This window comes from Loxodonta africana, chromosome 1 (genome assembly GCF_030014295.1).
Source record: "Loxodonta africana isolate mLoxAfr1 chromosome 1, mLoxAfr1.hap2, whole genome shotgun sequence".
In the NCBI taxonomy this organism is placed as follows: domain Eukaryota; kingdom Metazoa; phylum Chordata; class Mammalia; order Proboscidea; family Elephantidae; genus Loxodonta; species Loxodonta africana.
In genome coordinates this window covers 85,546,138-85,618,226 of record NC_087342.1, presented here as the reverse complement: position 1 = coordinate 85,618,226, position 72,089 = coordinate 85,546,138, and the positions used below count along the sequence as shown (strand labels likewise).

The 72,089-nt window shown below is 38.4% G+C and overlaps 2 protein-coding genes across 2 annotated transcripts; both read left to right on the top strand.

The window, feature by feature from the left end:
- The first annotated feature begins 29,876 nt into the window (after nucleotides 1–29,876).
- Nucleotides 29,877–31,174, top strand: LOC135232798 (olfactory receptor 2B11-like). The gene has a single exon (XM_064293937.1). The coding sequence runs from the start codon at nucleotides 30,191–30,193 to the stop codon at nucleotides 31,172–31,174; it is 984 nt and encodes a 327-aa protein (XP_064150007.1). The 5' UTR covers nucleotides 29,877–30,190.
- A 27,133-nt stretch (nucleotides 31,175–58,307) lies between these two features.
- On the top strand, nucleotides 58,308–59,397 carry LOC100668407 (olfactory receptor 2B11-like). The gene has a single exon (XM_010601506.3). It carries the CDS (start codon nucleotides 58,331–58,333, stop codon nucleotides 59,264–59,266), a length of 936 nt encoding a protein of 311 aa, XP_010599808.2. The 5' UTR covers nucleotides 58,308–58,330; the 3' UTR covers nucleotides 59,267–59,397.
- The last annotated feature ends 12,692 nt before the right edge of the window (nucleotides 59,398–72,089 follow it).

Genomic DNA, 72,089 nt, shown 5'->3' with positions numbered 1-72,089 from the left:
GACTATATGAAACATCAGGATTGATGGAAGACTCATTAACAACCTGTGATATGCAGATGACACAACTTTGCTTGCTGAAAGTGAAGAGAACTTGAAGCAGTTACTGATGAAGATCAAAGACTAAAGCCTTCAGTATGGGTTGCACCTCGATATAAAGAAAACAAAAACCCTTACAACTGGACCAATAAGCAACATCACGATAAAGGGAGAAAAGATTGAAGTTGTCAATGACTTCATTTTACTTGGATCCATAATCAATGCCCATGGAAGGAAATCAAATGACACAAAGAATATTGAATATACCTTAGACTGCCAGGAGAACAAACAAATCTGTCTTGGAAGAAGTATAGCCAGAGTGCTTCTTGGAAATGAGGATAATGGGCATGTTATCAGGCGTGACCAGTCTCTGGAGAAGGACACCATGCTTGGTAATGTAAAGTATCTGCAACAAAGAGGAAGACATGGGATGAGATGAATCGACATAGTAGCTGCGTCAATGGGTTTAAGCATAGCAATGATTGTAAGGATGGCTCAGGACACGGCACTGTTTCCTTCTGTTGTTCATAAGGTAGCTATGAGTTAGAACTGACCCAACAGCAGCTAACAACAGCAAAGGAACATTCTGGTTGTATTTCTTCTAAGACTGATTTGTTCATTCTTCTAGCAGTCCGGTATTCCTCACTAACATCAGCTTTCACATGCATACAAGGTGATTAAAAAGACCATGGCTTAGGTCAGGTGCATCTTAGTGACCTTAGACATCTTTACTTTTTAAAGAGGTATTTTGCAGCAGATTTTCCGAGTATAATATGTCATTTGATTTCTTTTCTTTTTTAATTGTGGTTTAGGTAAAGTCTACAGTGCAAAGCAGTTTTTTATTAAAAAAAAATTTATACACAAATTATTTTGTGACATTAGTTGCAATCCCCACAATGTGTCAGCACTCTTCCCCTTTGCCTTTCCACCCTGGGTTCTCAGTGTCATTCATCCAATTTTCCTGTCCCTTTCTGCCTTCTTGTCTTTGCTTTTGGGTAGGTGTTAGCCATTTGATGTCCTATGCTTGATTGAAATAAGAAACAGTTTCCTCACGTGTATTATCGTTTGCTTTTTAGGCCTGTCAAATCTTTGGCTGAAAGGTGGGCTTTGGGAGTGGCTTTAGTTCTGAGTTAGCAAGGTGTCCAGGGACATGGCCTCAGGGATTCCTCCAGGTACCATCAGACCAGTAAGTCTGGTCTTTTTTTGTGAATTTGAATTTTTTTAAATTGTGCTTTAAGTGAAAGTTTACAGAGCAAATTAATTTCTTATTAACCAATCAATACACAAATAATTTTGTGACATTGGTTGCCAGCACTTTGATGTGAATTTGAATTTTGCTCTACATTTTTCTCCCCCTCTGCCCAGGGCTATCTATTGTGATCCCTGTCAGAGCAGTAGGTGGTTGTAGCCAGCACCATCTAGTTCTTCTGGGCTCAGGCTGTGGTTCATGTGGTCCATTAGTTCTTTGGACTAATATATTCAGAATTGACTCGATGGCACTGGCTTTTGTTTTTTGTTATTCCTTGTGTCTTTCGTTTTCTTCATTCTCATTTGCTCGGAACACGATGGGACCGATGGATGTATCTTAGATGGCTGCTCACAAGCTTTTAGGACCCCAGATGCTAATCACCAAAGTAGGTTGTAGAACATTTTCTTCAGAAATCATATTATGCCAATTGACCTAGATGTCCCCAGAGATCATGGTCCTCAGTCCTCAGCACCAGTAACCCAGTCCCTGAAGGTGTTTGGATGTGTCTAGGAAGCTTCTATGACTTTGCCTCGGTCAAGTTGTGCTGACTTCTCCTATATTGTGTGGTTTTTTTTTTCCCTTCACCAAAGTTAACACTTGTCTATTATCTTGTCTATTATCTATTATCCCCTCCCATCCCTCCCTCCCTTGTAACGATCAAAGATTTTTTTTTTCTTTGTAAACCTTTTCTTGAGTTTGTATAATAGTGGTCCCATGCAATAGTTCCCTTTTGTGACTGACTTATTTCACTCAGCATAACACCCTCCAGATTCATCCATGTTGTGAGATGTCTCATGGATCCGTCATTGTTCTTTATTGTTGCATGGTATTCCATTGTGTGTGTGTACCATAATGTGTTTATCCATTCGTCTATTGATGGGCACTTAGGTTATTACCATCCTTTTGCTCTATGAATAATGCTGCAATGAACATGGGTGTGCATATGCCTATTCATGTGACTGCTTTTATTTCTCTTATTGCTGGATCATATGGCCTTTCTATTTCTAGCTTTTGGAAAACCTGGTGGCGTAGTGGTTAAGAGCTATAGGTGCTAATCAAAAGGCTGTCAGTTCAAATCCACCAGGTGCTCCTTGCAAACCATATGGGGCAGTTAGTTCTACTATGTCCTATAGGGTCACTATGAGTCGGAATCAACTTGAGAGCAACAGATTTTGTTTTTGTTTTCCTCTCACTTAATATAATGTTTTTTGAGATTCATCAACGTTGTGACATGTATCAGTACTTCATTCCTTTTTACAGATTAATAGTATTCCATTGGAGGCCTGGTGGCAGAGTGATTAAGTATTAAGGCTGCTAACCAAAAGGTTAGCAGTTCTAATCCACCAGCTACTCCTTAGAAACTCTATGGGGGCAGTTTTACTCTGAAAAAAAAAAATTTTTTTTTCATAGGGTTGCTATGAGTTGGAATCGACTCGACAGCAACATGTTTTTTTTGATTAGCATTCACTTGTATGTGTGTACAATAATTTGTTAATCTATTTTTCATTCATGACCAGCTGGAATGCTTCCATCTTTTGGTTATCATTAATAGTGCTGCTATGATATGTCATATATGTATTTGTTAGAGTACCTGTTTTCAACTCTTTTGGGTATATACTTAAGAGTGGAATTGCCGAGTCATATAATAATTCTATATTCAACTTTTTGAGGAGCCACCAAAGTGTTTTCCACAGCAGTGGCACCATTTTACATTCCCACCAGCAATGCAAGAATGTTCCAGCTTCTGCACATCCTCACCAACACTTGTGTTTTATTTTTTGTTTTTAATTATAGCCATTTTGGTGGGTTTAAAGTCATATCTCATTGTGGTATTGTGGTTTTTATTTTAATTTCCCTAATGACTAGTGCTCGTAACTTTGGGGGATCCTCTAGGGTTTTCTACATACATGATCATGCCATCTACCAAGAAGAATGGTTTTATTTCTTCCTTTCCTGTGTATAGATTCTTCTTTCATGTTCCTGTGGTATTATACTGGTTAAGATATTCAGAACAAAGCTAAATAGAAATGGTGAGGATGGACATCTTTGACTGGTTGCTGACCTTACAAAGAAAGCATTAACCCTTTCATCATTGGGTACGATCTTTTCCATGGATGTCCTTAACCACATTGAGCACATTCTTTCTATCCTGGTGCTGAGAGATTCTGTCAGGAAAGGGTAGTGAATTTTTGATAATTTTTTTTTCCTGCCTCTTTTGTAATGATTACTTGGGTTATGTCCCATATTCTATGAATTTGGTAAATTGTGTTGCTTGATTTGCAAATGTGAAAATCAACCTTGCTTTCCCAATTTGACATGTTATATTATCCTTTTTATGTATTTTTGGATTTAATTCATTAACATTTTGTAAAGATTTTTTAGTCTATTTTCATGATGGATATTGATCTGTAGTTCTCTTTTCTCATGCTGTCTTTTCTTGGCTTTTGAATCAGGGTAATATTGGCTTCATAAAATGACTTGGGGATTTCTCCCTCCTTTAATATCTAAAAGAGTTTGTGTAGAAATGATATTATTCTTTCATTATATGTCAGATATAATTCACTAATGAATCTTTCTGGCCTAGGGTTTCCTCTATGGGAAGAGTTTCTGTTACAAATTCAGTTTCTGCAATTGATATAGTGCTGATAAGGTGTTCTATTCCTTCTTGGGTCAGTGTTATGGATTGACTTGTGTTCCCCCAAAATATGTGCTGGATTCTAACCCCCATCATTGTGAATATAATCTAATTTAATATAATTCAATGTAATTTAATGTAATCAGTCGAGGGTAGATCCTAAAACTAATGACTTCTGAGTTATATAAAGAGCGGCATACAGACTAGGACATGTGACACAAAGAGGAGAAGAGGAACACAGATGATTGGAGACAGATGCATCTATAAGCCCAGGGATTCCAAGGATTTCTGGCAGCTACTCAAAGTTGCCCCCACATGTCTGTCAGTTTGTCATACTGTGGGGGCTTGCATGTTACTGTGATGCTGGAAGCAATGCCACTGGTATTCACATACCAGCAGGGTCACCCATGGATGACAGGTTTCAGCTGAGCTTCCAGGCTAAGACAGACTAGGAAGAAGGACCCAGCAGTCTACTTCTGAAAAGCATTATCCAGTGAAAACCTTATGAATAGCAATGGAACATTGTCTGATATACTGCTGGAAGATGAGCCCCCTAGGTTGGAAGGGACTCAAAAGATGACTGGGGAAGAGCTGCTTCCTCAAAGTAGAGTCGACCTTAAAGATATGGATGGAGTAAAGCTTTTGGGACCTTCATTTGCTGATGTGGCATGGCTCAAAATGAGAAGAAACAGCTACAAAGATCTGTTAATAATCAGAACCTGGAATGTAAGAAGTATGAATCCAGGAAAATTGGAAATCATCAAAAAATGAAATGGAATGCATAAATGCTGGTATCCTAGGCATTAAAAAAAAAATTAGTGAGCTGAAATGGACTGGTATTGGCCATTTTCAATTGGACAATCATGTAGTCTACTATGCTGGGAATGACATCTCGAAGAGGGATGATGTTGCATTCATCATCGAAAAGACCATTTGAAGATTTATCCTGAAGTACAACGCTGCCAGTGATAGGAGAATATCTGTACACCTACAAGGAAGAATAGTTAATAGGACTATTATTCAAATTTACACACCAAACACTAAGGCCAAAGATGCAGAAATAGAAGATTTTTATCAGCTGCTGCAGTCCGAAATTGATCAAACATGAAATCAGGATGCTTTGATAGTTACTGATGATTGCAATGCGAAAGTTGGAAACAAAGAAGAAGGATTGGTAGTTGGAAAATATGGCCTTGATGATAGAAACAATGCTGGAGATTGCATGATAGAATTTTGCAAGACCGATGACTTCTTCATTGCAAATACCTTCTCTCACCAACATAAACGGTGACTATACACATGGACCTCACCAGATGGAACACAGAGGAATCAAATTGACTACATCTGTGGAAAGAGATGATGGAAAAACTCAATATCATCAGTCAGAACAAGGCCAGGGGCCGACTGTGAAACAGACCATCAATTGCTCATATGCAAGTTCAAGCTGAAACTGAAGAAAATCCGAGCAAATCCATGAAAGCCAAAATATGACCTTGAGTATATCCCAGCTGAATTTAGAGACCGTCTCAGAACAGATTTGATGCATTGAACATTAGCGACCAAAGACCAGATGAGTTGTGGAATGACATAAAGGACATCATACATGAGGAAAGTAAGAGGTCATTGAAAAGACAGGAAAGAAAGAAAAGACCAAGATGGATGTCAGAGGAGACTCTGAAACTTCCTCACAAATGTCAAGCAGCTAAAGCAAAAGGAAGAAATTACAAAGTAGAAGAACTGAACAGAAGATTTCAAAGGGTGGTTCGAGAAGACGAAGTAAAGTATTATAATGATATGTGCAAAGAGCTGGAGATAGAAAACCAAAAGGAAAGAACATGCCTGGTGTTTCTCAAGCTGAAAGAACTGAAAAAAAAATTCAAGGCTCCCAGTTGCAATAGTGAAGGATTTTTGGGGGAAAATATTAAACGATGCAGGAAGCAAAAAAAGAAGATGGAAGGTATACACAGAGTCATTATAACAAAAAGAATTAGTCAATGTTCAACCATTTCAATACGTAGCATAAGATCAGGAACCAATGGTACTAAAGGAAGAAGTCCTAGCTGCTCTGACAGCATTGGCAAAATACAAGGCTCCAGGAACTGACAGAATATCAGTTGAGATGTTTCAACAAACAGATGCAGTGCTGGAGGTGCTCACTAGTGTATGCCAAGAAATATGGAAGACAGCTTCCTGTCCAACTGACTGGAAGAGATCCATATTTATGCCTATTCCCAAGAAAGGTGATCCAACTGAATGTGGAAATTATAGAACAATAACCTTAATATCACATGGAAGCAAAATTTTGCAAAGATCACTCAAAAACAGCTGCAGTATATCAACAGGGCACTGCCAGAAATTCAGGCTGGTTTCAGAAGAGGATGTGGAACCAGGGATATTATTGCTGATGTCAGATGGATCCTGGCTGAAAGCAGAGAATACCCCAAAGATGTTTACCTGTGTTTTATTGACTATGCAAAGGCATTTGACTGTGTGGATCATAACAAATTATGGATTACATTGCAAAGAATGGGAATTCCAGAACACTTAATTGTGCTCATGAAGAATTTTACATAAATCAACAGGCAGTTGTTCAGAAAGAACAAGGGGATACTAAGTGGTTTAAAGTCAGGAAAGTTGTGCACCATGGTTGTATTCTTTCACCATACCTATTCAATCTGTATGCTGAGCAAATAATATGAGAAGCTGGACTATATGAAGAAGAACGGGGCATCAGGACTGGAGAAAGACTCATCAACAACCTGGGTTATGCAGATGACACAACCTTGCTTGCTGAAAGTGAAGAGTACTTGAAGCACTTACTAACGAAGATCAGAGATCACAGACTTCAGTATTGATTGCGCCTCAACATAAAGAAAATGAAAATCCTCACAACTGGACCAATTAGCAACATCATGATAAACAGAGAAGAGATTGAAGTTGTCACAGATTTCATCTTACTTGGATCCACAATCAACAGCCATGGAAAAAGAAGTCAAGAAATCAAAAGACGCATTGCATTGGGTAAATCTGCTGCAAAGGACCCCTTTAAAGTGCTGAAAAGCAAAGATGTTACCTTGAAGACTAAGGTGTGCCTGACCCACACCATGGTATTTTGAATTGCATCATATGCATGTGAAATCTGGACAATTAAATAAGGAAGACTGAAGAATTGACTCCTTTGAATTGTGGTGTTGACGAAGAATATCGAATATACCATATACTGCCAAAGAATGACATCTGTCGTGGAAGAAGTGCAATCAGAATACTCCTTAGAAGCAAGGATGGTGAGACTGCATCTTACATACTTTGGACATGTTGTAAGGAGGGATCAGTCCCTGGAGAAGGACATCATGCTCGGCAGAGTACAGGGTCAGTGGAAAGCAGGAAGACCCTCAATGAGGTGGATTGAGACAGTGGCTACAACAATGAGCTCAAGCATAACAACAATTGTAAGGATGGCTCAGGATCGGGCAATGTTTCCTTCTGTTGTGCATAGGGTCTCTCTAAGTCGGAACCAACTCAATGGCACCTAACAACAACAACAACAACTCAAAGCTGAAATAGATGAGGGCAGACCTCTCCTAAGAACTAAGGGGTTAGGTAGAGATGGGACACAGGGGGCATTACGAGGAGAGTAGAGACTGTTATTTTCCTGATATTTGTAGTCATGGTGTCTTACCAGGTCTTGGATTTGTGAGTCTTTACGTTTCTTCACTTCCTGTTCTCTTTATACACCAGATCCCTTGTTCATCCCAGCCAGAACTACGATCACTGCTGGTGACCTTCTCTTCCTCATCACCCTGTCTGATGACAGGGACTTTGGAGGTAAAGGTCTGGAGGAGTGACCTGTCCAATAGAAAAGGAATGCAGGGTTATTTGGCATTAGGAACTGTTGGGGATGTGTACTTCCCCAGTCTGGCTTGGCAGCCTACCTTGAGACAATTTACCCAGTTCCATTATATCCTGTCCATGGTAATCCCAAAATACATATTTCATCACCTTTGCTACATTCTATTTGTTAAAAGAGAGTCACTAGGTTCAGCTAATGCTCTAAGTGAGGAGATTACACAAGGGGGTGAATACGAGGAGGTGGTGATCATTGGGGGCATCTCAAAAGTCTGTTCACCACCAGGATGACTCTGGGAACTGTGTGAATGCATAATATCTCATGGTACTGTAGCCAAGGTTGCAGAGACCAGAACTGAATACAAAGTTCGGGTTAAAGTGATTTGGTGCTCACCCACCAGGAAGACAGGTCAAAGTTAGGATTCCTGATAGTGGCCCATTGTTCCCGGTAATTCTGGAAATAAAAGGAGGCAATTTTGTTAGATAGAAACATAAGGGTTATGAAATGAAAAGAAAGCCAGCAGTTCTAATAGATAACATTGTCTCTTAGGGACCAGTGAATTGGCAATGATTATTTTATTATATATATATATGATTTACTTATCATCATGACCATAAATAAGGTGTTGTTATTGTTGTTAGTTGCCAATGATGTGATTCCAACTCATGGCTAGATAGTGTAGAGAAGATTATAGTGGCCCAGGGGATGAGGGAAACACATGACCCAGATCCGACCAATCAGGATCTACCATATTATACCACAACTCCCAGCAACAGGGATTGGTAGAAGGGTAATCTTCTCTGGTACTTCATTTATGGATGCTGTGGGAAAGATGTCTATCTTTCTCCTGAAGCTATTAAGGTGTGATGATGTGAGTGGACTTGGAGATTACATTGCCTAACTTCCTCAACAACAGAGAGAGTGGAGAGGACAGGGGAGAAAGAGATGTGATGGCAAATTTGAGTCCCCAGATCTAATCCTTTCCTTCCCCAGGTAAATCAACAAGTGAAATCTCTTCTGCTAAAGCAAGAATGACTTGAGTTTTGTTGACTTGCAACTGAAAGAGTCCTGTCAAAATAACACAATTTTTTTTTTTTTTTTAACCAGGGCCCACAGAATTTAATGTTTTCTCCACCACTTGACTAAAATTATTGCAAGATACTTAGGACAATTTACTTATATTAACCTTTCTACTCTCTCATCTCTGCATATCTGAAATTAATTCAGAAATTTGAAAGAATTAGGAGATATAATAAATGTGAAATGTCAGCAGCAGTCACCTATAAAGTCTTCCAAAAATGTCAGATCTCGACATCATTTGTAAGCTAATTGTTAATTTATTAACAACTTTTGAGGGAAAAATTAAATGTGTGTAATATTTTTGGCTGATTGGCCAATATTGATTATACATTTACCCATGCAATTATAAAATACTTCCCATCAATATCCAAACTTTATGATTTAATATTTTGAGAATTCTAAAGAGTCTAAAGCATTTTTAAAATTGTTATTGGCCACAGGTATTTGTGCACAGCATCACCAACGCGTGGTAACCCTCTGCTCTTCAGAACTTGTTTATGACCTTGATCATTTCATCACTTTTAAGATCATCTGTTTCTCTTATGCTATGACATGGATGAACCTTGAAAACATTATGCTGAGTGAAATAAATCAGACACAGAAGGACAAATATTGTATGATCCCACATACATGAGACGTCTAGAATAGGAAAATGTATAGAGATTGAAGTTTACTAGTGATTACCAGGGGTGGGTGGGAGAGGCTGAAGGAGAGTTATTGCTTAGGGTCACAGAGTTTCTGTTAAAGGTGATGGAAAAATTTGAAAGCATTGGTGATGGTTATACAATGTGATTAAAATAATTAACGTCACTGAATTTTAAAAAATGCTCAGTGTAAAAAAAGTTGAAATGGCAAATGCTTGGTTATATATATTTTTACCACAATAAAAAAGATCACACACACATAAAAACCTAGAACATGGCTCCCTAGACAGTTGCACCACACCATCCTTCTTCAGGAAAGATCAAAAAGACTAAGTACAGTAGATACAAACACCAATCCTGGAATCTTAAGCAACAAATGAAGGGATAAAGAACTAAATCAGACACTGAATGGAAGAAGGAATTGATGGAAAACAGAGAACAAGGAAAAATATTAAGTGGAGGTCCCTGCAAACTAACACTTCATAGCATGGCCATCTTGAAAAACAGCCAATAAGGACCCCAGAAACACACTTTCCACCCCTCATCTTTTTGGTAAGTAGAAGAAAGAACCCCCATCCCTGCAGGCCTACCACCAGGTTCCACAATACGATCCCCCCTCCACCCAGGCCAACCCACCTCCTCCTGCCACATGGATTTTTTTTTCTTTTTTGTTCCTTTTCTTTGTCCCTTCCACCTAGCCTTGTACGCCACCTTCCTCTTCTTCCTGCCAGCTCCCACTGCATCACCATATTTTTTCTTTCTTTTCTTTCTCCCTCCTGCCTGTCCCCGTATGCCACCACTCCTCCCCACCATCCCCCGGGTCCACCATGTCCCCCCTTACCATCCCCCACCACACCATCATTTTTTTTTTCTTACTTTTCTTTCTCCCTTCCACCAGCTGTTGAACAGCTGATGAACAGTGGGAAGTGAGCACATACCACTACCTGTCTGATGCTCGCCCCATCTGGTGAGGGACTTTGAATACTCCCACAGTGCTGGACAAACATGAGCCAGATAGTATCTTCCCAGTCCACCCTCAGGCACCTCACCAAACCAGTGGACAGTGAAGTGGACTCACCCTGCCTGCTGCAGCTCTGCCCACCCAGATAAGGTAGCAAGAGCTATTGTGCCCACACACAAGCAAGCAGCAAAACATGCCTGACTCGTGCACCCCTGACATCTCAAAACATAATAAAAAAATTAAGACAAAACAAACAGACATGCAATCAATAAATAAAGAAAATAATACTTTAATATCTTGAAGACAGTAGACAATATCAAAATATATAAAAAAGCAAGATAAAATGGCTCTAGCAAGTGACCAAAATAAAGAACCAGATGACATTTCAGTAGAAGAAATGCAATTAGAACTACCTGACATGGAACTCAAGAGACTAATATTTAGGGCTCTCAAAGAGACTAGGAAAGTGATTAAGGAAAACACAGACAAAACCAAGCAAAAAATTGACAAAGTCATGGAAAACACTGACAAAACCAACAAAAACTTACCCAAAATCAAGAAAAACACAACCAAAGCAATAGAAGAATTCAGGAAATAATACAAGAACAAAATATCAAAATAAACAAACAAATAGAAATCACACAAACACAGCAACTGGAAATCCAAAAGCTAAACAACAAAATTATCAGCAATGGAGAACTCAATAGAAGGTTTTAGGAACAAATTTGAAACAATGGAAGACAGAATCAGTGAGATTGAAGACAAATCAATGGATGCCACTCTGAGGAAAAATCAGAGAAAAGAATGAAGAAAATATAAGAATTATATGGGACACATTCAAAAGCAAAAATTTGCATGGGATCAGAGTCCCAGAGGGGAGAAAATGGAAAACACAGAACACAGAGAAGATTGTTGGAGATTTTCTGGCAGAAAACTTCCCAAGTATCATGAAAGAAGAAAAGCTGACTATTCAAGAAGCTAAATGAACCCCATATAGTATATAACCTAAAGAAAGTCACCAAAACATATTATAATCACATTTGCCAAAATCAAAGACAAAGAAAGAATCCTGAGAACAAATCAAGTAAAATGAAAAGTTACTTATGTAGTGGAAACAATAAGACTAAACTCTGATAACTCAGCAGAGACTATGCGGGCAAGGAGTCAATGGAATACATATATAAAACCTTGAAAGAAAAAACACTGCCAACCAAGAATAATATATCCTCCCAAACGCTCTCTCAAATACAATGACAAAATTAGGACATTTCTAGGTAAACAGAAGTGAAGGGAATTTCTAAAATCCATAGCAAACTTACAAAGATATTAAGGGAAGCCCATTGGTTAGAGAACCAACATCAGACAAAAAACTGAGTCTAAGACACAGGGCAGCATCAGTCAGATACCATCCTAGGTAATGAACTCTCAATAATAAAGCAAAGCTAAAAGACTTAAAATAGGGAAACAGATGACAACATCAAAACAACAATAATGGGGGAGAAAAATGGTGTAAGTGGAACTTTCAGATGGAGAAAGTCAAGGTGACATCGAGTAATAAAAGACTGGTTCAAACATAGGAAGATAAAAGTAAATTACAAGGTAACCACAAAGAAAGAAAAATTATTTATCAGAATAAAAAGAAAAACATAAAGGTTCTGTAAACACAAAATCTATAATAATGGAAGAAATGAAAATTCACACACACAAAAATATGGAATTCAGCACAGGAAACTAATAGAAAGAAAGAAAACGTCAGCACCACACACAAACAAAAGCACAAGAATATGACAGTAATAAACTCACACCTATCAATAATATCTGTAATCACACTGAATGTAAATGGATTAAATGCTCCCATAAAGAGACAGAGTCACAGAAAGGATTTTAAAAAAAATGACCCATCAATAAGCTGTCTACAAGAGACAAACTTTAGACACATAGACATCAAGCAACCAAACAAGAGCAAGAGTGGCAATACTAATCTCAGATAAGGCAAAATCCACCATAAAAGATAAGGAAGGACATTATACTATGATTAAAGGGGCAATCCACCAAGAAGACATAACCTTAATAAATATCTATGCACCAAATGACAGGACTCCAGACATACATAAAACAAACTATAACAGCATTGAAAAGAGAAATAGGCAGTTCCACAATAATAGTAGACTTCAACATGCCACTCTCAGTAAAGAACAGAATATCTAGAAAAAATGCAACAAAGACTCAAAAGATCTAAAGGCCAAAATCAACCAACTTGACCTCATAGATATGTATAGAACTCTTCATCCAACAGCAGCAAAGTATACGTTCTTTTCCAACACTCAAGGAACACTCTCCAGAGCAGATCATATTTTAGGCCACAAAGCAACACTCAATAAAATCCAAAACATTGAATAATACAAGGCATTCTTGCTAATCACAATGCCATACAAGTTAAAATTGATAATGGGAACAGCAAGGATAAAAAATCAAATACGTGGAAACTGAATAACACCTTGCTTAAAAATGACTCAGTAATAGAAAAAATGAAAAGGGAATAAAAAAATTTCTAGGAAAAATGAGAATGAAACCACATCATACCAAAAACCTTTGGCATACAGCAAATGCAGTGCTCAGAGGTCAACTTAAAGCAATGCATGCACACATTAAAAAAGAAAAATGGGCCAAGATCAAAACGTTAGCCCTATAACTTGAAAATACAGAAAGAGAATAGCAAAAGGAGCCCACAGTCAGAGGAAGAAAGGAAATAATAAAGATTAGAGCAGAATTAAATAAAGTAGAGAAAACGAAAACAATAGAAAGGAAAAACAAGACCAAAAATTGGTCCTTTGAAAAGATCAACAAACCTGACAAGCCACTGGCAAAACTGACAAAAGAAAAACAGGAAAGGAAACATACAGCCCAAATAAGAAAAAAGAAATGAGACGGGGTGCATTACAACAGACCAAACTGAGATAAAAAGGATCATAACAGAATACTCTGAAAAATTGTACTACAACAAATTTGAACACCTGGAGAAAATGGACAAATTTCTAGAAACACACTACCTACCTAAACTAAAGCATATTGAGATAGAAAATCTCAACAGACCCACAACAAGAAAAGATATTAATGAGGTGAAAAAAAAAAAAAAAACTTCCAACAACAAGAAAAAAAGCCCTGACCTGAACTGCTTCAGTGGAAGATACTATCCAACATTTTGAGAAGAGCTCACAGCAGTACTATTCAAACTATTTCAGAGCATAGAAAAGGAAGGGGTGCTTCTGAATTCATTCTGTGAAGCCAGTATTACCCTGATACCAAAACCAGGTAAAGACACTACAAAAAAGAAAATTACAGACCAATATCCCTCATGAATATACATTGAAAAACTACCCAAAAGTTCAAGCCAATAGAGTTCAGCATCATATAAAAAAATAATACACCATGATGAAGTGGGGTTCATACCAAATAACCAAGGATAGTTCAACATTAGAAAATCAATCAATATAATACAACACATAAGTAGAACAAAAGAAAACAATCACATGATCATCTCGATCAACTCAGAAAGGCGTGTGATAAAGTCCGACACCCATTCCCGAAAAACCAAAAAAGAAAACCAAACCCAGTGCCCTCCAGTCGATTCCGACTCATAGCAACCCTGTAGCAATAATACAGGGATAGAAGGGAAATTCCTTAACATAATAAAGGGCATCTATTATTATACAAAGCCAATAGCCAACATCATTCTAAATGGAGAGAGCCTGAAAGCACTCCCCTTAAGAACAGGCACCAGACAAGGATGCCCTTTTATCATCACTCTTATTCAATGTGCTGGAGATCTAGCCAGAGCAATTAGGCTACATAAAGAAATAAAGGGCATTTAAACTGGTAAGGAAAAAGTAAAAGTATCTCTATTTGCAGATGATATGATCTTATAAACTGAAAACCCAAAAGAATCCTCCGTAAAACCACTGGAACTAATAGAAGAGTTCAGCAAAGTATCAGGATAGAAGATAAACATACAAAAATCAGTTAGATTCCTTTACACTAACAAAGAGAGCATCAAGGAAGAAATCACCAAATCAATACCATTTACAATAGCCTCCAAGAAGATAAAATACTTAGGAATAAATCTAACCAGAGAAGTAAAAGACCTATACAAAGAAAACTGCAAGACACTACTGCAAGAAAACAAAAGAGACCTACATAAGTGGAAAACGATACCTTGCTCATGGATAGGATGATTCAACATTGTGAAAATGTTGTATAGATACAATGCAATCCTTATCCAAATTCCAAATGCATTTTTTTAATGAGATGGAGAAAAAAATCACCAACTTCATATGGAAACGGAAGAGGCCTCAGATATATAAAGCATTACTAAAGAAGAAGAACAAAGTGGGAGGCCTCACACTACCTGATTTTAGAACCTATTGTACCATCACAGTAGTCAAAACAGCCTGATATTGTACAACAACAGATACATAGGCCAATGGAACAGAATTGAGAATCCACACGTAAAGTCATCCACCTATGAGCAGCTGATATTTGACAAAGACCCAAAGCCCATTAATCGGGGAAAAGTCAGTCTCTTTAACAAATGGTACTGGCATAACTGTATATCCATCTGCAAAAAAATGAAACAAGACCCATACTTCACATCATGCACAAAAACTAACTGAAAATGGATCGAAGACCTAAATCTAAAATGATAAAGATCATGGAAGAAAAAATAGGGACAATGCCAGGAGCCCTAATACATGGCATAAACAGTACACAAAACATTACTAACAATGCACAAACACCAGAAGAGAAATTAGATAACTAGAAGCTCCTAACAATCAAACACTTATGCTCATCCAAGGACTTCACCAAAAGAGTAAAAAGATAGCATACAGACTGGAGAAAAGTTTTTGGCTACCACAAATCCAATCAGTGTCTAATCTCTAAAATCTACAAGATAATGCAAAACCTCAACAACAAAAAGACAAATAACCCAATTAAAAAATGGGCAAAGGATATGAACAGACACTTCACCAGAGAAGACATTCAGGTGGCTAACAGATACATGAGGAAATGGTCACAATCATTAGCCATTAGAGAAATGCAAATCAAAACTACAATAAAATACCATCTCACCCCAACAAGGCTGGCATTATTCTAAAAAACACAAAATAATAAATGTTGGACAGGTTGTGAAGATGCTGGAACACTTAGACACTGTTGGTGGGAAGGTAAAATGGTACGACCACTGTGGAAATCGAATTGGTGCTTCCTTAAAAAGATAGAAATAGAAGCACATACAGTCCCGCAATCCCACTCCTTGGAGTATATCCTAGAGAAATAAGAGCCATCACACGAAGAGATATATGCGCACGCATGTTCATTGCAGCACTGTGCACAATAGCAAAAAGATGGAAACAACCTAGTGCCGATCAACAGATGAGTGGATAAACAAATTATGGTATATTCACACAATGGAATACTATGCAAAGATAAAGAACAGTGAATCTGCAAAACATAACATGGATGAACCTGGAAGGCATTGTGCCAAGTGAAATTTGTCAGTTGCAAAAGGACAAATATTGTATGAGACCACTATTATGAGAACTCAAGAAAAGGTTTTTCACAGAAGAAAACATTCTTTGATGGTTAGGAGGGTGAGGAGAGAAGGAGGGGGTATTCACTAGACTGTGAACAAGAATTATTTTAGGTGAAGGGAAGTCAGCACAGCTGGACTAACCAAAAAAAAAAAAAAAAAAAAAAAAAACCAAAAGCTGAGAAGTATCCTGAATACAAACAAACACTTCAAGGGACAGAGTAGCAGGGGCAGGGGTCTGGGGACCATGGCTTCAGGGGACATCTAGGTCAATTGCATAATAAAGTTTATTAATAAAATGTTCTGCATCCCACTTTGTTGAATGGCATTTGGGGTCTTAAAAGCTAGCAAGTGGCCATCTAAGATGCACCAATTGTTGCCAACCCACCTGGAACAAAGGAGAATGACAACCTCCAAGGACATAAGGAAAATATGAGCCCAGGAGACAGAAAGGGCCACATAAACCAGACACTCTGTAAGCCTGAGACCAGAAGAACTAGATGGTGCCTGGCTACCACCAATGACTACCTTGACAGGGAACACAACAGTGAGCCCCTGATGAGAAAAGTGGGTGAAGAACACAAATTCTAGTAAAAAGACCAGACTTGATATAAAGAGACAGTAGGAAATATATGTCTAAAATATCTTTATATAAGGCTGAGGGTTATAGAAAAGAAGTCAAATTTTGTAGTCATTTTAATGACTAAAGAGAAGAGCATTTTAGATAGGAATGAAATAAAAACAGAAGCAGAAGCTGGATACAATCCTAGAATGCAGTAAGTGATGAGAACAAAAATGGAAATGATGACAGCAAATATAAGATGATTGATATAAACATTACTGGAGGGATCCCAGCTGGTTTTATCTGCTGCTAATTTTGAGACAAGAGTGAATGAATAGATTGCTTAAAGAAAGATGGCAAGGCTGAAAGTCTTCTGGGCATACATTTTGAAACACATAGGCCCCATCTTAAAACAAATCTATGTACCGTTTAATTTTTTCATACAGCATGTTGAGCTATTGTGAATTATTTCACTAGTATCTCAATCATTGTGGAGCTAGGTTTATCAAGACACTGAAAATAAGTACCCATTACAGTTGAATTGATTTCAACTCATAGTGACCCGATAGGACAGAATAGAACTGCCCCATAGGGTTTCCACGGCTACAATCTTTATAATCTCTGAAAATTACTCTTGAATGTAGAGTAGCTAAAGCAAATGGAAGTAATGATGAAGTAAAAGAGCTGAACAGAAGATTTCAAAGGGTGGTTCGAGAAGACAAAATAAATTATTATAATGACATGTGCATTGGCATTTCCGGCAAGCATGGCACCATAGACAGGAGCCATGCTGGCCTTCCACAGCAAAAATGAAAAAACTAAGTAAAACAGAGACAAATGTCATTCCTGAAACCCGAAGTGTCAAATGAAGGGATAATGAACCCAGCCAAACACTGAATGGAATAAAAAACTGACAGCGGACAGAGAATGAGGAGAGATAAGTGTAGAGGTCCCTTATCAGCTAACGCAGTACAGATTTGCCATCTTGGACTCCTGTTAGGGATCGGTGGACGGGGAGCACGGGAAAGCAACTTCACAGAGCTCCCAGCAGGAGACAGAGCACCCAGTAACCAGTGATACATGCTTATCCAACCCCCTGTGCTCGCCCTGCTGCTCTACTTCTGAGTTTCCCGGCCGACTGTGGTGGCTCAGCCACCCTGGAAGTGCAGCATCTGTGCCACTTGGATTAGCCCCACCCACATCGCAGATCAGCAGACAGGTGGACAGGGAGTATGGGAAAGCAGTTTCACAATGTTCCAGCAGGAGACAGAACACGGTGTAATAAGCAATATACACTTTCCTAACCACCCTTTTTCCCCTTCCCCTTCAGCCTCCTCTCTTTCCTGCCACCCACAGTCTCTTGGCCAGAAGGCAACTGCTTCCACCCCGGGGCAGCTTGGATTCGCCCCTCCCACACTAGTCAGGTACCTGAGCTGGTGGTGCTTCTTTCCATCTCTATTGGTTTCTTCCATGCCTACAACCATCTCCCTCTCGTTTCTCTGGAACACCTGGCTCCGTGTGCCATGTTTGCTTCTCTTTGAAAGGCTGTGAGGCCCCACTACACTGGGGAACCACTCCCCCGGCCCACGGCAACACGCTGGTGGGATTCCTGGGGCTTTTTTTCTTTTTTTGCTTGTTTTGTTTGTTTTCTTTCTCTTTTTGCACTTGGGAGCCCGTTCTAGCAGGGCTGCACTGCACAGCTTAGGAGCCACTCCCAGAATCTGCACAGCTCTGTAGGTGGGATCCCTGGGGGCATTTCTTTTCTTTCTTGTTTTTTTTTCTTTCTTCTTCCTTTTTCCCTTTATGTCTTTCCTCATTTATCAGTTCCCAGCTGTCTATACTTACCTTCTTTTCCTGTCTCCTGAATACCTGGTGCTGTGTGACGTCTATACACCCACTACCCAGGCTCTACTGCACAACCTGGGAGCCACTTTCCCAGTCTTTGTGGCCACATGGGTGGGACCATGGGGGCTTTACTTGTTTTCTCCAAACTTTAATCTAGTTATTATTATTATTATTTTTCACTTTTTCCTTTTTTTCCCCTTTTGGTTTTCTCCATTTCTCAGTTTCTCATCTGTACACTTCAATGGAAACCTCCCTTAGCACACTTTTTTTTCTTTTCCTTTGTTTTTGGCTCCTGTTTCTCTCCCCTCATTCTCATACTCATATTAGCTTCACATATCACAACCTGCCCCTTCTTTCCTGCCTGTCTACACTGTGCACCGAACATCACAATGCTGAGCAGCACAGGGACGGCCTACTGGAACCTGCCTGGCACTGTTTCCTGGCCCACACTGTCAGCTGTAGTACATGCCATGAACAACCCATCCCAGCCTCTCTCCATGAGCTGGACCTACCCCGCTGCACCATAGCTGAGTGACTGGCCCTGCCCATTGGAGAAGGAGGTGAAAAGTATTGCGACTACAGATGAACAAACAATAAAGAATGCACAGCTTGCCTGTTCAGACATAACCAAATAAAACAAAAAAACAGGATGAAACAAACGTATCTATGATCAAGAAAAGAAGAAAATAACTACTGACTGTCCCAAAGACAACAGAGAATATCAAAACATGTGAAAATACAGGACAGGATGGTTTCAGTAGGCGTCCAAAATAAAAAAAAAAAAAAAACAGATGATTTTCCAGTAGAAGAAAAGGCACTAGAACTACCTGACAGGGAATTGAAATCTCTTATATTCAGAACTATCCAAGAGTTGAAGCAAACAGCAGACAAATATGAGGAAAAATAGACAAATTTATGGGAAAGGCAAACAACTTCATGGAAAATACAGAAAAAAAATGGAAGAATTCAGGAAATTAATACTGGAACAAAATGCCAAAATAAATTCACAACTAGAAATCATACAAAAACAGCAATTAGAAATCCAAAAGATAAACAACAAGATTTAGAAATGGACAGTGTCATGGAAGGGCTGAGGAGCAGGTTTGAAATTATGGAGACAGGATCAGCGAAATTGAAGACAAACACTTGGATACAACTCTGTTTGAGGAAAAATCAGAAAAAAGAATGAGGAAAAATGAGGAAACCCTGAGAATTATGTGGGATACAATCAAAAGCAAAAATTTTCCAGTGATCGGAGTGCCAGAACAGGGAGAGAAAACAGAAAACACAGAGAGGATCATTGAAGAATTGTGGACGAAAAACTTCCCTGATACCATGAATGATGAAAAGCTGACCATCTTAGAAGCTCAACGAACCTCATATCGGATAGACCCCAAAAGAAAAACACCAAGGCATATCATAATCACACTCACTAAAACCAAAGACAAAGAAAAAATCCTGTAAGCAGCTCGAGAAAAATAAAAAGTCACATACAGAGGAGGAACAATAAGACTAAGCTCTGATTGTTCAACAGAAACCATGCAGACAAGAAGGCAATGGGATGACATACATAAAACTGTAAAAGGAAAAAATTGCCAACCATGAATAATATATCCTGCAAAACTTTTGTTCAAATATGATGGTGAAATTAGAATATTTCCAGATAAACAGAAATTAAAGGAATATGAAAAAAAAAAAAAAAACACACCAAACCTACAGGAATTATTAAAGGGAGTCCTTCAGTCTGAGAACAAATAACATCAGACCACAGCCTGAATATAGGACCCAAGATTGTACCAGTCAGACACAAACCTAGGGAATGAACTCTCAAGGACTATCCAAAACCAAAAGAATTGCAACAGGGAACCAGAGAGGTTAATTTGTAAATGACAACAATGTCACAATAATAAAAGAGGGAATAAACGGTGTAGGTCTAGAACTTTCTAAGGAGAGGAAGGCAAGGCGATACCAAGTAATAAGAGCCTGGTTCAAACCTAGGAAGATAAAGGTAAACTTCAAGGTAACAACAAAGAAAGTTAACAAACCTACTCATCAAAATAAAGAAGAAAAACATAAAGCCTCAAGGAAAACAAAATCTACAAAAACAAAAGAAACGAAAAAGAAATCCACAAAGAACTCAGCACTTAAGACTAAGAGGAACAAAGCAAATGTTAGCACCACAAAAAAAGAAGCTCTACAAAATGACAGCGATAAACTCACACTTAGAGATAATTACACTGAATGTAAATGGTCTCAATGCACCCGTAAAGAGACATAGAGTGACAGAATGGATAAAAAACAGGATCCATCTGTATGCTGTCTGCAAGAGACACACCTTAGAAACAAAGGCATAAATTTATTAAAAGTCAAAGGATGACAAAATATATCAAGCAAATAAGTATCAAAAAAAAAGCAGGAGTGGCAATACTAATCTCAGATAAAACAGACCTTAAAACAAAATCCACCATAAAAGACAAAGAAGGAGAGGAGGCGGGGCCAAGATGGCTGACTAGGTAGAAGCTACCTCAGATCCCTCTTGCAACAAAGACTCGGAAAAACAAGTGAATAGATCACATACATGACAATCTATGAACCCTGACCATCAAACACAGATCTGAAGAGTTGACCTGAGTGACAGAGACTGAGAACGAACAACCACAGGGAAGCAGCGACTGTTTTCAGAGCCTGGAGCCAGCGTCCCAGTCAGGAAACCTTGGCACCGGGCTTTGGACTGGGCGCAGGTGAGCTGAGCACGGCATCCTGAGATGATGCAAGCACGGGACGCAGCCCTAGCCCCCAGAAGTGAACTTGGGGGAAGCCCATTCAGTCCACGCAGGCAGCGCAGCGATGCGGCTGACAGGACGAGAAGTCACCAGGAGGCAGATACTGGTTTTGGAGCTGGGACTGCGGAGTCCCAGCTGGGGAACCTTGGCGCCAGGCTTTGGACTGGGAGTGGAGGAACTAATCACAGCTTCTGAGACAGCGCAAGCACGGGACGCAGGCCTGACATCAAAGTAGAAATTAACAACAGGAACAGTAAGGGGAAAAAAAAAATTACATGGAAACTGAATAATGCCCTGATTAAAAACCACTGGGTAATAGAAGAAATCAGAGATGGAATAAAAAAAAAAAATTCCTAGGCTCAAATGAGAAGAAAAACACATCATATCAAAACCTTTGGGACACGCAAAGGCAGTTCTTGGAGGTCAATTTATAGCAATAGATGCACACATCAAAAAAGAAGAAAGGGACAAAATCAAAACATTAGCTACACAACTCAAACAAGTAGAAAGAGAACAGCAAAAGAAGCCCACACGTCTGGGTTCTTAAATGCTAACAAGCGGCCATCTAAGATGCATCAATTGGTCTCAACCCACCTGGATCAAAGGAGAATGAAGAACACCAAGGTCACACGATAACTAAGAGCCCAAGAGACAGAAAAGGCCACATGAACCAGAGACCTACATCATCCTGAGACCAGAAGAACTAGTTGGTGCCCAGCCACAACCGATAACTGCCCTGACAGGGAGCACAACAGAGAACCCCGGAGGGAGCAGGAGATCAGTGGGATGCAGACCCCAAATTTGCACAAAAAGACCATACTTAATGGTCTGACTGTGACTAGAGGAATCCCGGCGGTCATGGTCCCCAAACCTTCTGTTGGCCCAGGGCAGGAACCATTCCTGAAGACAACTCATCAGACATGAAAGGGACTGGACAGTGGGTAGGAGAGAGATGCTGATGAAGAGTGAGCTATTTGTATCAGGTGGACACTTGAGACTGTTGGCATCTCCTGTCTGGAGGGGGGATGGGAGGATAGAGAGAGTTGGAAGCTGGCAAAATTGTCATGAAAGGAGAGACTGGAAGGGCTGACTCATTAGGGGCAGAGCAAGTGGGAGTATGGAGTAAGGTGTATATAAACTTATATGTGAGAGTTTGACTTGATTTGTAAACGTTCACTTGAAGCTCAATAAAAGTTAATTTTAAAAAAAAAAGAAGCCCACAGCCACCAGAAAGGAAATAATAAAGATCAGAGCAGAAAAAAATGAGAATAGAGAATACAAAAACAATAAAAGGAATCAATAAAACCAAAAGTTGGTTCTTTGAAAGGATCAACAAAATCGACAAACCACTGGCCAAATTGACAAAAGAAAGACAGGAGAGGCCCCAAATAAGAAATGAAATGGGAGACATTACAACAGACCCAACTGAAATGAAAAGGAACATAATGGAGTATTATGAAACTCTATACTCTGGCAAATTTGAAAACGTAGAGAAAATGGACAAATTTCTAGAAACACACTACCTACCCAAACTAACACAAAATGGTGTTGAAAATGTGAACAGACCCATAACAAGAGAAAAGATTGAAAAGGTAATATAAAAAACTCCCAGCAAAAAAAAGCCCTGACCCAGATTGCTTTACTGGAGAATTCTACCAAACATTTAGAGAAGAGCTTATATCAGTACTACTCAAACTATTTCAGAACACAGAAAAGGAAGCTATGCTTCCGAATTCATTCTATGAAGCAAGTGTAACCCTGATACCAAAACCAGGCAACAACACCACAAAAAAGAGAATTATAGACCAATATCTCTCATGAAAATGGATGCAAAAATTCTCAACAAAATTCTAGCCAATGGAATTCAGCATCATTTCAAATAAATAATACAACACAAACAAGTAGGATTCATACAAGTTATGCAAGGAGGATTCAACACTAGAAAATCAATCAACGTAATACACCACACAAATAAAAGGAAAATAAAGAATCACATGATCATCTCAATCGACGTAGAAAAGGCATTCGACAAAGTCCAACACCCATTCTTGATAAAAACTCTCAATAAAATAGGTATAGGAGGAAAATTTCTCAACATTGTAATGAGCATATATGCAAAACCAATGGTCAACATCATTTTTAATGGAGAGAGGCTGAAAACATCCCCCTTGAGAACAGAAACAAGATAAGGATGCGCTTTATCACCACTCCTATTTAACATTGTGTTGGAAGAGCGAGAAGGCAAGAAACAGAAATAAAGGGCATCCAATTTGGTAATGAAGAAGTTAAACTCTCCCTATTTGCGGATGATATGATATTATATATAGAAAACCCAAAAGACTCCACGAGAAAACTACTGGAATAGAAAGATTCAGCAGAGTAGCAGGATACAAGATAAACATAAAAATCAGTTGGATTCCTATACACTAATAAAGAGAATGATGAAAAGGAAGTCAGGGAAAAAAATACCATTTATAACAGCCCCTAAAAAAATAAAATACTTGGGAATAAATATAACCAGGGATGTAAAAGACCTACACAAAGAAAACTGCAAAATACTACTCCAAGAAACCAAAAGAGATCTACATAAATGGAAAAACATCCATGCCATGGATAGATAGACTCAACATTGTGAAAATGACAATTCTACCGAAAACAATTTACAAATATAAAGCAATACCTATCCAAATCCCAAAAACGTTCTTTAAAGAGATGGGAAAACTTATCATTAACTTTGTATGGAACTCTTTCCAGACAAGTAAAGCTGTATTGAAGAAGAAGAATAAAGTAGGAGGACTCGCACTACCTGAACTCCGAACCTATGGTAGTCAAAACAGCCTGGTACTTGTACAACGACAGGCACATTGACAAATGGAACAGAATTGAGAACCGAGATGTAAATCCATCAACCTATGCTCACCTGATCTTCGACAAGGGCCCAAAGTCCATCAAATGGGGAAAAGCTAGACTTTTTAACAAACGATGCTGACAAAACTGGATGTACATCTGCAAAAAATGAAACAGGGCCCATACCTCAAACCGCATACAAAAACTAACTCAAAGTGTATCAAAGACCTAAACATAAAGCCGAAAACCTTGAAGTTCATAGAAGAAAAAACAGGATCAACGCTAGAGGCCCTAATACATGGCATTAACAGGATACAAACCACAACCAACAACACACAAGCTCCAGAGGATAAGCTAGATAACTGGGATCTTCTAAAATTAAACACTCATGCTTATCGAAAGACTTCATGAAAAGAGTAAAAAGAGAACCTACAGACTGGGAAAAAATTCTTGGTATTACAAATCAGACAAAGGTCTAATCTCTAAAATCTACAAGAAAATCCAACACCTCTATAACAAAAAAGACAAATAATCCAGTTAAAAAATGGGCAAAGGCAATGAACAGACTTTTTACCAAAGGAGACATTCAAGTGACCAAGAGACACATGAGGAAATGCTCACGATCTCTAGCCATTACAGAAATGCAATTCAAAACCACAATGAGATACCATCTCACTCCCGGCATTACTGGCACGTATCAATAAAACAGGAAATAACAAATGTTGGAGAGGCTGTGGGGAGATTGGAGCTCTTACGCACTGCTGGTGGGAATGCAAAATGATACAACCATTTTGGAAAACGATATGGCATTTTCTTAGAAAGCTAGAAATACCATATGATCCAGCAATTCTACTCTTAGGAATATATCCTAGAGAAATATGAGTCACCACATGAGTAAATATATACACACCCATGATCATTGCAGTATTGTTCACAATAGCAAAAAAAGTGGAAACAACCTATATGCCCATCAACAGATGAATGGATAAACAAACTGTGGTAAATACACGCAATGGAGTATTACACAACGATAAAAAACAATGACGAATCTGTGAAGCATCTCATAACATGGATTAACCTGGAGGGCATTATGCTGAGTGAAATAACTCAGTCACAAATGGACAAATATTGTATGAGACTACTACTGTAAAAACTCATGAAAAGGTTTACATGCAAAAAGAAACAACCTTTGATGGTTACGAGGGAGGGAAGGGATGGGGATGGAAAAACACTTAATAGACAATAGATAAGCAGAAACTTTGGTGAAGGGTAAGACAGTGCACAATACTGGGGAAGCCAGCATAACTTGTACAAGGCAAGGTCGTGTAAACTCCATAGACACATCCAAACTCCCTGAGGGACCAAATTGCTGGGCTGAAGGCTATGGGGACCATGGTCTTGGGGAACATGCAGCTCAATTGGCATAACATAGTTTATAAAGAATATGTTCTACATTCTACTTTGGTGAGTAGTGTCTAGGGTCTTAAAAGCCTGTGAGTGGCCATCTAGGATAGTCCACTGGTCTCACCGTTCTGGGAGCAAGGAAGAATGAAGAAAACTAAACATGCAAGGGAAGTATTAGCCCAAAGGACTAATGGACCAAGATCTACCATGACCTACACCAGGCTGAATCCAGTAAAACTAGATCGTGCTCGGCTACCACCACTGACTGCTCTGACAGGGACCACAATAGAGGGTCCCAGGCAGAACTGGAAAAAAATATAGAACAAAATTCTAACTTAAAAAGAAAGACCAGACTTACTGTCCTGACAGAGACTGGAAAAACCTGGAGAGTATGGCCCTCGGACACCGTTTCAGCTCAGTAATGATGTCACTCCTGAGGTTCACCCTTCAGCGAAAGATTGAACAGATCTATGGAATAAAACAAGGCTAAAGGGGTGTACCAGCCCTGGGGCATGGACTGGAAGGCAGGAGGGAACAGGCAAGCTGGTAATAGGGAACCCAGGGTTGAGAAGAGAGAGTGTTGACACGTCACGCTGTTGTTAACCAATGTCATAGAACAATGTGTGGACTAACTGATGAGAAAAAAATTTGTTTTGTAAACCTTCATCTAAAGTACGATTAAAAAAAAAGAAAAAAAATATGACATGTGCATAGACCTGGAGTTAGAAAACCCAAAGGGAAGAACATGCTCAGCATTTCTCAAACTGAAAGAACTGAAGAAAAAACTTAAGCCTCAAATTGCGATATTGAAGGATTCTATGGGGAAAATATTAAATGATGCAGGAAGTATCAAAAGAAGGAGGAAGGAAAACACAGAGTCACTATACCAAAAAGAACTGGTCGGCATTCAGTCATTTCAGGAGTTAGCATATGATCAAGAACAAATGGTACTAAAGGAAGAAGTCCAAGAGGCACTGAAAACATTGGTGGAAAATAAGGTTCCAGGAACTGAGGGAATACCAACTGAGATGTTTCAAGAAATGTATGCAGCGCTAGAAGAGCTCACTTGATGGTGCCAAGAAATTTGGAAGACAGCTACTTGGCCAACAGAATGGAAGAGATCCATATTTATGCCCATTCCCAAGAAAGGGATCCAACAGAATGTGGAAATTATCTAAAAATATCATTAATAACACACGTAAGTAAAATGTTACTGAAGATCATTCGAAAGTGATTCAGCAGTACATTGATAGGGAACTGGCAAAAATTCAACCTGGGCTTAGAAGAGGACATGAAACAAAGGATATCATTGCTGATGTCAGATGGATTCTGGCTGAAAGCAGAGAATACCAGAGAGATGTTTACCTGTGTTTCATTGACTATGTAAAGGCATTCGATTGTGTGGATCATAATAAATTATGAATGACATTGCAAAGAATGGGAATTCCAGAACACTTAATGGTGCTCATGAGGAACCTGTACATAGACCAAGAGGCAGTGGTTTGAACAGAACAAGGGGATACTACATGGTTTAAAGTCAAGAAAGGTGTGAGTAAGTGTTGCATCCTTTCACCATACTTAGTCAATCTGTATGCTGAGCAAATAATCCAAGAAGTTGGACTATATGAAGAAGCACATGGCATCAGGATTAGAAGAAGACTCATTAACAACCCGCATTATGCAGATGATGCGACTTTGCTTTCTGAAAGTGAAGAGGACTTGAAACACTTACTGTTGAAGATCAAGAATTACAGTCTTCAGTATGTATTATACCTCAACATAAATTAAAGAAAAATCCTCACAACTGGACCAATAAGTGGCATCATGATTAATGGGGAAAAGTTTGAAGTTGTCAAGGATTTCATTTTTTTTTTGGATCCACAATCAATGCCCATGGAAGAAGCAGTCGAGAAATCAAATGATGCATTGGGAAAATCTGCTGCAAAACACCCATTTAAAATATTTAAAAAAACTTAGATGCCACTTTAAGGAGTACGATGAGCCTGGCCCAAGCCTCGGTGTTTCATTCTGTTGTACGTACGGTGGCTATGAGTCGCAATGACTTGAAGGCGCCTAATAACAACAGCAATCTTTACCAATCTTTACAGAAGCAGACTGCCACATCATTTTCCCATGAGCAGCCGGTGGGTTTGAACCACTGACCTTTGGGTTAGCAGCCCAGTGCTTAATCACTGAGCCACCAGGGCTCCTTGAGAATAAGTAAAAAACGTTGAGTTACATTAGGGCAAGTTTTGCCTGCCATTGTTAACTGTTATATTCGCAGCATCAAGAAGAGTGATACATAGTAGGCATTCAATAAATATTTATTGAATGAATGAATGAAGGGACATTAACATATACCAATTTATTTTCAACACAATGCTTTTATTGTTTAGACTAAATGAGAAACTTTAATATAGTCAATGTCAGGTCAGGTAAAAAGCCTATACTGTGCTAGCCTATAGGGTCGCTATGAGTCGGATTCGACTCGATGGCACTGGGTTGGGTGCTAGCCTATTGTGGAACAGATATTCAAAGACAAAAACCTTTTTGTTCCTTAAATATCATATTGGAAGTTGATTGTCTCTTCTATCTCTACGTAGAACGAGGATTTTTCTGCCTTTGTTATACCAGGAATCTCAAGAAAAATATTCCAAGAAAAAAATAAATAAGAGAAAATTGGATCTTTACACCAAAACTGATTGTCTTATATTTTCCCAGGTAATCCAAGGAAAGTTTCGATTAAATAGTTGAAGTATATTAAGTCTCCCAGGATTATTTTACTTGAGTCTAGCATTCAACAGGGTGTGAAAAATTCCAACATTTATAATTTCATTTTATTGAGGTAAGAAAAAATTAGAAGGTAGTATCCCCTCTGGGGAATTTCTACAGTGTCTCTTGCCAAGAAGTTCCCACTGAGGTCAATTGTCTGCATGGAGAACAAAGTCCCATGACTTTATATAAAGAGTTACAACCCTGTCTTAATGTTATTTTAGAGAAAAATAGAGTTCCACTTCTAAAAATTCTTGGTATCTTTCAAATCAAAGAAAGAGATAAGTACTCAGGACTATAACATGACATAAAGCAACTGAATACAGAGAAAATTAAGTCCTTATCCCCACTTAACATTGAATTCTGATGAAAAGAAAAGATCAATATCTTTTTTGCTAGAAAAAGGGTTTTTTTTTTTTTAGGTGCCCTTGAGTCAATTTCAACTCATAGTGACCCTATATGATAGAGCACCACAAGTGAATATAAGGTAGGTGTTGGGCAGGAGGAGGGGGTGCTTGGTCTTTTCAGCTCAATTTAATGTTTTTGTACAACCCTGTGTATGTTGTGACCTCTTTATGGAGAGTTGCATGCTAAATAATGTATGAATAAACTGGACTCTTTCAATATGAATACATCGTTATTTAAAACATTGAAACTTGCCTTTTAAAATTGATTTAGGGATACAGTTTGCATTGGTGAGTATTTCCATTAATTAAACTGTATGTGTACTAGCATAAAAATCTTGAAATCATTAACCTCAGATTTAAGCTTAGTGATCTCAGTAATTTAGGGAAATTAAAGGGAATAAAGTACATTCCTGACTTTTTATGGGAGGATAAGGACACTGTTAACATTTGGATACAACCTGAAGAAAAATTAAACAGAGACTCACAATCAACCAGGACACTGTATTTCATGAAAGTCAACATGAAGTATTTCACTTAATAAAATGTGGTAGTACTTATTGAAATAATCCTTACAACACAGCAAGATAGATAAGAAAGGTTTCAAATATTTAAGCAATGCATAAATGTTGTATGTGTTAATTATTGTCAGCAGACTGAATCCAGGTTTTCTGATTCCATATCCTTTTTACTTTTCTACTACATGAGTGTTTTTCAACCCTATTGCCATTACCTATAGTGAGAAATATATTTTACATCATAATCCAGGTCACACAAGCACATACATACACCTGTAATGAAAATGAATGAAATAAATCAATAAAAGAGCATATAACTGTTAAAATTGATATGATAGATGGCAAGACACATTATTAAAAACACTAACATACACCATACTGTAAGCACCGATGCCTATTATCATTGGACTGTGCAATCAATGATTTTTAAAAAATCCTAAACATATTGCATTGCTTCCTTTTATAATGAAAGTTTTATGTTGGCAAAAGTCATTCTTTGGGGAGTAGGCCTAAGGAATAGCATTATGTGTTGTTGTTTCTGTGCCAGTCAGACTGATCCACATGAAGCTCAATCAGTTCTGAACTTACCCTAAATCAACTAATATATCCAACCAGAGCATGGTTAAGGTCAGCAACTACTAATGAAAGAAATGAACACCTGTGGCAAGTTAACACGGATGGTTCTTGGGTACTCTTTCAAATCATTCTTTCCTTCATTTTATTCTTTTTTCTTTAATATAAAACCAATTGTGAATTCTCCTTTACCTAATCATTATTCTATTAGAATTTGCAATATTGTATTTTTGATAAAATGAGGAGATTTGTTAGTATTTCTTTTAAAGACACTACAAATATGATAATGTGTGGCATTTAGACTGAGAATTTTTTTCATGTTGCAAGTATCAAATCGCTTCACTGGAGTTATAACACAGAGAGAACCCCTCTATAACTCACTTTATTTTATTTAACAGAATTAACAATTAAAGGAATTCAACTTGACTCCATCAACGAGAGCAATGATGGTCATGAATCTGGGCAATGGAAGTATTCCAAAGGTCTTCATTCTCTTGGGTTTCTCTGAACATCCCTGGTTGGAAATGCCTCTGTTTGTCATGGTGCTTGTTGCTTACATCTTCACGCTGGTGGGCAACATCTCAATTATTGTCGTATCCAAGATAGATCCTCACCTCAACAGCCCTATGTACTTCTTCCTTTCCAACCTCTCCTTCCTGGACCTTTGTTTTACCACAACCACCATCCCTCAGCTGCTGCTGAACCTCTGGGGACCAGATAAGTCTATTACCTATGGGGGTTGTGTGACTCAGTTTTATATGTTTCATTTCCTGGGGGCAACTGAATGCATCCTCTTAGCTGTGATGTCCTTGGATCGTTACACTGCCATCTGCAAGCCCTTGAGGTACCCAGCTATCATGAATCAGAAACTTTGTTTCCTCCTAGTAGTCATAGCTTGGCTAAGTGGTTTGGCTAACTCCTTGCTTCAGTCATCCCTTACTGTCCAGCTGCCACTTTGTGGTAACAACAAGGTAGAAAACTTCCTGTGCGAGGTTCCAGTGATAATCAAGATGTCATGTGTCAACACCACATTCAATGTAGCTATGCTCTCCATTGTGGGGATATTCTATTCCCTGGTGCCCTTGTCACTTATCCTTGTCTCTTATGGGTTCATTCTAGCTACCATCCTGAGAATTCGGTCCTCAGAGGGAAAGAAGAAGACCTTTAACACATGTGGTTCTCATGTTATTGTTGTATCTCTTTTCTATGGGCCAGTCATTAGTATGTATGTCCAACCCTCTGCTACTAACTTCCAGGACAGTAACAAACTCATGTCCCTGTTCTACAGTTTGGTGACTCCTATGCTTAATCCTTTTATCTACACTCTGAGAAACAAGGACATGAAAGGGGCGATGAGGAGACTTCTTCTCATTGTACCACTAGGGAAGGAGAGCAAACATAACACCTTCCATATGCAGCTCAGATGATCTCCTGTCCTAAAATCACCTCTTGATTTACCCTCTTTCAAAATTGTTAACATCCTTTAGTACCTATCCTATCAATATACATGTTTCATACCACATTACTATGCTTTATTCTTCTTTGGATATCATTTCAAGTGTGAATCCTGTCGGTTTGTCTGAAATTTGTATGTGACTGGGGACCATGTCATTAAGTTCCCCTATAGCCATCTAGAGATTCTACTATTGACATACCAAAGGTGGGCAATAAATAAATGCTTATCGGCTGACTCATTTACAGTCAGACAAAAAAATCCTACCAAATTATGCTTTATTTTGGAAAAAATATAGAAATAACATATTCTATAACCAAACCCTCTCAACACACATTCACTGCCTGATCCTTTATAAATGGGATATTTCAAAAATAATGCTTGACTCTTTCTTCCTTACACATCTCAGTGGGATTTTTAAGATATTTGACTAAAGTAAATATTTCTAGGTTCCCAAAAGAAAAGTTGAAGATTAAAATCCAGAGAATCTTCTGCATGGACTCCTACTATGGAGAGTCACTCAGCCTTCATTGAGAAGGTAATCTGCCTAGAATGGGAAAATGAGGTGTATTTGATACTACAGGCTAAAGAAGTACAGTTATTTTTAAAATATTTTAAATTAAAAAATATATATTTATTGAATCAGAGTATTAAGTGTTAAGTAGAAGTGAAATGGAGGAAAAAAGTGAAAGATAACATGAAAATAGAAAATAGATTGACTACCAGATCACTGACTTTAAGATAGAGGTGATGAAGTACAAAGTTTGATGTGTCGAGGTGGGGGGATAAATATTCTGTTGATTTTTACTAATAACATCAACTCTTCTCATTGTAAAATGTCATTTCTCATACTTATTTACCCCCCACCATTATAAAAACCCTAATTTTCAACTTGTATTTAAGGTAAAAAAATTTTTTTTTTGAACAGCTATAAGCACTCATATAAGGTGTATATACATCTATCTGCTCATCTTTGGGGCCAAGGTATATTTGTACTGTTCCCTTCCAAACAGCAAGAACAAAATCTTCTAACTCATACAAACCTCTAACACAATCAGTAATTCATTAATTTTAATAAATTAATTCATTCTTCAGTTTCTGCTCTGTTTATTACAGTAAAATTTCCTTTGTAGACGTGAAAGGAAGAATACTACAGTTTTGCTCTTTTTGGATAAAAGGAAACATCACTTGTTTGGAGGCAAGCTGATTCCTTAGCGTGGACCTAATGTTGGTTAAGGAGTAGGTCTTCTGACTTCACTGTGTTCCCGTTCTTCATAGTGCTGACCACACTTGAAGCTTTACATTCCCTTAGATAACTCCCTCTTTTCTCCAAAAAGAACATTAGGTATTTTCTCTCTCACTTAGTAATCTGAATGGTTAGCAAGGTGAGTACAACAGATTAAGCTCTCAAATATTTTTTAAACAAGTAAATGAATGAAGAAGTATTACCTACTGTACTCATCTGTTGTTGTTAGATGCTGTCGAGCTGATGTCAAAGACTTACGCAAACACCAGTCACGTAGTAAAAGATGAGTTAAGCAAGTGAGGTTATTAGCTGGTTTTTAAGGCAATGTTTCCCAAACGCTTTTGCAATGAGAATTTACAGGGAAATCTAAACAAAACAGTAATCCGTGTTCAAAAAATTTGGGAAATATCATATTTTATTCTTGGCATTTAGGAAGATAAAGTATCATATTAAATTTGGAATTTGATAATTCTTAAGGAGTGCATGGCAAAGAGTTTGAGAAATTAGGCAGAAATTCTGGCATTTAAGAGAAAGAGAAGCTGAGCAGGATTTTGGGCAGTCATTTAAACCTAAGTAGTCAAACACTGGAGTCAGACTTGTTGCTGTTAGATGCCATGGAGTTGGCTCATCTCATGGTGACCTTATGTACAACAGAATGAAATGTTGCCTGATCCTGAGCCATCCTCAAAATTATTGCTATGTTTGAGCCCACTGTGTCAATCTTTCTCATTGAGGGTCTCCCTTTTTTGCTGACCTTCTACTTTACCAAAAATGATGTCCGTTTCCAGTGATTGGTCCCTCCTAATTACATGTCAAAGGTAATCCTAGCCATTCTCTCTCTCTCTTTTTTTTTTTTAAATTTTTATTGAGCTTCAAGTGAACGTTTACAAATCAAGTCAGACTGTCACATATAAGTTTATATACACCTTACTCCATACTCCCACCTGCTCTTCCCCTATTGAGTCAGCCCTTTCAGTCTCTCCTTTCGTGACAATTTTGCCAGCTTCCAACTCTCTCTATCCTCCCATCCCCCCTTCAGACAAGAGTTGCCATCACACTCTCAAGTGACCACCTGATATAATTAGCTCACTCTTCATCAGCATCTCTCTCCCACCTGCTGACCAGTCCCTTTCATGTCTGATGAGTTGTCTTCGGGGATGGTTCCCGTCCTGTGCCAACAGAAGGTCTGGGGAGCATGGCTGCTGGGATTCCTCTAGTCTCAGTCAGACCACTAAGTATGGTCTTTTTATGAGAATTTGGGGTCTGCATCCCACTGATCTCCCGCTCCCTCAGGACTTCTCTGTTGTGCTTCCTGTCATGGCAGTCTTCGATTGTGGCCGGGCACCAACTAGTTCTTCTGGTCTCAGGATGATGTCGGTCTCTGGTTCATGTGGCCCTTTCTGTCTCTTGGGCTCTTAGTTGTCATGTGACCTTGGTGTTCTTCATTTTCCTTTGCTCCAGGTGGGTTGAGACCAACTGATGTGTCTTAGATGGCCACTTGTTAGCATTTAAGACCCCAGACGCCACATTTCAAAGTGGGATGCAGAATGTTTTCATACTAGAATTATTTTGCCAATTGACGTAGAAGTCCCCTTAAACCATGGTCCCCAAACCCCCGCCCTTGCTCTGCTGACCTTTCAAGCGTTCATTTTATCCCGGAAACTTCTTTGCTTTTGGTCCAGTCCAATTGAGCTGACCTTCCATGTATTGAGTGTTGTCTTTCCCTTCACCCAAAGCAGTTCTTATCTACTGATTAATCAATAAAAAACCCTCTCTCTCCCTCCCTCCCTCCCCACTTCGTAACCACAAAAGTATGTGTTCTTTTCAGTTTTTACTATTTCTCAAGATCTTATAATAGTGGTCTTATACAATATTTGTCCTTTTGCCTGTGACTAATTTCGCTCAGCATAATGCCTTCCATTTTCCTCCATGTTATGAAATGTTTCACAGATTCGTCACTCTTCTTTATCTATGCGTAGTATTCCATTGTGTGAATATACCACAATTTATTTACCCATTCATCTGTTGATGGACACCTTGGTTGCTTCCAGCTTTTTGCTATTGTAAACAGAGCTGCAATAAACATGGGTGTGCATATATCTGTTTGTGTGAAGGCTCTTGTATCTCTAGGGTATATTCCAAGGAGTGGGATTTCTGGGTTGTATGGTAGTTCTATTTCTAACTTTTTAAGATATCGCCAGATAGATTTCCAAAGTGGTTGTACCATTTTACATTCCCACCAGCAGTGTATAAGAGTTCCAATCTCTCTGCAGCCTCTCCAACATTTATTATTTTGTGTTTTTTGGATTAATGCCAGCCTTTTTGGTGTGAGATGGAATCTCATCGTAGTTTTAATTTGCATTTCTCTACTGGCTAATGATCGAGAGCATTTTCTCATGTATCTGTTGGCTGCCTGAATATCTTCTTTAGTGAAATGTGTGTTCATATCCTTTGCCCACTTCTTGATTGGGTTGTTTGTCTTTTTGTGGTTGAGTTTTGACAGAATCATGTAGATTTTAGAGATCAGGCGCTGGTCTGAGATGTCATAGCTGAAAAATCTTTCCCAGTCTGTAGGTGGCCTTTTTACTCTTTTGGTGAAGTCTTTAGATAAGCATAGGTGTTTGATTTTTAGGAGCTCTCAGTTATCAGGTTTCTCTTCATCATTTTTGGTAATGTTTTGTATTCTGTTTATGCCTTGTATTAGGGCTCCTCGGGTTGTCCCTATTTTTTCTTCCATGATCTTTATCGTTTTAGTCTTTATGTTTAGGTCTTTGATCCACTTGGAGTTAGTTTTTGTGCATGGTGTGAGGTATGGGCCCTATTTCATTTTTTTGCAAATGGATATCCAGTTATGCCTGCACCATTTGTTAAAGAGACTATCTTTTCCCCAATTAACTGACACTGGGCCTTTGTCAAATATCAGCTGCTCATATGTGGATGGATTTATATCTGGGTTCTCAATTCTGTTCCATTGGTCTATGTGCCTGTTGTTGTACCAGTACCAGGCTGTTTTGACTACTGTGGCTGTATAATAGGTTCTGAAATCAGGTAGAGTGAGGCCTCCCACTTTCTTCTTCTTTTTCAGTAATGCTTTGCTTATTCGAGGCTTCTTTCCCGTCCATATGAAGTTGGTGATTTGTTTCTCTATCACATTAAAAAATGACATTGGAACTTGAATCGGAAGTGCATTGTATGTATAGATGGCTTTTGGTAGAATAGACATTTTTACTATGTTAAGACTTCCTATCCATGAGCAAGGTATGTTTTCCACTTAAGTATGTCCTTTTGAATTTCTTGTAGTAGAGCTTTGTAGTTTTCTTTGTATAGGTCTTTTACATCCTTGGTAAGATTTATTCCTAAGTATTTTATCTTCTTGGGGGCTACTGTGAATGGTATTGATTTGGTTATTTCCTCTTCAGTGTTCTTTTTGTGGATGTAGAGGAATCCAAGTGATTTTTGTATGTTTATTTTATAACCTGAGACTCTGCCAAACTCTTCTATTAGTTTCAGTAGTTTTCTGCAGGATTCCTTAGGGTTTTCTGTGTATATAATCATGTCTGCAAATAGTGATAACTTTATTTCCTCCTTGCCAATCCGGATGCCCTTTATTTCTTTGTCTAGCCTAATTGCTCTGGCTAGGACTTCTAGCACAATGTTGAATAAGAGCGGTGATAAAGGGCATCCTTGTCTGGTTCCCGTTCTCAAGGGAAATGCTTTCAGGCTCTCTCCATTTAGAGTGATGTTGGCTGTTGGCTTTGCATAGATGCCCTTTATTATGTTGAGGAATTTTCCTTCAATTCCTATTTTGGTGAGAGTTTTTATCATGAATGGGTGTTGGACTTTGTCAAATGCCTTTTCTGCATCAATTGATAAGATCATGTGGTTTTTGTCTTTTGTTTTATTTATGTGATGGATTACATTAATGGTTTTTCTAATATTAAACCAGCCTTGCATACCTGGGATAAATCCCACTTGGTCGTGGTGAATTATTTTTTTGATATGTTGTTGAATTCTATTGGCTAGAATTTTGTTGAGGATTTTTGCATCTATGTTCATGAGGGATATAGGTCTGTAATTTTCTTTTTTTGTAATGTCTTTACCTGGTTTTGGTATAAGGGAGAATGGTGGCTTCATAGAATGAGTTGGGTAGTATTCCGTCATTTTCTATGCTTTCAAATACCTTTAGTAGTAGTGGTGTTAACTCTTCTCCGAAAGTTTGGTAGAACTCTGCATTGAAGCCGTCCGGGCCAGGGGCTTTTTTTGTTGGGAGTTTTTTGATTACCGTTTCAATCTCTTTTTTTGTTATGGGTCTATTTAGTTGTTCTACTTCTGAATGTGTTAGTTTAGGTAGGTAGTGTTTTTCCAGGAATTCATCCATTTCTTCTAGGTTTGCAAATCTGTTAGAGTACAATTTTTCATAATAATCTGATATGATTCTTTTAATTTCAGTTGGGTCTGTTGTGATGTGGCCCTTCTCGTTTCTTATTCGGGTTATTTGTTTCCTTTCCTGTATTTCTTTACTCAGTCTAGCCAATGGTTTATCAATTTTGTTAATTTTTTTAAAGAACCAGCTTTTGGCTTTGTTAATTCTTTCAATTATTTTTCTGTTCTCTAATTCATTTAGTTCAGCTCTAATTTTTATTATTTGTTTTCTTCTGGTGCCTGATGGATTCTTTTGTTGCTCACTTTCTTTTTGTTCAAGTTGTAGGGACAGTTCTCTGCTTTTGGCTCTTTCTTCTTTTTGTATGTGTGCATTTATCGATATAAATTGGCCTCTGAGCACTGCTTTTGCTGTGTCCCAGAGGTTTTGATAGGAAGTATTTTCATTCACGTTGCTTTCTATGAATTTCCTTATTCTCTCCTTGATGTCTTCTATAACCCAGTCTTTTTTCAGGAGGGTATTGTTCAGTTTCCAAGTATTTGATTTCTTTTCCCTAGTTTTTCTGTTATTGATTTCTACTTTTATTGCCTTGTGGTCTGAGAAGATGCTTTGTAATATTTCGATGTTTTGGATTCTGCAAAGGTTTGTTTTATGACCTAATATGTGGTCTATTCTAGAGAATGTTCCATGTGCACTAGAAAAAAAAGTCTACTTTGCAGCAGTTGAGTGGAGAGTTCTGTATAAGTCAATGAGGTCAAGTTGGTTGATTGTTGTAATTAGGTCTTCCATGTCTCTATTGAGCTTCTTACTGGATGTCCTGTCCTTCTCCGAAAGTGGTGTGTTGAAGTCTCCTACTGTAATTGTGGAGGTGTCTATCTCACTTTTCAATCCTGTTAAAGTTTGATTTATGTATCTTGTAGCCCTGTCATTGGGTGCATAAATATTTAATATGGTTATATCTTCCTGATCAATTGTCCCTTTTATCATCATGTAGTGTCCTTCTTTATCCTTTGTGGTATATTTAAGTCTAAAGTCTATTTTGTCAGAAATTAATATTGCTACTCCTCTTCTTTTTTGCTTATTGTTTGCTTGATATATTTTTTTCCATCCTTTGAGTTTTAGTTTGTTTGTGTCTCTAAGTCTAAGATGTGTCTCTTGTAGGCAGCATATAGATGGATCGTGGTTCTTTATCCAGTCCGAGACTCTCTGTCTCTTTATTGGTACATTTAGTCCATTTACGTTCAGGGTAATTATAGATAAATGTTCAGTGTTGTCATTTTGATGCCTTTTTATGTGTGTTATTGACAATTGCATTTTTCGACTTACTTTTTTGTGCTGAGAAGTTTTTCTTAGTAAATTGTGAGATCCTCATTTTCGTAGTGTTTGACTTTATGTTTGTTGAGTCGTTACGTTTTTCTTGGCTTTTATCTTGAATTATGGAGTTGTTATACCTCTTTGTGGTTGCCTTAATATTTACCCCTATTTTTCCTAAGTAAAAACCTAACTTGTATTGTCCTATATGGCCTTGTATCCCTCTCCATATGGCAGTTCTATGCCACCTGTATTTAGTCCCTCTTTTTGATTGTTGTGATCTTTTACATATTGACTTCAATGATTCCCTGTTATGAGCATTTTTTTTTAATTAATCTTAATTTGTTTTTGTGTTTTCCCTATTTGAGTTGATATCAGGATGTTGTGTTTTGTGACCTTGTGTTGTGCTGGTCTGATATTATTGGTTTTCTGACCAAAATATTTCCTTTAGTATTTCTTGTAGCTTTGGTTTGGTTTTTGCATATTCTCTAAGCTTGTGTTTATCTGTAAATATCTTAATTTCGCCTTCATATTTCAGAGAGAGTTTTGCTGGATATATGATCCTTGGCCGGCAGTTTTTCTCCTTCAGTGCTCTGTATATGTCATCCCATTGCCTTCTTGCCTGCATGGTTTCTGCTGAGTAGTCTGAACTTATTCTTATTGATTTTCCCTTGAAGGAGACCTTTCTTTTCTCCCTAGCTGCTTTTAAAATTTTCTCTTTATCTTTGGTTTTGGCAAGTTTGATGATAATATGTCTTGGTGATTTTCTTTTTGGATCAATCTTAAATGGGGTTCGATGAGCATCTTGGATAGATATCCTTTCGTCTTTCATGATGTCAGGGAAGTTTTCTGTCAGCAGATCTTCAACTATTCTCTCTGTGTTTTCTGTCCTCCCTCCCTGTTCTGGGACTCCAATCACATGCAAGTTATCCTTCTTGATAGAGTCCCACATGATTCTTAGGGTTTCTTCATTTTTTTAAATTCTTTTATCTGATTTTTTTTCAGCTATTTTGGTGTTAATTCCCTGGTCCTCCAGATTTCCCAGTCTGCATTCTAATTGCTCGAGTCTGCTCCTCTGACTTCCTATTGCGTTGTCTAATTCTGTAATTTTATTGTTAATCTTTTGGATTTGTACATGCTGTCTCTCTATGGATTCTTGCAACTTATTAATTTTTCCACTATATTCTTGAATAATCTTTTTGAGTTTTTCAACTGTTTTATCAGTGTGTTACTTGGCTTTTTCTGCAGTTTGCCTTATTTCATTTATGAGGTCATCCCTGATGCCTTGAAGCATTCTGTAAATTAGTTTTTTATATTCTGTATCTGCTAATTCCAGGATTGTATCTTCATTTGGGAAAGATTTTGATTCTTTTGTTTGGGGGGTTGTAGAAGCTGTCATGGTCTGCTTCTTTATGTGATTTGATATCGACTGCTGTCTCGGAGGCATCACTAAGATATAAAAGATATAGTAGTGGTTTATTTTATAATTGCTCACTGAGTCTTATCTTGTTTTGTTTTCTTTCAATATACGTGGATGGGCTACTAGATTGTGCTGTCTTGTTTGTTGTAGCCCTTGACTTACTTATGACCTATTACCAGCTGGTTTGGGCTGTTGCCAGATATATATGCCTGAGTCTATTCACTATTCTTGAGTAGAATCTGATTTTGGGTCATCTCATGTGTGTTGCACCCTAACACCTATCCACCTCGAGAAGTAGTGGTGATAGTTGTGTGCACCAGATTCTATTAGCAGCTGGGGTTCACCCTCCAGGGGGGGCAGGATGCTGACAGGCTTCCCCCAAGTGTCAGTGAGGTAGGTGTGTCTCTATTCCTATACCACCTTGGTGGGAGGGCACTGCAGCTGTACCTTAGGCCCCCAATGCAAGTACCTCTACTGATTGGTAGGTGTCACCCTCCTTAGACCCCTAAGGCAAGAGGCTGGGTGGTCTGGGGGGAGCTTCAGCCCTCAGTTCCCTGTTGTGGGTCAGTGAGGGCTCTGTTGAATAAGCAGAGCTATCAGACCTGGGAAACTTGTTTTTCCAGAAAATCTGCTAAAAAAAAAAATGCAGTCAGATCCCTATCAGAAGTGCCTTTGGATTATAACCGCCACCTTGTTCCCTGTAAGGATGAAAGTCCGAGATTTGGGTCATATATGCTTGGCTGTAGCTGTTTCTGTGTTTTCAGTCCAATTAGGGATGGATTTTTGGTCCCTGGGTTTTTTGTTTTTTTTTTCTCTCAGGCTGGAAGAATGGGTTAGGAAAAGACCAAAAAAAAAAAAAAAGGGAAAAGCAAAGCTGCCGCAGAGCCGGAGCCATTCTCCCTCTGGCTCAGGAAATTCCAATATTAATGAAGCTGCCTGGGAAGGGTGAGGGAGTGTTCAGAGAAACAGGAGAGTAAAAAAAAAAAAAAGCACCCCGGAATATTGCCAAAGTTGCTTATCTTGCTTGGAATGACTATTTTATCTGAGACTCCTGAGGGGCGTGTGGCCTATGTGTGCTGGCTGTGTGGAGATTGTCCCCGTGGGTCTGGCCCGCTGAAGCAGCGGTCAGATCCTCCGCTGCCAATCCAAAGCCCAGTGACAAGGTTCCCCTGCTGGGACGATGCACTCCCGGCTCCAAAATCAGTCGCTGCCTCCTGGGGACTTCTCGTCCGGCCAGTGGCGTTGCCGCGCCACCTCCGCGGACTGGCTGGGCCCCCTCCCGGGGTTAGTTCAGGGGAGTAGGGCTATGCCCGGTGTTTGTACTGTGACAACGCCCAGTCAAAAGCCCGGCACCAAGGTTCCCCAGCTGGGACGCTGCATTCCCGGCTCCAAATCCAGTCACTGCCTTTTGGGGACTTCTCCCACCAACCACGTCACCACGCCGCTGGCACGGACTAGCTGGGCCCCCTCCTGGGGTCAGTTCAGGGGGGTAGGGCTGTACCCCTTGTTTGCGCCGTCGCAAGTTTTTTCAGTTCAGCTCCCCTGGGCCCAGACCTAAGCCTGGCACCAAGGTTACCTGACTGGGACGCTAGCTCCAGGCTCCGAAAACAGTCACTGCTTCCCTGTATTTGTTCGTTCTCTGTCTCTAAGTCTGTGTTTGTTGTTCAGGGTTCATAGATTGCTATGTATGTGATCGATTCACTTGTTTTTCCAAGTCTTTGTTGCAAGAGGGATCCGAGGTAGCATCTACCTAGTCTACTGTCTTGGCCCCGCCTCCTCTCATTCACTCTTTTAAGGAGCATTTTGGTTGTACTTCCTCCGAGACTGGTTTATTCATCCCTCTGGTAGTCCATGGTTTATTCAATATTTTTCACCAACACTGTAATTTGAGTGAGTCAATTCTTCTTCAGTCTTCCCTTTTCATTGACAAGCCTTAACATGCATATGAGGCAATTGAGAATACCATGGCTTGAGTCAGGCACACCTTAGTCATCAAACTGATACCTGTGCTTTTTAACATTTGAAAGAGGTCTTTTGCTGTAGATTTGCCCAGTGCAATACATCATTTGATTTCTTAACTCTTGCTTCCATGGATATTGATTGTTGAACCAAGTCAAATGAAATCTTTGACAACTTCAATTTCTTCCCCATTTATAATGATTTTGTTTATGGCCCCAGTTTTGTGGATTTTTGTTTTCTTCACATTCAAGTGTAATCCATACTGTGAGGCTATAGTCTTTGACCTTCAACAGTAAGTACTTCAAGTCATTTTCATTTTTGGCAAGCAAAATTGTGTCATGAGTTGTTATTGAGTTTCTCTAATACTTAAGGAAGTTAAAATGCCAAGTAGAAAGGAAGCACAGAAAACCGATCCCTGCTTATAATTTCAAAATATCTGTCCCTTTTTTATGCATCACCCATGAAACAGAACAGAAAAGTGACAGCTAAGTGGCTTAAAAAAGCAGAGCTTTCTGTGTCTTACAGTACTGGGGAAACAAATATTGGAAATCAGGGCCTTATAAGCATCCAAGACTTTCAGATCAGACAACTGAAGAGCTGCAGCGTAGGTTATAGGGAAACTGGATATAGACCAGACCTCACAAAAACTGAAAGCCGGGTTTTATAATCAACTTTATTGAGTTATAATTAGTGTAGAATAAACCACATCCATTTAAGTTGTATAATTCAATAAGTTCTACACCCAATTAATTGTATAATTCAGCAAGTTTTCACAGTTCCATATACCACGAAACCAACACCACAGTCAAGATAGAGAATATTTCCATCACCCACTAAAAATCCTTTGTGCCTCTTTCCTGTCCCTCATTCCCTCCAGCCCCAGACTCAGGCAACTACTGATCTACTTTTTATCACCATAGAATAGTCTGCATTTTTTTAAAAAATTTCTATAAATGCAATCATGCAGTCTGTATTCTTTTGGGTCTTTATTTTCTCACTCAGCAAAAGATTCTGAGATTCATCCATAACATCCCTTGTATCAGTAGTTTGTTCCTTTTGTTAGTAGTAGTGTTCCATTATACGGATATACTATAGTTTATTCATGACAAAAAGATGTGGCAGCCTGCCTCCATAAAGATTTACAGCCTTGGAAATCCTATGGGGCAGATCTACTCTGTCCTATAGGGTCACTATTACTTGGAATCGACTCGATGGCAGTGGTTTTGTTGCTCTTGTTGTTGTTGTTATAGTTTATGCACTTCACCTGTTGGCAGACATAAGGATTGTTTCACGGGTTTTGGCTATTTTGAATAAAGCTGCTATGAATATTTGGGTATAAGTCTTCATGTGAGCAAATGTTTTAATTTCTTTTGAATAAATACTTAGGAGTTGAATGGCTAGACCATAGGGTGGGTATTTGTTTATTTTTTTTTAAGAAACCTTCAAACAGTGTTTTAAAGATGGCTTACCACCAACCACCCAGGTGGCTGTATCATTTTACTTTCCCATCCAGCAATGTGAATCAGCTCCATTCCACTCAGAATTAAGGTGATTTGTCTTTACTTTTGCCTGCCAAAAGTAAAAATAAATTCTCTCTGGAAAAGGGTCATACTACTCAGGACTTTTTAAAAATGTTCCTTGCTTGTCATTCAATAAAAAAGAGCTGAGTATATAAAAACAGGACCAAGACAAATATATATATATATATATATATATTAGAAACAAACCAGGTAAACCAGGTATTGAAGTAACCAGACATGACTTTTTAAGCCATTATGATTTAAACGTTAAAGTAGGGGATATTGGTGATTCTGTGGTAGAATGCTTGCCTTCCATGTGGGAAATTCATGGACAATACACCTCATGGTGGAGACTTGCATGTTCCTATGATGTTGAACAGGTTTCAACAGAGCTTCCAGACTAAGACAGACTGGAAAGAAAGGCCTGGTAATCTATTTTGGAAAAGCATCCAATGAAAACCCTATGAATCACAATGGTACGATCCACAACCAATCATGGGGCTGGCATTGTTTTCTTGGTGGTATGAGGTCCCTGTGTCTCTCTGCTTGCTTCTCTCTTTTATATCCGGAAAGAGACTGCCTTAAATGATAGACTAATCTTGTAGATTGAGTCCACATAACTGCCACTAACCATCTCAATAACATCATAGAGATGGGATTTATAACACAGAGTAAATTCCTAAGACATCATACATGAAGAAAGCAAGAGGTCATTGAAAAGACAGGAAAGAAAGAAAAGGCCAAGATGGATATCAGAGGAGACTCTGAAACTTGCTCTCGAACGTCAAGCAGCTAAAGCAAAAGGAAGAATTGATGAAGTAAAAGAACTGAACAGAAGATTTCAAAGGGCGTCTTGAGAAGACAAAGTAAAGTATTATAATGACATATGCAAAAAGCTGGAGATGGAAAACCAGAAGGGAAGAACATGCTCGGCGTTGGTCAAGCTGAAAGAACTGAAGAAAAAATTCTAGCCCAGAGTTGCAATAGTGAAGGATTCTATAAGGAAAATATTAAATGACACAGGAAGCATCAAAAGAAGATGGAAGGAATACACAGAGTCATTATACCAAAAAGAATTAGTTGATGTTCAACCATTTCAAGAGATGGCATATAATCAGGGACCGATAGTACTGAAGGAAGAAGTCCAAGCTGCTCTGAATGCATTGGTGAAAAACAAGGCTCCAGGAACTGACAGAATATCCATTGAGATGTTTCAACAAACAGATGCAGCACTGGAGGTACTCACTCATCTATGCCAAGAAATATGAAAGACAGCTTCCTGGCCAACTGACTGGAAAAGATCCATATTTATGCCTATTCCGAAGAAAGGTGATCCAACCGAATGTGGAAATTATACAACAATATCATTAATATTTCATGCAAGTAAAATTCTGCTGAAGATCATTCAAAAACGGCTGCAGCAGTATATCGACAGGGAACTGCCAGAAATTCAGGATGGTGTCAGAAGAGGATGTGGAACCAGGGGCATCATTGCTGATGTCAGATGGATCCTGGCTGAAAACAGAGAATACCGGAAGGATGTTTGCCTGTGTTTTATTGACTGTGCAAAGGCATTCAACTGTGTGGATCATAACAAATTATGGATAACATTGCAAAGAATGGGAATTCCAGAACACTTAATTGTGCTCATGAGGAACCTTTACGTAGATCAAGAGGCAGTTGTTCGGAGAGAACAAGGGAATACTGATTGGTTTAAAGTCAGGAAAGGTGTGCGTCAGGGTTGTATCCTTTCACCATACCTATTCAATCTGTATGCTGAGCAAATAATATAAGAAGCCGGACTATATGGAGAAGAACAGGGCATCAGGATTGGAGGAAGACTCATTAACAACCTGCGTTATGCAGATGACGCAACCTTGCTTGCTGAAAGTGAAGAGGACTTGAAGCACTTACTAATGAAGATCAAAGACCACAGCCTTCAGTATGGATTGCACCTCAACATAAAGAAAACAAAAATCCTCACAACTGGACCAATGAACAACATCATGATAAACAGAGAAAAGATTGAAGTTGTCAAGGATTTCATTTCACTGAGATCCACAATCAACAGCCATGGAAGCAGCAGTCAAGAAATCAAAAGATGCATCGCATTGGGTAAATCTGCAGCAAAGGACCTCTCTAAAGTATTGAAAACAAAGATGTCACCTTGAAGACTAAGCTGCACCTGACCCAAGCCATGGTATTTCTAATCACATCATATGCATGTGAAAGCTGAACAGTGAATAAGGAAGACCGAAGAAGAATTGACACCTTTGAATTGTGGTGTTGGCAAAGAATATTGAATATACTATGTACTGCCAAAAGAATGAACAAATCTGTCTGAGAAATACAGCTAGAATGCTTCTTAGAGGCAAGGATGGCACGACTGCATCTTACATACTTTGGACATGTTGTCAGGAGGGATCAGTCCCTGGAGAAGGACATCACGCTCGGCAGAGTACAGGGTCAGTGGAAAACAGGAAGACCCTCAACGAGGTGGATTGACACAGTGGCTGCAACAATAAGCTCAAGCATAACAATGATTATAAGGATAGCGCGGGACTGGGCAGTGTTTCCATCTGTTGTGCATAGGGTCAGTATGAGTCGGAATCGACTGGATGGCACCTAACAACAACAACAGTAAAATCGCATCAGATGACACACAATACTGGGAATCATTACCTAGCCAAATTGACAGATATTTTGGGGGGATACAATTTTATCTATGACGATGCATCTGCCAAGTGCGTCTGTCTTCATATGGCATCTTCCCCCTGTGTATGTCTCTTTGTCTATTTTCCTTTTATTATAACTCAGAAGTGATTAGGTTTAGGACTCACCCTTTTCTGGTACGACTTTATAAAAAATGAAAAACCCTATCTCCATACAGGGTCACATCCACAGGTATAGGGGCCAGGATTTCAATACATATTTTGGAAAGACACAGTTTAATCCACAGCAGCATGCTGTCTTTGCTTTGGAGAAATGGCCTCAAGGTCTTCCTTCTTTTTCTGTGCTCTGAAATAGTTTATTACCGTTGAAATTATCTGATGTTTAAAGTTTTGGTGGAATTGTGATGAGGCCTCAAAGCTATCTCTGTTTCTTCTATAGAAATTGGTCTTCTTAAACTTTCTAATTTAGTGGGCTCATTTCTATAAATTATATTTTACTAGAAAATATAAACTTTTATCTACCTTTTAAAATTGATTTGCATGGAGTTGTACAAAATGGTCTTTATCATTTTTATAATATTTGCAATTTGATGGTCCTTTCTCACTGGTGTTTTTTAAATTTGCGTATTTTTGCTTTCCACTTTTTAAAATGATGTTAGCTATGGTTTGTCTAGTTTCCTAATTTTATTTCAAAGAACCATTCAGTTCCGTTTTTATCTTTACCAATCTTTCTCTTTTCTTTTCATTCACTTTGTTTTTTTTCTATCTTTTTGAGTTGGATGTGTATTTCATTCATAATAATTTTTATTCACATAAGTGTTTTAAAGTAATGAATTTTCCTCTGAACTCTAATTTCTCTATGTTACATAGATCCTGACATGTCATGTTTGTATTATCATTATCTTACTGAAATTTTGCCATTTTTATTTAGTGCTTCTCCTGAAATATTCTTAATTACTGTGTAAGGGAATTAAAAAAATTATATTGAGGTTCCTGATAACAACTGAAATGGCCAGTCCGAAGATTGGGTGAGATTCCTTGATTGCTGGTTCTTTTTTCACCCTAGCGGCAGCCAGCTACCATACTTTTTCTAAGAGAGGGATGTCTGCTACAGTTGATGTAATTGCACTGCAACCCCTCCCTGTCACATAGCTGTGTAATTGCCACACTGTAACCAGTCTAAGAAAGAGATGTTTTCTTGGTCATCTCGTGCTGCTGTAACAGAAATACCACAAGTTGATGGCTTTAACAAAGAGAAATTTATCTCCTCATGTTGAAGTAGGCTAAAAGTCCAAACTCAGGGTGTCAGCTCCAGGAGAAGGCTTTCTCTCTGTCAGCCTTCTCATCAGTCTTCCCCTTGGGCTAGGAGCTTCTCCACACAGGGACCCCGTGTCCAAAGGACCCACTGTGCTCCTGACACTGCTTTCTTGGTGGCATGAGGTCCTCTCCTCTCTGCTTGCTTTCCTTTCCTTTTATCTCTTGAGAGATAAAAGGTGGTGCAGGCCACATCCCAGGGAAACCCCCTTTACATTGGAATGAGGGGTATGACCTGGTAAGGGTGTTACAATCCCACCCTAATCCTCTTTAACATAAAACTACGATCACAAAGTGGAGGACAAACACAGAATACTGGGAATCATGGCCTAACCAGGTTGACACATATTTTGGGGGACACAATTCAATCCATGATAGACATATACCCTTTTAGGTCAATCACCCTATAGAGCTTGCATAGGAAGTCCTATCATACAAGCTCCTGCCATAGGAAGTCCTGCCTTAAAATGATCCACTACCAATCAAGTAGTGCCTTTGGATGATCAAAGTTTCTAAATACCAATTGAGTAACATGTTTCATATCCATTGTTCCCCTCCTGTAAAACTTCACTGCTGAGTTGCCATTTGGAATTACTGTATTCCAGCTCAAGGAGTTCAGTCTATTCCCAGCTTGAGCTGTCTCTTTTCTTTTAATAAATCTCTCAATTTTACATTAATCAGAATACAAATCTTTACACTATAACATCACAAAGTCAAGGGGATTTTATTTTTTAATTCATTATATTCTACATTTATTGGATTGTGGTTTGAGAATGTTATTCTCATCATTTCTATTTTGGGGGATTTATTGAGGTTTTTCTTTGAGGTTTATTGTCTAATATAAGCAAAACAAACAAACAAACAAACAAAAACCAGTGCCGTCAAGTTGATTCCCACTCAAAGCGACCCTATAGGACAGAGTAGAACTGCCCCATAGAGTTTCCAAGGAGCACCTGGCGGATTCCAGCCGTAGCACTTAACCACTAAGCCACCAGGGTTTCCATTGTCTAATATAGAGTATATAATTTATATTAGCGATTATGTTTAGTCTTAGTATATTTTTTGCTCACTCGATTCACCTTCAATTGAGAGAGGTATATTAAAGTCTACTATATTAGTATGTCTCTCTCTCTGTTTCCTAGTACACTCATTTATGTCACTTTTTGGTGACTATGTGTTAACAAGATGTAGGTATTAATAGTCGTCATATCCTCATTGAGCATTTTAACCTTTAACATTAGGAAGAGTCTTTGTTTCATTTCAGATTTATTGATCTTAAGTCTTCTTTGTCAAATATCAAGACCATGACCATTATTGTCTTTTTCTTTAATGCACCTTGTAAATTTTTGTCCTTCCTTTTACTCTTTTTCTTTTGATTTTTATGGTGCTTTAAATGAAAGTTTACAAATGAAGTCAGACTCTCAAACAAAAACTTGCAAACATTTTGGTATATACTCCTACTTGCTCTCGCCCTAATGAGATGGCACACTCCTTCCCTCCTCTCTCGCTTTTCATGTCCATTCAGCTAGGTTCTGACCCTCTCTACCCTCTCATCTCCCCTTCAGACAGGAGATGCCAACAGTGTCATGTATCTACTTGATCCAAGAAGCTCATTCTTCACCAGTATCCTTGTCTATCCCATAGTCCAGTCCAATCTCTGTCTGAAAAGTTGGCTTTGGGAATGGTTCCTGTCTTGGGTTAACAGAAGGTCTGGGGGCCATGCCCTCTGGGGTCATTCTTGTCTCAGTCAGACCATTAAGTCAGGTCTTTTCATGAGAATTTGGGGTCTGCATCCCACTGCTCTCCTGCTCCCTCACGAGTTCTTTGTTGTGTACCCTGTCAGGGCAGTCATCGGTGATAGCCAGGCGCCATATAGTTCTTCGGATCTCAGGCTGATGTAGTCTCTGGCTTATGTGGCCCTTTATGTCTCTTGGGCTCATAATTACCCCGTGTCACTGGTGTTCTTCATTCTCCTTTGCTTCAGGTGGGTTGAGACCAATTGATGCATCTTAGATGGCCACTTGCTAGCCTTTAAGACCCCAGACGCCACTCTCCAAAGTAGAATCCAGAATGTTTTCTTAATAGGTTTTATTATGCCAATTGACTTAGATGTCCTGTGAAACCCACTCCTGCTACACTGGCCTTTGAAGCATTGTTTATTCAGGAAACTTCTTTGCTTTTGGTTTAGTCCAGTTGTGCTGACCTCTCCTGTATTGTGTGTTGTCTTTCCCTTTACCTAAAATAGTTATCTACTAATTAGTGAAAATTCCTCTCCCTCCCTTCCCTCCTCCTCCCTCTTGTAACCATTAAAGAATATTCTGTTTAAACTATTTCTCCAGTTCTTATAATAGTGGTCTTATACAATATTTGTCCTTTTGCAGCTGACTGATTTCACTCAGCATAATGCCTTCCAGATTCCTCCATGTTATGAAATGTTTCATGGATTCATCACTGTTCTTTATTGATGCTTAGTATTCCATTGTGTGAATATACCATAATTTATTTATCCATTCATCCGCTGATGAGCACCTTGGTTGCTTCCATCTTTTTGCTATTGTAAACAGTGCTGCAATGAACATGGGTGTGCATATATCTGTTCATGTAAAGGCTCTTATTTCTCTAGGATATATTCCAAGGAGTGGGATTGCTAGATTGCATACTAGTACCATTTCTAGCTTTTTAAGGAAGCGCCAAATTCATTTCCAAAGTGTTTGTGCCATTTTGCATTCCCACCAGGTGTGTATAAGTGTTCCAGTCTCTCCACAACCTCTCCAATATTTATTATTTTGTGTTTTTTGGATTAATGCCAGCCTTGTTGGAGTGAGATGGAATCACATTGTAGTTTTGATTAATGGCTAATGACTCATGAGCATTTCCTCATGTATCTGTTAGCCACCTGAATGTCTTTGTTAGTGAAGTGTCTGTTCATATCTTTGCCCATTTTTTAATTGGGTTATTTGTCTTTTTGTCATTGAGTTTTTGCAGTATCATGTAGATTTTAGAGATTGGGTGCTGATCGGAAATGTCATCGCTAAAAACTTTTTCCCAGTCTGTAGGTAATCCTTTTACTCTTTTGGTGAAGTCTTTGGATTAACATAGGTGTTTGATTTCTGGGAGCTCGTTCCATGTGCACTGGTAAAGAAAGTATACTTGGCTGCTGTTGTGTGGAGTGTTCTGTATATGTCTATAAGGTCAAGTTGGTTGATTGTGACATTTAGATCTTCCGTGTCTTTATTAAGGTTCTTTCTGGATGTCCTGTCCTTCACTGAAAGTGGTGTGTTAAAGTCTCCTGCTATAATTGTGGAGCTGCCTATCTCACTTTTCAATGCCGTTAGAGTTTGTTTTATGTATCTTGCAGCCCTGTCATTGGGTGTGCAAACATTTAATATGGTTATATGTTCCTGGCATATTGTCCCTTTAATTATGATATAGTGTCCTTCCTTAACCTTTGTGGTGGATTTGACTTTAAAGTCTATTTTGTCAGAAAGTAGTGTTGCCACTCCTGCTGTTTTTTGATTGTTTGTTTGATATATATTTTTTTCATCCTTTCAGTTTTAGTTTGTTTGTATCTCTACATCTAAGGTGTGTCTCTTGTAGGCAGCATATAAATGGATCGTGTTTTTTAATCCATTCTGCCACTCTCTGTCTCTTTATGGGTGCATTTAGTCCATTAACATTCAGCTTAATTATGGATAGTTATGAGTTTAGTGCTGTCATTTTGATGTCTTTTTTTGTGTGTTGTTGACAGTTTCTTTTTCCCACTTAATTTTTTGCACTGAGTGGTTTATCTTTGTATATTGTCTTTTCCTCTTATTCATTGCTGTTGATTTTGTTTCTGGTGAGTCTCTATTTTTTTTTTTTTTTAGTATTTTATTTTGATATGTAGGATAGTTAGTCTCCTTTGTGGTTACCTTAACATTTACCCCTATTTTTCTAAGTTTGAACCTAACTAATATTTCTTTATATCACCTTGTCTTCCTCTCCATATGAAAGATCTATGACTATATTTCTTAGTTCCTCTTTATTATTTTACTGTGGTCTTCTTTTACATAATGACATCGCTGTCTTCCTGTTTTGAGCATTTTTTTAAATCTTGATTTATTTTTGTGATTTCCCTGTCTGGGTTGACATCTGATTGCTCTGACCAGTGTTGTAGTCTTGGGCTGGTACCTGATATTATTGGTTTTCTAACCAAAGAACTCTCTTTAGTATTTCTTGTAGTTTTGGTTTAGTTTTTACAAAATACCTAAACTTCTGTTTTTCTGGAAATATCCTAATTTCACCTTCATATTTGAGAGACAGTTTTGCTCTATGATTCTTGGCTGGCAATTTTTTTTCTTCAATGTTTTGTATAAGTCATCCCATCGCCTTCTTGCCTGCATGGTTTCTGCTGAGTAGGCCGAGTTTATTCTTATTGACTGCCCTCTTTAGGTCGCTTTTCGTTTATCACTATCTGCTCTTAAAACTCTCTGTCTTTCGTTTTGGCAAGTTTGGTTATTATATGTCTTGGTGATTTTCTTTTAAAATCTGCTTTATGTGGAGTTCGATGAGTCTCTCGGATGGATATCTTCTCATCTTTCATGATATCAGGGAAGTTTTCTGCCAACAAATCTTCAACAATTCTCTCTGTATTTTCTGTTATCCTCCCTGTTCTGGTACTCCAATTACTCATAGATTATTTCTCTTGATAGAGTCCCACATGATTCTTAAGATTTCTTTATTTTCTTAATTCTTTTATCTAATTTTTTTCAAATATATTTATTGGTGCCAAGTGCTTTATCTTCAAGGTCACCAATTCTGCCTTCCACTTGCTCAATTCTGCTCCTCTGACTTTCTACTGAGTTGTCTAATTCTGTAATTTTATATTAATTTTCCAAATTTCTGATTGCTGTCTCTCTATGGCTTCTTGGAGCTTATTAAAATTTTAGTTATGTCCTTGAAGAACTTTTTTAATTTCTTCAACCGTTTTATCTCTGTATTCTTTGGCTTGTTCTATGTATTGCCTGACCTCCTTCCTTATGTCTTGAAGAGTTCTGTGTACTAATCTTTTGAATTCTGCATCTGGTAATTCCAGGAAGGCACCTTCGTCCAGAAGGTCCTTTGATTCTCTGTTTTGAAAGCTTGTTGAAGCTATCATGGTCTGTTTCTTTATGTGGTTTTATATTGACTGTTGTCTCCAAGTTATCTATACATTATTGTATTAGTTTATTTTACGTTTGCTTACCGTATCCAGTTTCTTGCTTTGTTTTGTTTAGATATGCCCAAATGGGTTGCTTGAGTGAACTGGCTTGATTATTTTCACCTTTGGTGCTCTGATGTCCTCTCACCAGATGCCTAGAGCTGTTATCAGGTGTATGAGTTTGAGTCCATTCACTTTTCTTGTGTGGATTCAGCTCAGGTGTCCAGGTAGCTGGTCATCAAGAGTGTGGTACAGGCTCTGTCCTACAGTCTTAGAGTGGCAGAGTGTTTGGTGTGGGTACTGGTAACTGGTTGCAGCAAGGAGTCATGCTCTGAACAAGGCAGGAGGCTGAGAACCATCCCCCAAGTGTCTCTGAGAAAAGCACATCCCTGTTCCCTAGAGCATAGAGATGAGTGAGTTCTGCAAATGGACCATGGGCACCCAGTGCTTTTTGTTGGAGGACTGGGAGGTATCAGTTATCCTTGTACCCCTGTCATGGGTGGCTGGGTGACCTGAGTGGAGCCACCAGTCCTTAGGCCCCTGATGTGGGTAGGTGAGGACCCTGTTTAATAGGCAAAGCCTTGTTAAATATCAAACACCCACCTCTCCACTGCACAGCTTAAACAGTCTCAGTCTGCCAGCAAGGGCCTATTCTCCTGACATAGGCCCACATAAGTCCGTGCAGTGGGAAAGGTATCAAAGTCTACAGACCATTGATGCCTGGACAGGAGCCGCTTTTGTTCTGAGCTCCTCAGGTTAGTGGAGCTGGCAAATTATCTTTTCCCCTGTTGTGAATTTGTTCCTTCACCATTGCTGGGAGGATGGCTCTAGGCACTCAACAGGGCCTATCTCAGGCCCAGGGAAATCAACAGGCACTGAAGCTGGTTGGGGGTGGAGAGCACAGAAAAATATATGCAAGTACTTAACTTTTGCCAAGAGCACAGTTCTTCTGTGATTCTGGAGGTGCAAGTAGGCTGTATGGCTGGCTGGTTCTCCCTGAAAAAAGTACAGCTGAACGCTACCACCAGCCTGCTGCAGCCGCTTCTGGGAATGGTACCTAAGGGGTCCCAGCGATTCAGGTCTGGCAACTTCTATCCGCTTCTGAACGGTCTCTCTCTCCACCTGCCACTCAGTCCATTTTCTAACTCTGCCATTAATGTTGAGGACTCGTAGCTTGTCATAAATATAATCATTTTAGTCGACTTTTTGGGTCTTTATTGTAAGAGGGATTGCCGGAAGCATCTTGCTATTCCGCCATCTTAGCCCCGTCTTCTCTTCCTTTTATTCTTAATGTTTCTAATTATCTGTTTTAGGCATATCTCTTAAATACAACATGGAGTTGGATTTTCCTTGGTGAGCTAATCTGAAAATCATTTTTTAGTTCAGCAGGTGAGTTACAACCATTTTCATTTATTGATATATTTGATAAATTTTGACTTAGGTCATATGATGTTTAGTACTTATTTAAAAATATGTGAATATATATACATATGTGACCATAGAAGGATAAAAAGCACTATATGATCAGTTTGCTTTCTGTATTAATTTGATATTATTTTGGTGTTTTGGAGATTTTAAAGTTTTGTTCTTGTAGGTACTTTTATACCAATACTTTTTATAGACCTGATCAGTGTTCTAGTATGAGCACTATTATTATTAATAATCTCCTTCCCCTTACTTACCCAGCATTCATTTCCAAATTATTTCCTTTTAACTCTAGTTAATACCTAATCTGTGAAGTTTTTCTTCTTTCCATATACTTTCTTCTTTATCCTACTCTTTATAATTGGTGTATCTACATTATCAGATGTTGTCGTGTGCCATCGCATCTATTCTGACTTGTAGAGACCCTATAGGACAGAGAAGAACTGCCTCACAGAGAGTTTCCTAAGCTGAAACTTTACAAGAACAGACGACCAGGTCTTTCTCCTGCAGAGCCATTGGGTAGGTTTGACCTACCAACCTTTTGATTGACAGCTGAGCATTTAACCATTGTGCCACCAGGGATCCTCACATTATTATAGCATATACCAATTACTTATTTTTCTGTATCCTTTATCTCCACCATTTGGCCTGCTCATTGTAGAAATCAAACTTTGATTTTTTGCCAGTGTCTCCCCTTTTCAACTCATCTTTATTTCCTTTAATAATATGAATAGAAATAATTGAGTATCATGTAAGATATTCTAAGAATGAATGAAGTAAAATATTTAAGGAACTTACATTTAAGTACCCCAAAATGATTTATTCAAGTAAACTCTAACCTTAGGGGAAACTTTTTAAAATTAGTAACCAAGTGTTTGCTTTTTAAAAAATGAGAGAGATGCTGGTGAGGAGTGAGCTTCTCGGATGAGGTGGACACTTGAAACTATGTTGGCATCTCCTGTCTGGAGGGGAGATGAGAGGGTATAGCAGCTTAAAAGCTGGCAGAATGGACGTGAAGGGAGAGTGAAGGGAGGGAGTAGGCTGTCTCATTAGGGGGAGAGCAATTGGGTGTATGTAGCAAGGTGTATATAAATTTTTGTGTGAGAGACTGACTTGATTTAAACTTGCACTTAAAGCACAATAAAAATTAAAAAAAAATGATTATTGCAAAACAAATCTAATAATCAAAGGACTTGCTACCAGTCTCAGTGCAGTAGGTGACTAATTGAACACAGCATCTATTCAGAGAGCTCTGTCCCAAGGAACTTTTGTGCTAATCCATCTGGAATAACGATAAAAAAAAAAAAGATAAATAACTTGTTGAAAACAATGCCCAGAGGCCTTAGGAATAGAGTACAAATAACATAGTAGCAAGGCATCCCTGATACTACCTACTATTACGTTCCTAACCCATGCTTTTCTCTCTTTGGAGTCCTATCAACTGAAAAACTCACAGTCTGAAGCTGATTCTTAGATATACATCTGTGTAGGACAGTTTCTCCTTCTACAAACTTTTTAAAAATTTAAATGTATCCTTTCATAATTCCTTTTCATTGAATGATATTTCTTAAAATAAGGTAAGTTAAAAAAATTTTTTTGATACTTTAAAATGTCATGCATTCTTAGGAAAGGTTGGAATGTATGTAGGTCAGAGTGCCTGATTTACATGTAAAAACAGAGAATATTTCAGAGGTTTTTCCTAAACTTTAGGAATATTTAGTTCTGTGGCTGGGAAGCAACTGGCTTTCCCTTTGTAATAAATTAATCTCTCCCTCTCTTTCTCTGTATGTCTGTCTGTCTGTCTCTCTCCCTTTCTTTCTCACTAAGAACAATCTAAAAAGCATTTAAATTTCATCAAACACTGTATCTGATAGATGTCAAACACCTGAATGAAGTATAAAGCCCTCATTCAATTCTGTGAACTTTTCAAAATGTATAGTACGAATTTAATGGATTGACCTGTCTATGCGTTTCATCCAGGTGGTTTGGTGTCAGATAGACATAATTTTGTTTCTTCTTATGACCTTCTACTGTATCTAAAACTAAAATGAGCTGTAAATACTATGACTATGTGTGAACAAAAAGTTGTAAGAATAAGATATGCTAGAATGAAAATGTGAGCAGAGATGCAAAGAAGATATCAAAAACAATGAATCATGGCATTTTATTAAAGGGACTTTAAACAACTGTAGATAAATATATTTCTGCATAGCAACATAGGGATGGAAAATCACAGGAAGTGGGAGATCCAAATGTCATGGGGTCCAAGAACTAGCAGTGATGAAATATCACGAGAATGACTTAAAAGAAACCTAAGTATAGAATTATGGAGTTTAACCATATATTTCAACAGTAAATCTGATACATTAGGACCACCTGCTGTGGCAACACTGTAGAAATATCCAGAGAAATTCCTCATTTGTGGAAAGTTACAAGCTTCATGAAGGAGGCTCTGGGGTAGTCACTATTCATGAACAAAACTACCCTTAATTCGGCAAACAATATAAACAAATTCCCAACTAACACAAATTAAACAAAATTGCTGAAAGTGTACGTGAATGAATACCATCATTAATGTTATATCTACATAGAGTTACACACATTAGAATTACATAATACTGTCCCTAGAGTTACAGATTTGAATGCATACTGTCATAGAGTTACATTAGATGAATTCATGGGCAATCAAATATTAATCTTTAAAAGACTGAAGAATGATTCATGATTGAAAAATATGAAAAGGTGAATATAAAGTTAAAAGAATAGGCCATAGATAATTTTAGTCAATTTTTTAATAACACAGGGAGATTGGAATTTTTAGAATGTTAATTTTAATGATCAATGTAATTCACACCATAGTTTTATTTCATATGCCACCTACGGCATAGAATTTTCACCTGTAAAAGAACTTTACTCACAACATGTTTTAAAATTCTATATGTTCATGTAACATTTTGCATAATGTCAAGGTCAAATTAGAGTGTAAGGGGCAAGATTCATTCGGTAAACATCCCGGGAGTAGAGATGCTTTCTAAGGAATTTTCAAGCTCTGAATTTTTAGTCTCATTACCTCAATGCCTCATTTAAGGTATTAGTTTTTCATTTTTAGACACTTTCTACTTATTAGCAGACTATAAACTTGGTAAAAAAAAATTTTTTTTATAAACTTAGGATGCAATAATTAACAACATCCTAAAATATGGGTCCTAAAAATTCCTGTGTCATACGGTTTGATGGTGGGAACTACATGAGTTAATGCATGTAAAAAGTGTATTGCAGTGTTTGGCATAAAATGAATTATTAAGGCTTAACTAGAATTTTTGCTGTTTTATTATTGTTATTTTACACTACTAGCCTAGATAGTGTGTAAACAAAGGTATTCCCATCTTAGCCCTCAGAAGCTTTATGTGACCCTTCACAAGGTGGCTCTGAAGATGTAATAAAATAGAATCTGAAAACAGTATTTTGTAACCCTACAAATGTAATCTGTTACCTTTACATCACTAATTGAGAGTAACTCAGAATTTTGTCACTAGGGTGCACTATTTTAACTTCCCATCTGTATTTCTGAATATATGCCATTTTAGGGAAGATTGTGGATTTCATAAAACGCACATTATGAACAAAAAAGCCTCATTACCTACTTAACCTTTCTCAAAATTATTCTTCACTTGTCTGGTTAATTTTGTTGTGTTAATGTACATTTTAGCTAAACAAACAAAGGAATGTCCCAAAAATGTAAAAAATATTTCTGGACTGGAATAAGTTTGAGCCTTAAGTAGGATATAGACTTTTCTCCTGACAGCAGTTCCCTGGAGTTAAATATATATTTGCAAACTTTTATATATGACAGGATAATAAGCTCACTCCAAAGAAGAAAATCCCTATACAATAGATAAATTAGCTAAATTTAACATGAAAGATCAAATACCCAATATTTGAATTCAATAGTCACACAAGAAAATATACACCTGAAAACAAATTCTTGGGTATGTTCAGTTCTCTCATTTTATACTTGAAAAAATTAAAGCTAAAAGTGTTTTGGTTCTAGCTCCATTCCACATAGCTAAGATGGGTTTAAAGCAAGCCTTCTTACTCCCTATAGAGATGACATAGTTAGTCAGCTAACTAAGTGGGGATGGACAGGGCTATCCTGATAACTCTTATCTCCAGGATTTCTCCTCCTTCTCCTCCTACTGTAGCTACCTCAATATCTTTACTCTTCTTGTCACTGCTTTTTCAGCAATTTTTCTGTAAATGAGTTACATGAATTCTGAGCCCTGTGACATATTGACTATCAGACAGCTGGATATAAAAACTAATAATTTGCATTTTAACAGCCACCTTACCTGAGTTTTTATACCAGCCGAAGTTTGAGAACCATTGCTCTGGAGTTTCCAAAACACAGTCACATCTATTTTCCTTTAGATCCTCATCCCAACCCAAGGAGATAATTAGTGTTATCTTACAAAGGAGGAAATTCTGTTTTAAAATGGTTAGGTTGTTTAAAATGACTGCCTTTAATTTGTAGTGTCATGAAGGGAAATTAGGCCACATGGCGCCAGAACCCTTATTATTTCATCCTCACGTTACTACTGCACTCCATCGTCTATGAACACGTGATCAATGAATAATCATGTTTTACCACTGTTCCTAACTTTCCATCTTCCTTGCCACTTCCTACTGCAGCTGAAATAAAGACAATGGCACTAATTAACACAAGCCACCCTGAGGAATTTATTCTACTAGGCTTCACTGACCGCCCTTGGACGGAGAAACCTGTCTTTGTTATTCTTCTGATAACATACCCTATGGCCATGATGGGAAACATCGCCATCATTCTGGTGTCCAAGTTAGACCCCAGGCTCCACAGCCCCATGTATTTCTTCCTCACCAACCTCTCCTTTTTGGACATGTGTTATACCACAAGCATTGTCCCTCAGATGCTGGTTAACCTGGGAAGCTCTAAAAAGACCATCAGTTACATGGGCTGTACAGTTCAGTTATATTTCTTTCACACAATGGGTGGCACAGAATGTCTGCTCTTGGCTGCTATGTCCTTGGATCGCTATGTGGCCATCTGCAGGCCACTTCACTACACCCTAAACATGAATTGGCGAATCTGTGTCCTACTAGTATCCATTGTGTGGCTGAGTGGAATCATCTCTGCTGTCTCAGATGCTGCGGTTACATTACAGTTACCACTCTGTGGTCTCAACAAACTGGATCACTTGTGTGAGATTTCTGCTCTGATAAAGATTGCCTGTGGTGAAAAGAGTACTAATGAGCTCACACTCTTTGTGGTGTGCATTTTTATATTAGCTGTTCCACTCTGCCTAATTCTTGCTTCCTATGCTTGTATTGGGCATGTTATGCTGAAGATTAAGTCTTCGGAGGGAAGGAAAAAGGCCTTTGGGACATGTTCTTCACATCTCATAGTAGTTTTATTATCTTATGGCCCAGGCATTAGCATGTACCTTCAGCCTGCCTCTTCCATCACAGGGGACCAGCCCAAGTTCATGGCTCTCTTCTATGCAGTGGTGACACCTACACTCAACCCCTTCATCTACGCCCTTAGGAATAAGGATGTGAAGGGGGCATTAGGTAACCTGATGAGGAGGGTTTTCAGTTCCAAGTGAAAGATGGTAGATATCAAATGAAATTATTTACCTATTTTTATATATATAATAATTGCAGTAGGTTTATTCAAAATTTCTGTAATAATGCATTCTTGTCCCTGTTGTAGGGGAAAAAAATCTCCAACTTTAGTAAAGCAAAAAGAAAGTTTTATTCGGCACGTATTCAAAAAAAAATTTTTTTTTTTATTCAAAAGGACAAAAGTTGAGAAGCGGACAAAGCATGTTGCCAGAGCTATGTCTGCCTGAGTCTAAGGAAATATTACAGACTAAGCAAGAATGGGAAAACAGACAAGCATGCTACCACAGCCATGTCTGTCCAAGTCCAAGGAAAGTCCAGAATAGACAAAAGTGGGAAAATGGACAAGCTTGCTGGTACAGCCTTGTCTATCCAAGTCCAAGGAAGGTTAAAGAGTTATCAGTATAAATTAACATTACAAGTAGGCAAAAAAAATTGAAAGCATCACCTTTTCACAGATTGGCTAGAAACTGTCATCCTACATTTTGAATTGTCTTAACAATCATTGGTACAGGTTTCAGTAAGGATAGTCAGGAGGGTCTTCCTTGGTCCAACAAATTTCTGTTCACTAAATGTTAATAGAAAAAGATAAGAATGGAAAGTCTTTTGTGTTCTGGCTTCTGTGAAAGTTTCCCTAAAAGATACTTTCCAAGATTATCCTATCTATTGTCTTTATACCTCAGGGCCCAGTTGATGTCCTTGTGAGTCCTTGTGAGCCCAGCTCCAGCTGGGTCATATTCTCTATGCTCAGGACAGGAAATAATGTGTCTAATATTGTTTCCTAAATCATTCCCTCCTTTTGATCGGAGATTAGAGATATCACATTGATGATTAATATCTGTACTTAGTTGAGCTCATGGATGGCGACCATGGCAGGTTCTTTAAACTCACAGTGCTGGTTTTCCACCGGATACCATCTGGTTCTTCACCAGGATCTTAAGAGCAATGTTCTCATTAATTGCACTGTCAAAGTGAGTAAACTCAATGTACATCAGCATTTTAAAGTCAATTGGCATAATAAAATCTATTAAGAAAACATTTTGCATCCCACTTTGAAGAGTGGAGTCTGGGGTCTTAAACGCTAGCAAGCAGCCATCTAAGATGCATCATTTGGTCTAAACCCACCTGGATCAAAGGAGAATGAAGAACAACAAGGACACAAGGTGATTAGGAGCCCAAGAGACAGAAAGGGCCACAAGAACCAGAGACTACATCATCCTGAGACCATAAGAACTAGATGGTGCCCAGCTACAACCCATGACTGCCCTGACAGGGAACACAACAGAGAACCCCTGAGGGAGCAGTGGGATGCAGACCCCGAATTCTCATAAGACCAGACTTAATGGTCTGACTGAGAGTGGAAGGTCCCTGGTGGTCACGGCCCCCAGTCCTTCTGTTGGCCCAGGACAGAAACCATTCCCGAAGCCAACTCTTCACACCTGGATTGGACTAGACAGTGGGTTGGAGAGGGATGCTGTTGAGGAGTGAGCTTCTTGGATCAGGTGGACACTTGAGACTATGTTGGCATCTCCTGCCTGGAGGAGAGATGAGAGGGTGGAGGGGGTTAGAAGCTGGCGAAATGGACACGAAAAGAGAGAGTGGAGGGAGACACCGGGCTGTCTCATTAGGCAGAGAGTAATTGGGAGTGTGTAGCAAGGTGTATATGGGTTTTTGGGTGAGAGAGTAACTTGATTTGTAAACTTTCACTTAAAGCACAATAAAAATTATATATATATATATATAAAAAAAAAAAAACAGCAATTCTAAGCCATGGCCTCTAACCTGATATAAGACAGAAACTTAGGCGCAGCACTCTAGACCAGAAGCAAGCTCTTAGAACAAAAGCAGACAGAAAGATCACATAAACTCTCTAAACAATGCCATACAAAACAAGGATCCTAGTTTCTACAAGTATATATAGCAATTTTTGGTAAGACCTACTCAATTCAATGGAAAAAAAAAAAAGGTTCTAAATAAAGCTTATAAACTTGCCAGAGCTTCAGATGGAGGAATATTATACCTTTTGACAAAACCTGAGTATCAAGCGTAAGTTCTCTGAAGTGGAAAGAAAGGACAACACAAATGAAAGGTCATTTTCCCAAAATGGTCACTGAAATTACAAATTACTTCTGGTATACTCAATTTATAGCAATTTTCAATATGAACCCCAAACTGGTGTCTCAGTAATGGGGGGGGGAGGGAGGAGGGAATACAAGTTCATTTATCAAAAATATTAAGCTCTAAGGTTCAAGCTTTTGGTACCCTTCTTTTTGGGAACTTAATTCATCCTGCTGGCTAGAGACTGTCGTAGGGGAAAAAACATCTCCAACTTTAGTAAAGCAAAAAGAAAGTTTTATTCAGCATATATTCAAAAGGACAAAAGTTGAGAAGTGGACAGAGCATGTTGCCAGAGCTATGCCTGCCTGAGTCCAAGGAAATATTATAGGGTAAGCAAGAATGGGGAAACAGGCAAGCATGCTACCACAGCCATGTCTGCCCGAGTCTTAGGAAGGTAACAGTCATCAGTATATATTAATATTACAAATGGGCAAAACCATTGAAATCTTCACCTTTTCACAGATTGGCTAGAAACTGTCACCTTACATTTTGAATTGGCTTTGTTAATCATTGATACAGGTTTCAGTAAGGACAGTTGGGGGGTCTTCATTGGTCCAACAAATTTCTTTTCCCTAAATGTTAAGAGAAAAAGATAAGGGTGGAAAGTCTTTTGTGTTCTGCCTTCTGTGAAAGTTTCCCTAAAAGATATTTTTCAAGATTATCCTATCTATTGTCTTTATACCTCAGGGCCCCATTGATGTGTCCTTGTGACTCCTTATGAGCCAGCTCCAGCTGGGTCACATGCTCAAGGACAGGAAATAATGGCTTAATATTATTTCCTAAATCATCCCTTAATTCCCCAAATTTCATGTTAAATGTTTCTCTTTCAAAGTGTGTCATGTTTCTGATATTCTTGATGATGGTTTTAGGCAAGAATGATACTTAGCAAGTATGCACCAATATGGACACTCTGTTCTTGAAAATACATTAAAATATATTGATCCATAGTAAAATAGTAACTGTGTTATGTAGTAAAATTAATTAATAATATAGTTTATAATACAACTTCATTTATTTCAAGCTAATTGTCATAATACAAAATGGTAAACATTCATCAATGGGCTTCCTATCAAAGTGTCACCTGAGAAGCATTTTATCATTCTCTCAAAGTTTGGTCCATGTCAGGGTGGACAGCATGGCTACATTGAACATTCATTGGAAAGCACTCTATGAGACAGATAGGGTTAACTGTGCTGGCAGAACAAAACAGCTGTTAAAAGACTACCATCTAAAAGCTGAATAAACAAGAACCACACTCTGCCAATATGAAATAAGATTAAAACAACCCGTGAATTACTACCCTCTCCATAGTGTTTCTCTAGCTCCTTCCCCCTTTATACAGGCTCCACATGTGCAGAGAAACAAAGTGTGATCCCTGTTTGACCTTCCTTAGCCGTCGCCCCCCGCCCCCCAGGAAGAGGACGATGTAGTGATGTAGAGGACCCCCTCCTGGACGTCAGTGGCGTTCCAGATGACAGCACAACCTAATTAGTATGTACCACCATTCTGAGAAGTACCTGCCCCTTGAAAGAAACCCAGTAAATATTCGTTACTCTATTGTCTCCACGGAACTCATATAAGCTCCAGCCTTCTTCCCTCCCCACCCCCGCTTCCCAAGTCCGGCTTTTGGAGCAGCCTGTGATCCCTCTCTGACTCCTTTTACTTGTCACAAGTAAAATAAACCTGTCAGAGTTAAATCCAAAATTGTGTCCTCTGTGTATTCTTACAAGCGACAGACAAGGACCCAATGAGTCTGGAGGGCCTCCAAGCCCTCAGTGGTAACACCTGTGCTTTAGAAAAATTAGAAGTCTCATGAGTTCATAGCCCTAAATTTACATAGATGCTATTGCTTATTTAAAAATTCATTGTAGTTCTTATTTAACAAATATTCAGAGTTTTTGTATTTTTAATGAAGAATTTATCAGTAAATATTAAAATAAATAGAATAGAGACAAAAAGTATGAATACATTTCTTACTGTCTCTTTTAAATGTGAAAAGCTTGAGTTTTCTGAATCAGTGAGAGAATAAGTGATATTAATAATGAATTACAACCTGAAAATTGTTCTATGCATAGCTTGGAGAAGGCAGAAATGCCTTTGAAACCATGCAAGAATCAGTATGAGGAAGAAACAATTTGCATTTCTGGAGTGGAAAGCAACTTGATTATAATATGAGTACGATTTTATTGTAGTGAATTTTTTTATGCAAATTGTGCTCAAAATCTGTATCATTAAAATTTGAAAGTGCTAAAATTTGGTTCAAGGACTCATACTCAAAATTTAAAAGCTTGTCATTAAATTAGTTATAATTAAGAGAGAAAAATCAATAGATTTATAAGTATTTTGTATTGAATTAATATGGTAAAAATTCAACACAAGGCATAGGTGAGAAAATGAAGACTTTTTAGGAAAATAAGAGGTCACTTGGACTTCTGGCAAATCTTCTGATATGATCAAGATCTACGCAAATCATTGGAAGGAAAACCACATGCTATCCTGAATAAGAATCAACTGCAAACCAGAGCAACTCTTTGAAAAATAACAGATCATCTGGTACCAGCTACCAGCCCTTGAGATCAATGAATGAACTTTGGTATATTTAGTTTGGAAAGGATCCTAAGTAACTTTCAAAACTGGCTAATTATCAAAAATATATATTTTTTTAATTTTCCACATACATATGAATAAAAATTTTGTGATGCTAAGTAAATATATTTGACAATTGTTATTATTTAAGGTACCCTTTTTCTAACTTAAGGCCCTGGGTCATGCAACATTTTTGTGCAGTTCAAACCCACTAAGTGGCACTTTGAAAGAAATGCTTTGAGTCTTAGTTTTCTAGTGCTGCTATAAAAGAAATACCATAAGCGGATGGCTTTAACAAACAGAAGTTTATTCTCTCACACTCCAGTAGGCTAGAAGCCTGAACTCAGGGCAGCAGCTCCAGGGGAAGACTTCCTTACTTTGTCAGCTCTGGAGGAAGGTCCTTGTCATCGTTCTTCATCTGGTCTGGGAGCTTCTCAGTGCAGGGACCCTGGGTCCAAAGGACACATTGTTCTCCTGGCTCTTGTTTCTTGGTGGTATGAGGTTCCCCTGTTTTTCTGTTCACTTCTCTTTTTTATATCTCAAAAGAAATTGATTTAAGACACAACCTAATCTTGTAGATTGAGTCCTGACTCATTAACTCAACTGCCACTAATCCCACCTCATTAACATCATAGAGATAGGATTTACAACATATATGAAAATCACATCAGATGACAAATGGTGGACAATCACACAATACTAGGAATCATGGCCTAGCCAAGTTAACAGGTATTTTGGGGGGACACAATTCAATCCATGACACCTGGCACTCTGCTTCCATAAATATTACAGCCAAGAAAACCATATGGCATTCAGTTTTACTCCTTAACACATGAGGGGGAATCAACTCAACAGCAATAGGCTTTTTGGTTTTGTCTAACAGCCTTATATACACAGCAATATAGTAATTTGTATCTTTTCAGAGGCAAAACCTATCAAGATATATGTAAAAGCTTAGCTATAGACACTAGTTAGAGTGTTCCGATTCCTCTGTTAATTATATTATTCTGTCCAGAGCTCAATTAATGTGTTGACTACCTCCCAAGCCTTCGAAGTTTGCTCATTTCAGAAGTGCATCATCTTGACTCAGTAAAAAATGAAGCTAATTGTATAAGGTAAGGTAAGGATATATATAATATCAGGATAAAGAATACTGAGAGTAGTGGTCAGGAAAACCCATAAAATCGTTTTACTTGTACTAGACTACATTAGGCTCTACTTGCACAATTCCAAAATATATATGTTCAGTATATTTCAGCATGAGGGATACTTTGGGAAGCTCGCATTGAAGGGAACCAAAACCAAAACCAAACTCATTGCCGTTGAGTAGATTCCACCTCATAGTAGCCCAATAGGACAGAGTAGAACTGTCCAGTAGGGTTTCCAAGTTGCTGCTGGTGAATTCTAACTGCTGGCATTTGGTTGAAAGGAAGCTACATATTGTATCTGAAGACAAAAATGTGCACCACCCTTGATGTAATGTGTGAGCAATCTGGAAATTGACTTTTCAAGGAAAGTGAGAAAAAACTTGTTTTCCCAAGCAAGGGGCCTTTGATAAACAACAAATATAAGACTGCAAGGCATTTTAATCCCAAGATGTAAAGACACTGAAAAATGTAGACACATATTTGGGGAAGCCTTTAAATTAGAAACAAAGAGGGTTTATGAGGATTTTTCCCATATTAGACACATTTTGAAAAAAAAAAAAATTTAGTCAGAATCGACTCAATGGCACTGGGTTTCTGGATAGACACATTTTGAGATATGCACAGCCTAATGACTGCAGGCCAAACCACTGTACCCTGAGGTAATGAGGATGATAACTAAAACAAATCAGGATTCTGTTTGAACATATGCCTTAAATCTATTATAAACTCAACGTCTTTTTAACTGGTACTCAGAATTCTAGTGCCTTGGGGGGATCCCAGGAGCCACTGGGGAGTGATGGTGGGGTGGAGAAAGGTTAGATGTAGTAGAGAGAGGAAATTTATGTCAGATTGTATTTGAGGAGGAGGGAGGTAGTAGGATATAAAATGAGTGACAACTCCTTGTTTAATTAGAGAAGTCATTTTACTTGAAGCTCACGTAACCAAAACAACAGTGTATCATGACCAAATGCTCAGATTTTCCCCCCATGTGTCTGTCAGTTTCTCATGCCGTGGGGGCTTGTGAGTTGATGAGATGCTAGAAGCTATGCCACTGGTATTCAGATACCTGCTGGGTCACCCATGGAGGACAAGTTTCAGCTGAGCTTCCAGACTAAGACGGACTAGGAGAAGAACCCGGCAGTCTACTTCTGAAAACACTTAGCCAGTGAAAACCATATGAATAGCAGCAGAATGTTGTCTGATATAGTGCTGGAAGATGAGCCCCCCCCGTTGGAAGGCACGCAAAAGACGACTGGGGAAGAGATGCCTCCTCAAAGTAAAGTTGACCTTAATGATATGGTTGGAGTAAAGCTTTTGGAACCTTCATTTGCTGATGTGGCATGACTCAAAATGAGAAGAAACAGCTGCAAACACCCATTAATAATCAGAACCTTGAATGTATGAAGTATGAAACTGGGAGAATTGGAAATCATTAAAAATGAAATGGAACACATGAACTTCAATATCCTAGGCATTAGTGAGCTGAAATGGACTGGTTTAGGCCACTTTGAATTGGACAATCATAAAGTCTACTATGCTGGGAATGACAACTTGAAGAGGAATGGTGTTGCATTCATCATCAAAAAGAACATTTCAAGATCTATCCTGAAGTACAACGCTGCCAGTGATAAAAGAATATCCATACACCTACCAGGAAAACCAGTTAATAGTATTATTCAAATTTATGCACCAACCACTGGGGCCAAAGATGAAGAAATTGAAGTTTTTATCAGCTTCTGCAGTCTGAAATTGATCAAACACGCAATCAGGATGCATTGATAATTACTGGTGATTGGAATGTGAAAGTTGGAAACAAAGGAGAAGGATCGGTAGTTGGAAATATGGCCTTGGTGATAGAAACTATGCCGGAGATCGAACGATAGAATTTTGCAAATACCTTTTTTCACAAATATAAACAATAACTATACACTTGGACCTTGCCAGATGGAATACACAGGAATCAAATTGACTACATCTGTGGAAAAAGACGATAGAAAAGCTCAATATCATCAGTTAGAACAAGGCCAGGGGCCAACTGTGGAACAGACCATCAATTGTTCATATGCAAGTTCAAGCTGAAACTGAAGAAAATCAGAGCAAGTCCATGAGAGCCAAAATATGACCTTGAATATATCCCACCTGAACTTAGAGACCATTTCAAGAATAGATTTGATGAATTGAACACTAATTATCGAAGATCTGAGGAGTTGTGGAATGACATCAAGGATATCATACATGAAGAAAGCAAGAGGTCATAGAAAAGACAGGAGAGAAGGAAAAGACCAAGATGGATGTCAGAGGAGACTCTCAGGCTTGCTCATGAACGTTGAGCAGCTAAGGCAAAAGGAATAAATGATGAAATAAAAGAACTAAACAGAAGATTTTGAAGGGCAGCTCAAAGTATAATGATGTGCAAAGAGCTGGAGATAGAAAACAAAAAGGGAAGAACAGCCTCGGGGTTTCTCAAGCTGAAAGAACTGAAGAAAATATTCAAACCTCAAGTTGTAATAGTGAAGGATTCTTTGGAGAAACTATTAAATGAAGCAGGAAGCATCAAAAGAAGGTGGAAGGAATACACAGAGTCATTATAACAAAAAGAATTAGTCAACGTTCAAACATTTCAAGAGGTAGCACATGATCAGTTACTGATGTATTGAAGGAAGAAGTCCAAGCTGCACTGACGGCACTGGCGAAAAACAAGGCTCCTGGAATTGATGGGCTATCAACTGAGATGTTTCAGCAATGGATGCAGTTCTGCAAGTATTCACTCATCTATGCAAGAACTATGGAAGACAGCTTCTTGGCCAACCGACTGAAAGACATCCATATTTATGTTTATTTGCACAAAAGGTGATCCAACCGAATGCAGAAATCATTGAACAATATCATTAATATCACATGCAAGCAAAATTTTGCTGAAGATCATTCACAAGCGTCTGCAGCATTATATCGACAGGGAACTGGCAGAGGTTTAGGCCGGATTCAGAAGAGGAAGTGGAACCAGGGATATCATTGCTGATGTCAGGTGGATCCTGGCTGAAAACAGAGAAAACCATAAGGATGCTTACCTGTGTTTTATTGATTATGCAAAAGTATTCAACAATGTGGATAAAAACAAATTATGTATAACATTGCAAGAAATGGGAATTCCAGAGCACTTAATCATGCTCATGGGGAACCTGTATATAGATCAAGAGGCAGTTGTTTGGACAGAACAAGGGGACACTGAGTGGTTTAAAGTCAGGAAAGGTGTGTGTTAGGGTTGTATCCTTTCACCATACCTATTCAATCTGTATGCTGAGCAAATAATCTGAGAAGCTGGACTATATGAAGAAGAATGGGGCATCAGGACTGGAGGTAGACTCATTAACAACCTGCGTTATGCAGATGACACAACCTTGCTTGCTGAAAGTGAAGAGGATTTGAAGCACTTACTAATGAAGATCAAATACCACAGCCTTCAGAATGGATTGCACCTCAACATAAAGAAAACAAAAATCCTCACCAATAAGCCGCATCACGATAAACAGGGAAAAGATGGAAGTTATCAAGGATTTCATTTTAATTGGATCCACAATCAACACCGATGGAAGCAGCAGTCAAAAAATCAAAAGACGCATTGCGTTGGGCAAATCTGCCTCAAAGGGCCTCTTTACAGTGTTGAAAAGCAAAGATGTCACCTTGAAGACTAAGGTGCGCCTGACCCAAGCCATAGTATTTTCAATTGCATCATATGCATGTGATAGCGGGACAATGAATAAGGAAGACTGAGGAAGAATTGATGCCTTTGAATTGTGTTGTTGGTGAAGAATATCGAATATACCATGAACTGCCAAAAGAAATAACACATCTGTCTTGGAAGAAGTATAACCAGAATGCTCCTTAGAAGGAAGGATGGCGAGACTGCTTCTTACATACTTTGGACACGTTGTCAAGAGGAATCAGTCCCTGGAGAAGGATATCATGCTTGGTAAAGTACAGGGACAGCGGAAAAGAGGAAGACCCTCAATGAGATGGATCGACACAGTGGCTGCAACAATGGGCTCAAGCATAGCAACTATTGTAGGGATGGCACAGGACCAGGCAGTGTTTTGCTCTGCTGTGCGTAGGGTCACTATGAGTCGGAACCAACTCGATGGCACCTAACAAGACCAACAGCTCAGATTTTAACCTGAGTGTATATATATAATACACACAAGCAGAAAATGAAACAAATAAAAAGTGGGAATTTTAGTTAATCATTTAAGAATTTATTCCATATAAGACTGAAGTCTGAAGTTGCCTATGTTTATTAAGATTGGCATCATATTAAAAAACATTTTAGCCCTCTCTGGGTGTGTCCGTTTTAAAGTATTGATTTTGATGTCTCAGTGTCTTCATATGTTCAAAGTTTTAATAATTTTATATAGAGATTTAGGGGGCTTAACTAAATAACCACTGATATCTCACCCAGAAGGAAGTAATAAATCCATTTATTAAAGAGCCTGTAACTCTACTTCTCCTTACTCTTTCTTTTCAACCACCACACTGTACACACCCCCTACAACCATCATTACCTCCCATGCCAACCACAATACAGATTGTAATATTTCCCATTTCCTGAACTCTTCTGAATTTTATCTCTTCTGTGTATTTGTTCATTTTATTTTTGCATTCAGGAATGTTCCTACAATTTTCCACTTCTTGTAGGTCTTCCTAAAAATAAATAAGAATATTTTATAGAATATATTGTGCTAAAATGGAACTTCAATATTCTTCTGGAACAGAGAAGGAAGACCTCTATTTTCCAGGAAGAGGTGACAAAATTGGACCCTGAATACTTCCAAAAAAACCCAAACCAAACCCATTGCTGTCGAGTCCAGTTGAGTTGAGTCGATTCTGACTCAGCGACCCTGTAGGACAAAGTAGAACTGCCCCATAGGGTTTCCAAGGAGTGCCTGGTGGATTGGAACTGCCAGCCTTATGGTGAGCAGCTGTACCTCTTAACCACTAGGCCACTAGGGTTTCCCCTAAACTCTTAAGTAAGAGCATACAGAAAGTGGTTCCTGGTTGCTGCAAACAGTTTGCACTAAACTACTAACCTAAAGGTTGGTGGTTTATACCCACCCAGCAGCACAACAGATGAAAGGCCTGGCAATCTGCTTCAGCAAAGATTACAACCAAGAAAACCCTAGAGTAGTTTCTACTCTATAACACATGAGGTCACCATGAACATGAACGCACTAGACTACATGAGTTTGGTTTTTGGTTTTATATAGGAAGTGTAACACTGGTTGAGGGAACACCATACTCAAAGAGATGTTTGAGCAAGAGAACTCACAAATATTGGAAAGCGGCCAAGAATTAGTGACTGTTAGACACTTAGTATTTGTGATCTTATTTAATCTTTCAATAACCCTTCCAGGTAGGTATTATCTGAAGGTGATGGATAATGAATTTGTGGCTCATTAATTCTTAAGCTTTATAGATTTTGTCAGAACTGGAATTTTAGAGTCTTTCAATTACCAAAAAGAAAAAAAAAAAAATCCATGCTTATTTTTTCTTACAAAAATCTATTTGCATAAATTATGCAAAATTAATATCGTGCATTGAAGTAATGAATAATTCAACGTACTAATAATTCAAGGTCAAGATTACATGGGGACGGTATGTGAGATTGAAAGGTGGATATGTGTTGAACCAGAGCCAGGGACCAGAACCAATGGTAATATTTAAGATATGTATTTCTACAGATGATAAGACATGCTAAGGTTTAAAGCACTAAAAATATATAAGACCTCTACTTTAATAAACTACATTTAGTCCAGGGAGAAAATGGTTTGGAGTAGAAATACACTGGAAGTTGACTAGTTAAACCTACCACAACAAATGATGCAACAGGTAATGAAGTCCTAAACCAGGAAAAGAATGGGGAAAAAAAAAAAAAGTGTGAGCCATTGATGTAGGAAGTTGACTTGAAAATTTATTGAATATGGGTCCTCTGAGAAAGAGATGAGCTAAAGATAATGACAATATGTTAAGTCTAGAGGACTGGGCAGGAGTTGTTAGTTTTATCAAGGAGTTTAATATCAAGAAAAGTAGACTCTGGAACGTAAGTTTGAAAGGATTCTGTCATGGATTGAATTGTGTGTCCCCAAAATATGTGTCAGCTTAGCCTGGCCATGATTCTCAGTGTTGTCCAATTTTCCACCATTTTATATGATTTTCCTATGTGTTGTAAATCTTATCACTACGATGAACTAAGATTAGCAACAGTTATACTGATAAGGTCTACAACATGAGGTAGTATCTTAAGCCAATCTCTTTTGAGATATAAAGCGAGAGGTGAGCAGAGAGACAAGGGGATGTCATACCACCAAGAAAGCAGCACCGGGAGCAAAGCACTTCCTTTGGATCTGAGGTTCCTACACTGAGATGCGCCCAGACCAACGGAAGGCTGATTGCAAGGACCTTCCTCTAGAGCCAACAGAGAGAGGAAGCCTTCCCCTGGAGCCGGCACCCTAAATTCAGACATCTAGCCTACTGGACCGTGAGAGAATATACTTCTCTTTGTTAAAGCCATCCACTTGTGGTATTTCTGTTTTAGCAATCCTAGATGACTAAGACAGACTCAGAAAAAAAATGGAATCAAATTCCAAGGGAAATATAATAAAAGATTTTATTAATTATTTATAAGAACTGGACTTCAATTGCAGTAAGAGAAAATAAATTTTGATACAAGAAGATTTGACTAAAAGGATGAATTTAAAAAATTGTAGCATTTTTTCCCTCTTTTTTTGGAGGCATTAAAGAAATTCAATAATTTAACATGAAATTATAATATCTTACAATAAAAGTTTATAACATACATTAGTGTGTTATATGATATATTTTAACAATTAATACTGGGAATTTGGAGATTGGACAACAGAGTTTCTGCAGTTAATCCTCTGCCCCCAAGAGAATTCTAAACAGT

Excerpts from the sequence above, each read along its gene's own strand:
- LOC135232798 (XM_064293937.1), top strand. The coding sequence starts at position 30,191 with ATGATGGTCATGAATCTGGGCAATGGAAGTATTCCAAAGGTCTTCATT.
- LOC100668407 (XM_010601506.3), top strand. The coding sequence starts at position 58,331 with ATGGCACTAATTAACACAAGCCACCCTGAGGAATTTATTCTACTAGGC.